Source organism: Lepus europaeus, chromosome 14 (assembly GCF_033115175.1).
Source record: "Lepus europaeus isolate LE1 chromosome 14, mLepTim1.pri, whole genome shotgun sequence".
NCBI lineage: Eukaryota > Metazoa > Chordata > Mammalia > Lagomorpha > Leporidae > Lepus > Lepus europaeus.
This window is the reverse complement of record NC_084840.1, coordinates 76,203,074-76,275,162: the sequence shown is the minus strand read 5'-3', so window position 1 is coordinate 76,275,162 and position 72,089 is coordinate 76,203,074. Positions and strand designations below refer to the sequence as shown.

The following is a 72,089-nucleotide window of genomic DNA, read 5'->3' as shown; positions in this document are numbered from 1 at the left end:
CACAGGACCCGGCACACACTCATGATATGCCAGGTGCACACTTGGTGGCTTTACAAATTGTGCCACAGTGCTGGTGCTCTGGTTGACCTTTGAGTCGTGGGAGCAAGACTGCACTTTCCTTTAGAGGACAGACCCCTTTCGTTGGTAACCAGCTGTCTAAACTATCAACTTAGAGAAACTTCATTCAACAGTCAGAATTCTTGAGCAGATGTTATTTTCCTTGCTGCCCACGTGAGGCCTAATGCAACCACTGAACTCTGCAGGCTTACACCTTAGGCCGGCGACATGGCTCACTAGGCTAGTCCTCTGCCTGTGGCGCCAGCACCCCGGGTTCTAGTCCCGGTCGGGGTGCTAGATTCTGTCCTGGTTGCACCTCTTCCAGTCCAGCTCTCTGCTGTGGCAGATGGATGGATTTCCAGGCTCCTGGCATCAGCCTGGCCCAGCCCAAACCATTGCAGCCATCTGGGGAGTGAACCAGTGGATGAAAGATTTTCTCTTTTTTCTCCTTCTCTGCCTCTTTCTCTTTGTAACTCTGCCTTTCAAATAAATTAATCCATTAATTAAAAAAAAAGAAACCATCTTAACTTATCCTAAGCTGAGCCTAGAAGTAAATTACAAAAATTAAGATGATTCAGGAGTATTTTATAAGTGCAGCTGAGCGTCTTCCATCTTCCATCTTTCCATCTTTGTTTGCTTTATTTTCATCTGAGCAGTCTCCATTGCTTCTCTGTTCCCACATGTCTAACTCACAACTCCCCAGCTCGTGTGTTTTAGGTCCAGCTCCTACAGATTTTTGTTACAAATTGCAGATGCCTCTAGAAGAGTATCTCTGATTGGGTTTACACTACATATAAAGTATTTAGTGAAAGCCAAATATTTATCAGCTTTTTGTTATTAAAATATTATTGAAATATTATATTCACTAACTTAAAACTTTTAAGATAATTCTGTAATGGTTTAATTTTTATTCCATTTAAGTCAGAAGTGGGAAATGCCTGGCCCATGGGCCATGAAAGCCTGTGAAATCATTTGCTCTGGCCCTGCCAAGGCAACCATGTGTGGGGCTAGAAATTCAATAAATCTATAGCAGGCTAATTTTAAAATTGATAATTTTGTATGACCTGTGAATGAAGTCATAAGTAACCAAAAAGCCCTTAGCAGAAAAGAGGTTTCCCACCCCTGGTTTAAGTGGAAGCAAATTTGCCATATATACGTTTATTGAAATGTGATACTGTTAACCTTGTCTTTTTTCTTACTCTCTGAAATTAATTTCTGCTTTTTTATGCTGTATCTAGTTCTAGTACAACTTGTATATCAAGCTTGTACAAATTCTATAGAGAGAAACAACACTTTCAATTAATTATGGACCCTTTTTAAGTAGCAATTGCAATAAATTTCCATCAATATTCAGTAGTTTAAAATAATAATATAAAAAAGGTAGGAATGTGACAGGAGAACTTACTGTGTTAGAGTTCAAGAATTTGTTTTTGAGAACTTCTTAATGTTCTTATCAATTTTTTGAGATCCGCTTCTTGCATTTCTTCTATCTCATCATCTTCATAATCTTGAGTTGGGGTGTCTTTTTCATTTGGGGGCGTCATAGTGTCTTCCTTGTTCTTGTTACCTCGGTTTTTGCTTTTGTTGTATGGCATGTTGGAGATATTTGGTTTCTTCACTGTGGTGTTTTTTCTTGTTACACTATGGCTCTATATTAAGTGGACTGTCTGCTTTGGAGCCTTAGAGACTTGAGATGAGTGTGGCCTGAGAGCTCTGTTTGGTTCCTCATTCCTCAGGTTTGAGGGTGTGTCAAAGGTGACACTCTCAGGTTAGGCGTGGTAAATCTCTCTTTCTTTCTTTCTTTTTTTTTTTTTTTTTGATTCAAAAGGGAAGTAATTCCACACAGCTGAACGTAATTGGAGGTAGTTAGCAGGCGAATGATATACCCACAGGAGCCAGAGATTGGAAGCTCTTTCCCAAGGACCACACAGGGAATCTCTGCTGCCCTCAGTGTGGCTCCAATTCTCCTGCAGTCTCCCACTGGGTTGCCAAGTTAGATCCTAATCTCCTGTTATTTCACCCCTCCCCCCAGAGTCAGGTTTTTCTGCTAGGCTCAGGGCCAGTGCAGACCTGAGTTCGCCCTGCTTATGACGTATGTCCAAAATGGCTCCTGATCTTTGTCTTGCTCGCCTTTGAGAGGTGAGCGGAGAGAGAGAAACTCGTGTCCGTATCGGTCACTTTTTTTTTTCCTCTCTCTCTTCTAGTTAGCCTGGTGAACTTTTCCCCACGGAGTTTCAAGCCTCGTTCCCTCTAGTCTCCTCTTTCCGCTTGCCCACTGGTGTCTCGGGCTATTGAGGTTTGGCTCACCTCGCATTCCAGTGCTGGTGTGTTGAGTCTGCCGCTGGTGTCCCGAACTTGGGCTCCCACGCTCTCCATGCAGGTCCACTGTGAATCACTAGTTCTGGAAGAGTTTCCTCTGCTGTTTCTTCCCCTACTCTTTCTTGACCCTGCAGTATCTCCACTTTTATTAACCTGTGTCTTGCCAAACTATCAATGTGCTCCCTACCTATTCCACCATCTTGCCGCTCTCCGAGGAGAACTTACTGTGTTAGAAAAATCTACGGGAGCCAGTGTTGTGGTGTAGCTGATAAGGCCGCTGCATGTGATGCCAGCATCCCGTGTGGACACTAGTTCTAGTCTCAGCTGTCCCACTTCCTTTTTTTAAAAAAAAGATTTATTTATTTGGAAGAGTTACACAGAGAGAGAAGGAGAGGCAGAGAGATAGAAAGAGGTCTTCCATCCTCTGATTCACTCCCCAATTGGCTGCAGCGGCTGGAGCTGCATTGATCTGAAGCCAGGAGCTGGTGCAGGGTCCCAAGGACTTGGGCCATCTTTTGCTTTCACAGGCCATACCAGAGAGCTGGATCAGAAGTAGAGCAGCCAGGACTCAAACTGGCATCCATACGGAATGCTGGCACTGTAGGCGACGGTTTTACCTGCTATGCCACAGCGCCGACCCCTGTGCTCCACTTCCAATCCAGCTGCCTGCTGATGTACCTGGAAGAGCAGCAGAAGATGGTCCAAGTGCTCGGTTTCTTGGACCCACATGGGAGACCTGAAAGAAGGTCCTAGCAACTGAATTTGGTCTGGCCCAGCCTTGGCCAGGCGGCAAAATGGTGAATGAACCAATGGCTGGAAGATCTGTCTTTGTCTCCCTCTCTGTCTGTAGCTCTGCCTTTCAAAAAAGACAAAGAAAGACAAAAAAGGTACATTGGACTACTCACATTTTTCCACCAAAATGGAAAAGTTCAATGTTTATTAGAAAATATTAACTACTTAGAAAATAGTGATGTATAGAAAAATAATAAATGACATAAAAGTAAAGCAAATCGGGGCCAGCACTGTAGCTTAGCGGATAAAGCCGCCATCTGCAGTGCCAGCATTCCATATGGGCGCCGGTTTGAGACCCAGCTGCTCCACTTCTGATCCAGCTCTCTGCTATGGCCTAGGAAGGCAGTAGAAGATGGCCCAAGTTCTTGGGCCCCTGCACCCACATGGGACACCTGGAAGAAGCACCTGGCTCCTGGTTTCTGATTGGCCCAGCTCCAGCCACTGTAGCCATTTGGGGAGTGAACCAGCAGATAGAAGATCTCTCTGTCTCTGCTCCTCCATAACTCTGCCTTTCAAAATAAATAATTCTTAAAAAAAAATAAAGCAAATCAAAGAAGTCAATCATACTACCCAAATACAACCACTATCAATTAGTACATTTCATTTTTATAAAAACATTTATTCATTTGAAAGGCAGAATGACAGAGAGAGTGGCAGAGACAAATCTTTCCTCTGTTGGTCCATTACCCAAACAGTGGTAACAGTCAGGGCTGGGCCAAGCCAAAGCTAGGAGCCCCACCCTGGTCTCCCACATGGGTGGCAGAGACTCAACTACTTGAGCCGTTATCTGCTGCTTCCCAGGCACCTTGGTGGGAATCTGGATCAGAAGAAGCAGCTGGGGCCTCAGACTGGCACTCTGATAAGGAAGCAGGCATCCCAAGCAGTGACTGAACCTGCTGTGCCACATCATCCTCTGGATTTCACATTTTACGTACTCTGTTTCATATTCCTTTTATCATGTTATGACCACTGTGAACCTGATTTTGATTAGCAAACTAAAAGAAATTTACAAACTTCAGAAAAGTAAAAATAATGTATGAAACAAATCAGCCAGTCACTATACACAAAGATAACTGCTGTTATTAGTAGATTTTATGTTTTAATTATAAGTTATTTTCTTTAATAGACATGGATATCCATTTTCCAGTGAATTTTTATAGTTTGTATCTTTCAAAAGAATTTGTCCATTTATTCTGAGTTTTGAAATTTATTAGCATAAACTTGTTTATAATATTCCTTCATTATCCTTTTAATGCCTGTGGGGTCTGTAGTGAGGTTCCTTTTCTCATTCCTAATGTTAGTAATTTGGTTATTATTTTTACTTTTAACAATATGGTTTTTTAAATAAAATTTATAGTTACCTATATAGCTACCTTTGATGTTGTTCATTCCTTTATATAAATGTACAAATTTCTGTTTTCCTTTGGCCTAAAGAACTTCAATATTTTTTGTAGTGTCAGTTAGTGATGGATGTATCAACTCTTTCTGGCTCTGTAAGTTATGGGAATTGTTCTGCCTGCTCACTTTTTGGTGGTTCTTGTTCCCAGTCTGGCATAGTCTTTTCACCTGCAGTGATCACTACTGAACGGAAGACTTAAGGAGATCTCTTGTGTAGGTCTCTGAAGCCATCTTCATACAACCTTCTCTTCACTGTTACTCTGCCCCGTGAAGCTTAGTTGTCCTAACCCCTTAAACGCTCAAAACCTCCCTTACTCAGACAGACTCTAGGCTCCATACATGTTTTTGTCCTTGCACTGGCACTTGGAAACTCTTTGGACAATAACACGGCACAATCATAGGGTATGTATTGTCTCTCCCCAGCCCCTATCACTGTCCCATGCTGCCTCTGTCCAAAGTTTGAAACCATTGTTTTGTATGTTTTTTATTTTTAATTGTTTAAAAAGGGAGGAAAAATCCAGTCCACATTACTTCATCCTGAGTGAATGTTGACATCCATAGATGTCATGTTTTTATGATCATAATTTTTCTTATAGATATGATCATATCATAAGTAACAAATTTTGTATACTTTATTCACTTACTGGTATGTTATAAAATTTTCGATGTTTTTATACACTATCAATAAAATTTAATTCTGGTTTTGAGTAAGGATGTAAAAACTACATTTAGTCATGGTAATTGATCAGTTTTTTGGTTTCAAAGCATCTGATATTCTAAAAGTTTCCAATATCTTAATTATAGTGCTCCTGATACAGAATAAATATTGACTGAATTAGACACTAAATTGGACGGTGTGAGACAAAAGATACTACAGGTAGCCCAAGAGTCAGCAGGAGAGGATATACATCAATGCCATCGATGGAATTACCTGTAGTAATGACTACAGGTAAGCCTAGGTTCACTTCAATGGTAGCATTTTTTTAAAAATAGTGTGCTAGATTTATGTGTGAATTGCATGAATTTTAATTTATACCTGGTGAGATTTTGGCCATAAAAAATTACAACTTTTAAGTAGCAATGTAAAGTGAATCTAAAACATTCAATTAACTATACTTTCCCAACAGTATGTAGAAGTGATCATTGATTGATTTCTTAATAAGATAATTGAGAACACAAATTTACTAAGATGAACTTTGTTATTATATAAGGAGTATTAGAACACATCTCATTTCATTTCCAATTACAGTACACCTCACTGGTAGCTCTTAAGTTTTCATTTAGATAGGATTGTGCAAGAGCTTGGGGAATGGGCGGGTACACACAGGAGAGTGGGATCATAACTGGGTTCTCGGAAGTGGCTGAGGAGGCTTTACCTGGGTGAGGCATAGAGGAAGGAGAAGGATGTGGAGTGATGCCTGGAGAGCCCTCACCGTTTCAGGGTAGCAGAGAAGTCAGCACGGGAGCCCACGATGGAGCCTGAGGGAAGCAGGAAGGACTGCCCCGGATGTGGTTGCTGCAGAAACCAAGGAGAGAACAGATCAGGAAGGAAGAAGCATCCACAGGCCTATGTGGAAGTGGAGACCTCTGTCCAGAAAAGACAGATGAGAGCAAGTGTGAGTTTTGTATGTTCACCGAGGCAGAGACTGCTCTTGGCTGGGAAGGCTGATAGAAGACTTGCTGGAGGAGGCTGACCTTGAGCGTGGGAGCTAGCCTGAGTGTTGGGGATGGTGGTCTACATAGACACAAGTGTGGAAACTAAGGCACAGAGGTTGTGGAGAGGCAGAATTTGTGCTGGGAGATGTAAGGTGCACGGAACTCTCATTTTAATTTTCTTTTCTGGTTCTGGCAATAGAAAGAAAACCTTAAACAGGGTTCTGGGAATTTTGACCAGGGCCTTTCTGGGTTGTATAGAGTTCTAGGGAAGCAGCTTTGTTTGGAATCAAATCTCCAGGAGTCTTTAGGTTGCCAGGGATGGTGAACTGATGGGCTTATTTCAAAGAGTCCTTGTATGTGCTGCTCCTTGCCAGCCACCCTGTGTGGAGTCCACAGAATGCCAAGAGCCTCTAGCGGTTCCTTGTGTCTGGGTCAGCCAGGGTTTCTCTGGACTCGGCTGGTGAGAGCTGGCTATTGAGTTTTTAGTAGTTTTGCAAATTGGTTGTCAAACATAGCTGTGGTTAAAATATAAATTTAGGATAAAAAGTATATTGAGAACAATGGTAATAAATGCTTGAAACTTATCATTCTCTAATCAGCTAATTCCTTTTCTACTTTGTACCATGACAAATGCACCTGACTATTAAGTGTACTCTTGAACATGCAGCCTGTGTGTGCGTGTGCACACCTGTGTACATGTCCATGGTGGAGATGCTGTGTGACGGTACCTTTCTTCCCTAGCCCAGTTCAATGATGGCTTGTTGACAGCTTGGAGTTGGCTATGCTAGGAGTATTACACCTTGGAAATGGAGAGCACTGTGGGCAGACCTGTAATTTTTCTTTTCCCAGAGATTCAGTTGCTGAACACTAGCCATCCACCAACTCTGTGTGTGGGTGGCGGGGGGGGGGGGGGGCGGAGAAAGATTGAGTGTCTGGGTTGGTGCCCCGCCCCAGGAGCCTGGAAACAGAGCCTGCCAGGGATGAGGACATCTTGATCTGCCTGTCACTCTGCTAGGGGTTGGGGTTGGGGCCTGCTGTGGTGGGGTGCAAAGCAGGAAGTCAGAAGAAATGAGAGAGAATCACCGGGTTCGTCATCACCTCAATTTATTAGACTTTGCCATGACAAGATCCTGATCACAAAAGTGACATGTATTCATTGTGGAACTGTTGTGGATAATAGAAAGCATATGATATCAGTACAAAAGTGTCTGTTGTTAACTTAATTTGATAGCATATTCAATGGTTGTAGACATATTCATACAACAATATATAATGCACATAAATACATTTGGAATAAATATATAGTGATTCCCTCAGTTCAATTTATGACCCTTTCCTCAGATCATTAACTAGTATTCTAAATCAAGAGTTCTAAGCCTCTCTCTGTGTGTGTACACACACATGTGTGTGTGTGCACACATGTGCTCACCAGGAGTATCTGGCATCCAGGAAGATCTATGGGCTACTTCCCAGAAATGACGTTTTTAAATAATAAAATAGATAGGCTTAAACAAATAAACCAATTAGATTAAAATACAGCTACCAGACATTAAAAATGTATGAGATAGAAATGAATGTGTTTCTTTATGCCTTAAACAGCAAGAGCCAGCACCGGTGTGATGAGCACTGTAATTTGGAAGTACTGATGAGTGTACATGACATTTTGAGATACCTACAACAACCATAATTTGATATGAAAGTAGCTGTGATCTCTTTGGGTGACAGAGTCATGGACTCTGCTCACTCGGCTGTCACTTGTTGCCTGCATTCATCGCAGAGGAAATGCTAAATTTCAGTTACCAAAAGGGAAAATATAATTCTCTTTTCCCATTCTAGTCCTTGGATCCTTGAATGCTCTCTATACAGGCTGTTGGGGAGCACAGCCTCTAGGTTAAGAACCTCTGTCCTCAGTGAGTTTTCTTGGTTTCTGCTGACAGTCCAGATAACTGCTGACCTCATACAGGTCCCTTGAAATATAGCCACACTAGCCTTGGCCCTTGGATTTAATGATTCTAATGGCGCAAACTTTGTTAACAAGCCAAGCAGTCGGCCCTAGGTGAAATGCACCCCACAAGTAGTAAGCTATTTGCAAAATGCATACAGAGTGAAATGCAGACACAAGGGGCCTTTGGTTCTGCCATCTCTGGCCAGTAGGTTGTGACCTGCTTAATCGAGCTGGAGGGCTTGACCTGTCTACTGAATCTCCTCTGGAGCATGGACCATGCCACCTGTGAGAGCTGCATCCACACCTCCCCCATCAAGGCACTGTTGAACAACTCCCAGGGGAAGACGCATGTGCTGGCCCAGCGAGAGGCCATCAGCATCATCGCATAGAGCATGCGTACAAAGAACAGCAAGACCAAGGTGGCCGTGCTGGAGATCCTGGGCGCCCTGTGCCTCGTGCCTGGCGGCCACAAGAAGACACTCCAGGCCATACTGCATTACCAAGTATATGCCGCAGAGCGACCACGCTTCCAGGTGAGGGGGCTCAGGGTGGTGCAGAGACATCCTGCACAGGGGACCCAGAATTCTCTGTAAGCAAAAGCTCGCTGTGGAAGGCATAGAATGCAGCCTACAGAGAGAGCAGGGACCCAGGGGGCTGACAAAATGACACGAGAGACTGAGTTGGGTGTTTGGCTGGGAAAATGGACTGGACCTGCTCACCAGACTGTGGGTCCCTTGAAACTGGAATATCCGTTTGCTTCGTTCTGGGGACCCTGCCTCTCTGAGCCCAGTGCCTGACTCACAATGGAGACTCAGTCAAGAATTGCTGACTTGAGTGCAGTTGCTGGAAACAAGATGTCAGGCCCCATGCCTGCACCTGTGCCTCATGTAGGGATGCTGGAGCCAGTGCTGGGAGCTCAGGCCAAGCTGTTCTCCTCTGTGCGGGTTGGCCTGCCTAGAAAGGACAGTGTGACCTGTCCTACCACATGACTGGCACAGAGTGAGTGTCAGTGAATGTGAACCAGTTAGGAGCTCTGTGGTTGATCCACCAGCATGGCTGTCATCAAGCAGTTTGGAGCCCTACTACTTGCAGAAAGTGGCCCCTGGTGCCTTGCAGATGATGCCAAAGGGATGCAAGGTTAGCATCCAGCCAGCCAGGACCGAGCCCTGAGGCTGCCCCTGTAGAACCCTCTTACCCAGGCGTGCCTTTCCACCCAACCATGCTGAACGAGCTGGACCGCAGCTTGGGGTGGTGCTGGGATGAAGTGAATCTGAAAACAGCCATCATGTCTTTCATCAACGCTGTCCTCAACGCTGGAGCTGGAGAGGTGAGGCACCTGAGCACCTGCTCCCAGTGCAGGGGAGAGCATGTGTGTTCAAGTGCTTCCCAGGGGAGGGGTTCAGGCTTCTGGTTGGCATGGCTATCACCACCACCATCATCTTCAGGTGATCACTTGTGGCTGCATGTCATGAACCCTGCTGGCACCAGGGCCAGCCCTGCACTGCATGTGACCCACAGCAGGGCTTGCTGGTGGCTCTCCAAAGTAGTTGTGAGGACTAATGCTGACGCTCCGTCCTCACAAAATTCTTCTGATTCCATGTAAACCTGGAAGGCCCCTGCCTAGGTAGCATCCTGCCTTAGGTGTGTTGTGGACAAGCCCCAAACCTGCCTGGCTGATGCTGGCTCAGATTGGTGGGGGCTTCATCATGGAAGGAGGCACATTTTGGGCTTTCTCTCTAGGCCTTTCTAGGGACCTGCTTCTGGAGTGGTTTCTGGGATGACTGGTGATGCTTTTCTGGCATCTTCTATTGGAGCCATGGCTTCTGTTTGCCTTCCCTTTGGGGCCAGCATGGGATTCTCAGACCACAAAAATAGCAACATTAGAAGAAACTGTTAAAGAGCAGAAGAGATGACCGTCCTAAACTCTAAGACAATCAGATGCCCCTGTCAAGGTCAACTTGAAGGGCAGAAGGGAAAAAGGATGCAATTAAATGACCCCTGCCTCCCCCTCCTTCGTGCTGGCATACCTTTACACATGCAGTCCTACTGACCTGAGTTGCGGGGGAGAGAAGGAGGGAGCCATCTACCCCTCGCATGATGCCACCTGATCAGTACTCACTGCCTGGGCCTGGGATGCCACCTGATCAGTACCCACTACCTGGGCCTGGTTTGTGTTCTGATTAATTGGTAACCATATCTCATCTGGTAAGTTTTATCGATCTCACCCCCTGTAGGTAAGTAGTGATACACTCATTTTAAAAATGGAGAAGCCAATGCTTTCCCAAGGCTATATTTTTTTAACTTTTCTAAAAAATTTATTTATTTATTTGAAAATCAGAGTTACACAGAGAAGGAGAGGCAAAGACAGAGGAATCTTCCATCTACTGGTTCACTCCGCAGTTGGCTGCAATGACCAGAGCTGTGATGATCCGTAGCCAGGAGCCAGGAGCTTCTTCTGGGTCTCCCACGCAGGTGCAGAGGCCCAAGGGCTTGAGCCATCTTCTGCTTTCCCAGACCATAGACACATGGGTCTCGAACTGGTGCCCATATGGGATGCTGGCACTTCAGGGGGAGGCCTTACCGGCTACGCCACAGTGCCAGCCCCTTCCAAGACTATAGAACTAGTAAGTGGGGCTGGTGTCATTACGTAGCAAGTAGAGTCGCCTCTTGCGATGCTGGCATTCCATATGAGCATTGGTTTGTGTCCTGGCTACTCAAAGTCTAATCCAACTCCCTCCTAGAGGCCTGGGAAAAGCAGTGGCAGATGACCTAAGCACTTGGGCCCCTGCCATCTACATGGGAGACCAGGATGAAGCTCCCGGCTCCTGGCTTCAGCCTGGCCCCGTGCTGCCCATTGCAGCCACCTGAGGAGTGAACCAGTGGATGGAAGATCTTTATCTCCCCCCCCACTGTAGATCTGACTTGTAGATAAATAGATAAAAACGGTTTTTTTTTTAATTAAGTAGTAAGTAGCAGAGCAGGGATTGAGCTAAGACCTGTCTAACCCCAAAGCTTGAGTTCTGGGTCCCCTACACCACTGCTCTTCGGTGCCAGAGGCAAAGAGAGAACTGGTCAGGGGCTTGGGGGCAGTGAGGCAGGAGACCTAAATGGCACTGAGCCATGGCCTGTGTTAGAGAAAGGGCAAGGTCGGAGGACGCCTCTTCCTGTGCTTCCCTGGGCTTCTGGCACTCGGTGCAGTTACAGGTGCGTTTGCTGCAGGAGATTCGACATAACTGTAGCGGAGGCCGTGGAGATGAGTCCACCAGGGACTGTTGTGGGTGTTGAGACCAAAGCTGCTTCTCCCTTGTGTGCCTCCTCCTCCCCTCCAGGATAACCAGTTCCTCCTACATCTACGGTATGAGCTCCTGATGCTGGGGATGCAGCCTGTGATCGATAACTTCTGATAACACGAGAACGCCATCCTGGACAACTAAGGCCCCGGCCACCCAATCCTGCTGCAAACCTAATGAGGCTACTCAGGACCTTGGGGAAGTCTGCGCTTGTTCCCAGAAATGACCTGCCATGCCAGCTTAGCTCAGGGTCAGTTCTGCGTGGAGCAGCTGTGCCCTTCTTTGTCTCTTGCTGACCTATCCATCTTACCTCTGTGGTTACAGAGTTGAACCCAGTCGTCCTCAGCCATGGCAATGCTGCCCCCTGGGGGAAATTTGGGAACATGGGGGGCATTCTCTGGTTTTCACAGAGTTTAGTAGAGGACATGGCTGGTGTTGGTTGTTGGGGCCAGAAATGCCAAACGTCCTGCCCAACCAAGAAACGCCCCACTCAGAGTGCATGCCATCAGCCCCTCGCTGATTGAGGGCATGGCTAAATTCCTGCGAGCCCTCTCTTGTTCTGTTCCTTCAGCTGGGTTTTAAGGAAGAAAGGATGGATTCTTTTGAGGTAGAGTGGGGTTGGTGTGTGGAAGAAGAATAGGAAATGAAGGAGAGTCTGGCTGTGAGGGGTGACTTGGGGACAGTGTGAATCGATTCAGGGCCTTCTCTCCCCCGTGTCCTTTTCCTCCACTGCTCCCTGTCCCCATTCACAGTGCCCTCCACCCCCTCTCCAGGTCCACATAGTCACTAAGAGCACCTCGCAGATATTCGAACTGATCCACAAGAAGCTGAAGCACACGGAGGCCTACCCCTGCCTGCTCCCTGTCCTGCACCACTGCCTTTAGATGCCCTGTGAGTACCCTGCACTCGCTGCCCCTCACCTGGGCCTGGGCCCAGGGACAGGCCAATTGAAACAGGGCTCCAGGGCCTCCCTTGCTTGTGGGTCTGACCCTGTCTCCCTTAGCACCCCAAGGCCCCAGGCTCTGATCATCCCTCCTCGCCTCAGGTCAGGATGTCCACTGTCACCCGACAGAGTAGCTAGGGAGCATGGCCCTGAGAACCTGCAACATCCTAGTCCAACAAGCAGTAGATCTCTCATTGCGAAATCAAAACCTCTCTGGCCAGCAGCTCATGACAGGGAGGGGCCAATCCTCTTGAGGAGGTTCCACTCTTGAGGGGTTCCAAAAAGAAGTTTCTGTGCCTGGGAAAGCAGCTGCGTAAATGTGGAAGGAGCTTGTACCTTTTAAAAAGGTGTTTTCAGCACCTCCCTAGCATCTTTGCCTCTGCCTCTCTCTGCAAATGCCTAAGGCTGGCATCTCCAAGTTTTTAAGATTCAGGTGTGCACAGTTATTGAATTATTTATAATTACTAGTAGCCACCCCAGAATGCAATTTGAAATAAGCTTTAACTATACCATTTGGTATTTAAACTCTTCACACAGAAAACTAGCATGGCCTATCAGAACATTAAGCTAGCCAGATTTTCCATTGTGGAGCTGATGATAGCACTGGTGATCCCACAGTGGCCGCTACAACGTGTCGTGCAGCAAAGCTGAGCCAGGCATAGAGTCAGGTGCTTTCGCACAGGGCTTCTCTACCTCGGGATGTGCGCTGTGATCTCCATTTGGTAGGGCCCAGACCTGGGCTGAGCGTGTTATTTTACGTATGTATGTATCTGAAAGATTTATTTACTTATTTGAAAGTCAGAGTTACAGACAGAGATGGAGAGACAGAATCTTCCAACTGTTGATTCACTCCCCTGATGACCGCAGTGGCCAGCACCAGACAGGGCTTAAGCCAGGAGCTTATTCCAGGTCTGCCATGTGGGTCAAACACTTGGGCCACCTTTTGCTGCTTTTCCCAGGCCATGAGCAGGGAGTTGGATTGGCAGTGGAGGAGCCAGGTCTTGAACTGGTGCTCCTGTGGAATGCCAGCATTGTAGGTGTTGTCTTAACCTCCTGTGCCTCAGCTCTGGGCCCTGAGTACGTTCTTTCTGTATGGAAAGAATTGTCATTTCTTGGGTCCCAACTCCAGATCAAACATGTTCTGCCTCTCTGAGCTGGCGATCTGTTTTGAAAGGTGGATGGAAACCTAGACTACTTTGCAGTGCACTTGCTTGTGGAGTGGTGGAAAGGAAGACAGACTCGCTGACCCGCACTAGGAAGCCATTAGTTCTCCAAAGCCCCGCCCAGAAGTTCCACATGGAAGGTGAGGGATACCTGATTCTTTGCTTCTAGGGTCCCTATGTTCAGTGTTCTATGTTGTCAACAAATCCTATTTTTCTCCCCGATGGTTCTCTGTAGACTGGGTTGTCTGCCTTGCCAGCATTATGGTGTGACTTTGATGGCAGGATTGTGCTGGTTGGTTTCCTTTCATAGTCACTGGAGACAAAATGCTTGGGGTCAAGAACCTAGGAAGGAGGGGCCTGACGTCATGGTGTGGCAAGTAAAGCAGCCACCTGCAATGCCAGCATCCAATGTGAGAGCTGACTCAAGCCCCGGCTGCTCCGCTTTCAATCCATTTCCCTGTTAATGGCTTGGGAAAAGCAGTGGAAGATGGCCCAGGTGCTTGGGCCCCTGCAACCCATGCTGAGACCTGCAAGCAACTCCTAGGTCCTGGTTTCAGCCATTACAGTCATCTGAGGAATGAACCAGCAGGTAGAGGGTTCTCCCTCTCCCTTTCCCTCTCCCTCTCTCCTTCTTGCCCTCTCTCAGTCTCTAACTCTTTCAAATAAATATTTAAAACCTGTGTTAAATTGGAAACTGCATAGAAAATTAATTAATTTTTTAAAAATATCATGTAGGATCTCTGTCTTTAATGTGCTGTACACTGTTATTTAATGCTATAACTAGTACTCCAACAGTATTTTTTCACTTTGTGTTGCTATGTGGGGGCAAACTGTTGAAATCTTTACTTAATATATACTAAACTGATCTTCTGTATATAAAGAGAATTGAAAATGAATCTTGATGTGAATGGAAGGGCAGAGGGAGTGGGAAAGGGGAGGGTTGCAGGTGGGAGGGAAGTTATGGGGGGGGGAGCCATTGTAACCTATAAGCTGTACTTTGGAAATTTATATTCATTAAATAAAAGTTAAAAAATAAATAAATAAATAAAAGAACTGAGGAAGGAGAACATATGGCCATTATGTGAAAGAAAGTCCAGGAACATCCAGACAAATTAGACTGGACTGAAGTCAGACCCTGGAAAAAAAGGCAGAGCACATGATCGCTTTGTCAAGGTCACCTCTAACAAGAAGTATTCCTGAATTCCACTAGCTGCTTCTGTAACTCCTTACCCTCTCTCCAGCTCACCTGTAATCACTTTCCAATCATCCTCTGTAGAGTAACAGCATAGATAATCCTAAAATCTTCTGTAAAAAAATTCCCTGGAGACTTCATTATTTAGCATGTAATATTTTAGAATAGATGCTTCTTATAGATAGTATAAAAAGCAATTTGCTTTCCCAGGGTCTAAACAGGGAAGCAAGGAAAGCCAGGGAGCATTTCAGGGTGTAGTGGAATCTGTTGGGAGAGCTGACACGTTCATAGTCAGTTGTAGGTCATCATAAGGCTGGGTTTGTGAGTCTCCATCATCAGCAACGACAATCCCTCTCCCGCCAGACTAGAAGCTTACCATGGATGGGGAAGGGCACGCATCACCAGCCTGAGCCCAGGTGTAATGCCTGTCCTCCCGCAGACACGTAGAACAGTGGCTACTTCCAGCAGCGGCAGCTCCTGGACCGCATCCTGCAGCAGATTGTCTCCAGGATGAGCGAGGCATGGATTCGGACCTGGCTCCACTGCAGGGCTGCTGTAGGGGACAGGTGGGCTCAGGAGGCCCTGGGCACCCCAATAGTGAAGGAACTGGCTCAACTGAGCCTGAATCTCACCAGGCATCTTAGGAGCGAGTCCCCGGCACCATGTGGAATGACATCGACAACATGAGCTTTTTCGGATCCTGGATCTGGAGGATTTTGATAAAATGTATTCAGCTTCTTGGAGGCACCAGGTAAGACCTCTGGCCCCTCTGGCCTCTTGTGTCTTGGTGTCCAGTCTGAGTTCACACACCACATGCCTTGCCCCTGTCGGGTTCTCTCCCTCCGTCCTTCCCTTCTCCTCCTCCCTCACACATAGACACAATGGTGTGTTCTGTACAGGTTCCCATGTTCCTGCTGAGGATGTAGGTGCAGCCACACCTATTTCCCACCACATCACAGTTTGTATTTATGCAGCAAATGAGGAACTCCAATTTTGTGCATCTCTCTCTTCTTGGCGCTCTGGGGGTGGTCATTGTTAACCCATGCTCTCTTTGTCCCAGGATTTAGGAGCTATAGCTGCAGGGCATTATAACTTTTTTTAAGGCTTTATTTATGTATTTGAAAGAGAGAGTGGTAGGAGAGACTGGTGACTAAAGGTGCCTAGCTGAGCACAGCTCCCCACTGCAGGACCAGCCTGCATCCCCCGAGCCACCCAGTCCCATGCAGAGCCCGTCCTCCATTCTCTGTGCAGCCTGGAGTTTGCAGAGCTCAGGGCAGGCATTTCTTGTAATGCAGACTCTCTCCCTTGCCTCACACCACATGTATGTGCATGCACAAGCACACCCTACAGTGAGGAACCTGCAGCTGGATCGAAGATAGCCGTTGTGAGGGAGAAGGAAGGAGACGGCAGGGAGTCACCATCTGTAAGGTCTGGCCCTGTCTCCTTGCCCTGGTGCTGAGTAAATCCTTATCTTCATCATGACTTTCTTGCATCTTGCTGCCTCTTGCTGGCCTGAGGCACAGATAAGCCATGCGCTCAACTGTGTGTGTGTGTGTCTTGAGTCAGTGGAACCACTGTGGGCAACTGCCGTTTGCAGCTACAGAGCCACAGTAGCTTAGTTGCTGGGGAGGTCTCATCCTGGACCGCTTCCTGCATGCAGCTCACTGCTAAGCTTGCCCTAAGAGTCAGTGCACACTCAGGAACAAGTCTCCCTTTAATACCAAGCTAAGACAGCAACACGTGTGGGGAGCAGCAAACCTGCTGGGGATGGCTGCCCCCTATAGCCCTGGTCCGTGACAACTGCCCTGCTGTCATTGAATGGTCATTGAATGGTGCTGTTCATTTCAGGAACTAGGTAGGGAAGAGGCACCTGAGGTTGTGTATTATAGAATCAGATCAGTGCGCTTATCTGGGGCGGAGACAAGAAGATTGTGCAGGAGCTGGAATTCATGTTACTTCTTCCAGTCCTCCCGGTAAGTGATCCTGAAAGACCTAAGGTGTAGCTTATCCCAGCTGGCAGGTGAGCCACTGACACCTACCCTCCCTTCCCCCAGCAAGCAGGGGCTCTGGGTCAAGTCACCAAAGTCAGTTCACCAAATTTGACAGATTTAACCAATTCTTCTATGAATATATTCATGAGCATATTCTTCTTGAAAATACATATAGATGTATATATATGTTCATTGCTGAATACACCAAATTGACCAATTCTTATTATGCATACACTGAATATAGTCAAAAAGACTACGGCTGCAAATGTAATATTCATATGAATATATTCATGATTATATTATCCCTGTGAATAGGTCTAAAATGTCAGGATTACATATGGAAGTTTTCCCATTTATACCGATTTCCTTTGAATGCTTGTCATTTTCTGTTTTGCCAACATTTTAGCATTTTCAGGATTCCTTTGTAAATTTTTCAAATAGCAAATTAACCTTACAAAAGCCATTCCAACCAATACAAATTGTTTGGGATTTTATAAGTAATTTTTTGTTACAATACACACACACACTCACACGTATACACACACAACTTAATTGAAATATGACATGCATAGAGAAAAGTACAGAAATTCTTACTTGATGAATCATTATAAAGTGATGCCACTTGTGTAACAACACTTCAAACCCAATCGACAGCTGACACTCGATCACTGCAAGTAGTCTGTGTGCCTTACAAATGATCTGTGATGGTTTGGAGCCCTCTCGCCCTCTTCTCCCCCATCTCAGTCTCTGAGCTTTTGATCTTCAGGTGCATGTACATCACCACCCCTAGAAAATCCTCTCTTCCTCTAAACTCCTCCATGCCAGCTGATGGCATCTTTGTCTCTCTAGCTTCTCATGCCAGAAAAGTCATCCTTGCCATTGCCTTTCCTTATTCTTTATAACCAATCTATTACTCAAATCTCTCAGCTCTACAACCAAAATATTTAAAACATCCATATCCATCCATCCATCTCTGCTTTCACCCCTAAGACCAAGTCTGTTGGTCATAGCGGTCTAGTGGTCTTATCATCACCACACCATGCTCCATAGCAACCATGGTTTTTTCTCTACAGTAAACTTGGGTAAGGTCATTCCTGCGTAAAACCTTTAAATGTTCTCCACTGCATAAAGAACAAAATCTCTAATTTCAACATGACTTCTATGGTACCTATCCACCTCTCCAGGTTCCCTCACCCCAGGCCCACCATGCTCCTCCCTACTTCCTGGTCGTCCCACTGCTGGGCCCTCCACTGCTCCACTCTTCTCTGGGATGATTCCAATTTATCCTTCAGGAGTTTCAAAGTCAGTGTGACCTCAACAAGGGCCTTGCCTTATCTGTCCTCTCGCCTTCCTCAATCTACACAAGGATCTTTGCTCTCTCACAGTATTCTGTACTTTTCCTTTCACACCTGATGAATTACATGACATTTATTTGTGGAATTATTTGTTTATGCTTGTCTCCCAATGCAAGCCCATAGGCTCTTAAAAAAAAAAAAAAGAAAAAGAAAAAACTGTGTTTTATCACTGGAACATAACACACAGGAGGTACCTGAAAAAAATGTTTCTTGAATCAGTGAAGAACATTTTTTAAGTTTGCAGACAATCAAGTATTTTCCCATTTTGTACGAGGAAAGCTTCCACATGGCAGTGCTTGTAGGGCACAGTGTTAAGTGCTCTTCTATTATCTTGTGACAGGTGGGCTTCTCAGGTCACTTCCTCCATTCTTCTGGCTCCAGCCGTTGGTTCACCCTCCAATGGCCACCGCGGTAGGTGCGCTGCCGAAGGCGCACCGTGCTGATCCGATGGCAGGAACCAGGTGCTTCTCCTGGTCTCCCATGGGGTGCAGGGCCCAAGCACTTGTGCCATCCTCCACTGCACTCCCGGGCCACAGCAGACAGCTGGCCTGGAAGAGGGGCAACCGGGACAGGATTGGTGCCCCGACCAGGACTAGAACCCGGTGTGCCAGCGCCGTAAGGCGGGGGATTAGCCTAGTGAGCCGCAGCGCCGGCCATTTCCTTTGATTTTTAAGCAAAATTGAGATACATGGGCTGACAGTCAGATGGAATATTGAAAATGTAGGACAGTTGGCTACTTAATTGGTGTCCCAGATCCAATTCAACTCCTCCCGTGTTCTTTATAAACTTCTTTTGGCCTGTGTCCCCTCTTTGGATAACAGGAAGATTCCATATGTGACTTCACACAGTCCCTGTGGTTTTCCTGGAGCACAAGCTTGGTCTAGGGAGAGGATCTGCACAGTAAGCGAAGAGACAGGTGGAGCTTTTCCCGGTTGGACTACCCTTTTCTTTGGGACTTTGTGGTTTGACCTTATTGTCCATTTCACATGGCGTTGTCGTTGGTGTTGTGATTTGTTACCTGGATGTCTTTCCTTTTTTTCATGTTGCATTTCCTGAGCGTTCAGCTGTGGCCACTGGAATACTGACTGGTGGACATGCTTTGTGATTTGTGAGTGTGCATAGACACCAAACGCTCTCATGAGACTTAGAATTCTAATTTCAGATTCGTTGCCAACATATTTGCTCTGCTTTCTACATTTCTGTATCCCTTATAGGCTGATTTGTATTTGGAAGCTGAACCTGGATTCAGTTTTACTGTTCTGGTTGTGAAATTACAAGTTAGCATCCCCCTCACTCCAGAAAAGAGCAATTAAAACAACACCATTTCTCTTTTATTCTTATGTTATAATAGAAATATGGTATCTCTTCTGCTCTTTCTTTTTCTCCTAACAGTCTTGTCAGAAAGGCTTCTTGAGACTCTGCCCAATTTCTGTTGCTCTCTGGCCTTTACCGACTCTTGCCTAGGTTGGTACAGTGATTTATGACTTGTCTTCCTGACAACTTGCATGTCTGTTCGTCCTCTGTGAATTTGACTAGGTAAGGACTCTTGTTGAAAACTGGGTGAAACCTTGAATGGCCTACATGATAAAGTCCAGTCTCTTTAGCAGTATGGTTAAGGACCTGTGTAGTGGTAGCTCCAGATTCTTCTTCCAAATGTGTCTCCCATCATTCTTCATCTTGGAACCTCGTGTTCTGACAAAACCCACCTTTTTGGCCACACCAAAGCTTTGTTATTTCTCCATATTTTTGCACATATTGGTTTTTCTGCCTAACTGAATCCCATTCATTTTTCAAGGCTTAGCTTTTTATAAAGCCTTTTGCAAGTTCTTCAACTCAATGTACTGTTCAAGTTCTTTAACTCTTATTTGCTATTTATTTATCTGCTTTGGTTTCTTACCATGCCACTTCATGGATGCATTTGTCTAATATTTACAGTGCCTATGTTTCATAATTTGTGTTTGTTTTGATAGCCACCTTGTGTTCAGACTTATTCATTTGTGTGTCCTCAGTGTCTAAAATGATTTTTAACACCAAGGATACTGCCAAGAGAAAGCCATCATGGAGTTTATAATTAATCTGGGACAAAGTAGACACTGAAAAGTGGTTATGGAATCAATTGTCAATAGAGAAAGCCTTTAAGTATATAAAAATATGTCCTGGACAGTAAATAGTAATTTCGTTTTTGCTACTTCTTCCTATCCTACAAGAAACATAGTGTGTGAAACCCTTGCTCACTATAATGAATGAGTGCTTTCAGGGTGTGAAATGATCTGCAGAACGTGGAGCCTGTTGACTTGGACATTTCGGGTTTAGAGATAAACAGGATACGGTGGCTGGCAAGTGGTGGAGTCAGCAGTGAATACCCAGGGAAAGAGCTACAGAGGCAGTTTGTTTTCTTTCTACCTTTTTTTAGAGCTAATGTGAACAAAACATTTGGAAGTTTTTTCCATTTTGAGTCTACAGTACTTAGTGGTATTCTCCTTATAGTTACATCTTCGTGCTGCGTGCATGCCCTACCTCACGGATGTTTATGGTGGTGCCACTTTCTCTGGGCTCAATTTTCATATCTACAAAATGGGTGGGAGAGTGAGGTCAGGCCTAGGATTTCAGAAATAAAAGGCGTCCACAGCAAAGAAGAACACAAGAAGGAAATTGAAATGTACATCCCACACATAGCTGAGCCAAAACTTACCATCATCCAGATTACATCAAGTTACTTCTCACAGGGAAATTTTGTTAGAAATTCCCGAAACTGTGATGTGATCCAACTTTGGGCAAGCTTTTTTTTTTTTTTAATCTTTTTAGAAAGAAAATCTGTGCTACAATCATTGCAGATTCTGCATCCTTGCTGTTTTCTTTGTGGAACATTTCTCATGGATTCTTTTTTGTTTTGAAAATATACTTTTATTTTGCTTACATAGACATAATTTCAAAATACAAATCATATAATATGCAGATATAATAGAAGAATAAATATAAATGCCTGTGTATGTAAAATGTCACTGAGTTCAGTTTTCTTCTTTCTGAATCCTTAAATCAAGAGGATTCAGTGGGCTCAATATGTCTTCTGCCTTGCTTGGCCTGCTTCCAATCATGCAGAGCACCTTGTCAGAATTTCCTGGAGCTCAAATGCAGATGCCTTCCCTGTGGACATCTCTCAAGTCAGAAGGAGCATTGTGGAATGGACAGCCTTGGTTGTATTCCTGTCCTCTCTAAACTACAAGTCAGGATGACGCATGGACTAAACAGGCCAATAAAGTAGCCTGAATAAATGTCATAATGAAATACAAACGCTGGCCTGAAGCCATCAGCCTTTCCTGAGAGAGCTTTACCTGCTTGGGCTTTGGGAAGCTGGCCCCTGTACCTGAGTTGCAGCAGGTGGCTGGCTGGATGGCATCCACCTGAATGCTCAGTGATCTCCTGGCTCCTACGAGGGTGTGCCCAGGCCAGGCACAGCTAGATCACATCAGGACGTGTGGTTATCCTGGTCAGCTTTTTCTGGGCACCCAACTCCTTGAGTCTCTTCCTCCTTAGGTAAACAGAGGTGGTTCCTTTGCTCCAGATTTAGTTGGGCTGGAACACCCCACCACGAGTTTCAGAGGTCAGGTGGGTAGTTTTCTGTGTCTTCCTCTCGGCTACCGGTGCGCCCAGTCATTGGCATTGCTTCTGTGGTTTCCATTTCAACACCAGGTGGCTGGGAAGTTTGCCTACAAAGCAGATTCACACATTTTGAAAAGAGGAGAGGGTTGCCCTCAAATCAGCAGATAACTTCCTGTTGAACATGGATGTCCAGCACAGTGTGGAATGCATTAGCAAACACATGCCCTGCCTGCAAGAATCACAAAATACTCGGTCTTTGATGGTTGTGTTGCTCAAAGATCTAGAAAACCTAAAAGGCTTCAACTTCCAGATGGGATTTAAATACCATATTTTCATCCTCCCCATCCACCAGATTTACCAGTGCTATCAGGGCAGCTCACATCCCTCCCACAAGCTCCTCATCCCCACCCCTTGTTGAAAAGCACTTCAAATGGCAGGGACAGGAAAAGGGAAGTGTAGCCAGGAGGCTGCTCACACCACACTTGGTCATCTACATCATCCAAGTTCATGAAGGTTTTAAAACGGTTCTTGGTGCTTAGTAAGTGTTAGAGAGAAACAGACTAATCATCTCTTGAATAATGAGAGTGAGGAAGGCACAATATTGTGATTACGCATTTGCGTGCCTGTCATGGAGCTGCCTCTCTGAGTAGCTGGGTCAGCAGCACCTTCTTCCCTGGCTTATGGAGTCTGTCTTCTACAGAGAAGCAACTTCTTAGGCCATTTTAAGGGAAGTGATTTGAGCCCCTTCGAGTGAAAGCTAGGCTATAAATCAGAATCTTAGGCCAATTTGCTAAAAGCCAGTTTGTTGACTAGGATATCTGATAACCAATTTGCAAAATGCAGTTTATGGGAAGATTTAATTGACCAAATGACCAAATAATCATATTTACCAGATTTACCAAACCTTTTAAAAATACATTTACAAAATCATTTAATATAGTCAGTAAATACTGGTATTTCCTCTTGTGAGCATATTATTAGCTGTTTATACCAAACTTACAAATTCTTTTTAAGAATATATTTTAATGTATTTATTACAAAGATGACATATAGATTCCTTTTTAATATAGCTAGCTATAATCTAAGAATATAACTCTACATTCAGCTTTTTATATGGAAATTATTCAGCAATGATATTTTGAAAATCCTTTTGAAAGTAATTTCATCTGTATTGTCAACATTTGGCATTTGAGAGGACTTTTAGATAAATTTTTGAGTAATTTATTAACCTTAGTTCATTAACTTCTGAGCTACTACATAAGATATTGATGGCATTTTTTTTTTGACAGGCAGAGTAGATAGTGAGAGAGAGAGAGAGAGAGAGAGAGAAATGTCTTCCTTTTTGCCGTTGGTTCACCCTCCAATGGCCGCTGCGGCCAGCGCATCATGCTGATCCAAAGCCAGGAGCCAGGTGCTTCTCCTGGTCTCCCATGCGGGTGCAGGGCCCAAGAACTTGGGCCATCCTCCACTGCCTTCCTGGGCCATAGCAGAGAGCTGGCCTGGAAGAGGGGCAACTGGGATAGAATCCGGCGCCCCAAACGGGACTAGAACCCGTGTGCCAACACCGCAAGGCGGAGGATTAGCCTGTTAAGCCACGGCGCCAGCCTTGATGGCATTTTTTATTGGTTGATCTGGTATTAACAGTTTTTGAAGATTTATGGGAACTTTTAAAGACTGGTTTTCATTTTTGGCTTTATGATAGAACTTCATGGAATGTTCATTTTGTAAAAATTAGGCTCAAAGGGTCCTATAATTTTATAGTGACATCATATTTAATATTTTATAACTAGTCAGTAAAATTTTAGTTTCAACAGACCCAGAGCAACCACATCGATCTGGAAAGGTGAGATCCTGGTCACCACCTGAAAGAAGTACACAATAAGGCTAGCACTGCTGCTTGTCTTTAGTGAACAAAGGATCAAAATGCCTAAAGATTGGAAAAATCAAGGAAAAAAATCATTGAAAAATTATTTATTATTTATATAGTCAGTAAATTGATATTATTCTCTTGCAAGCATATTTATTGGCAGCATACAACCAATTTGTACACTTTTTAACAATCTAATGTATTCATCATTAAAAATGATCCTTATACATACCACCAAGTGGCAGAAAATTGTCATAAATGTTGAAATGCAGAATTTCAGTTATTTGAAATACAAAATTAAGGTTAACATGATGAGGGTAAGAAAATATACACAAAATTAAGAGTGCATTCAAGGAGAGTATACTATATTCATGAATATATCACCTGAAGAATTGGCACACAGTGCATGTTCATCAGACTGGCCACTAGGGGCACTCTTTCTAAATTGCCTATTGGTAGATTGGCCTCCTGCAGCATTATCTGCCGCCCCCACCCCAACCCCGCCCAGTTCCAGCCAGTGGCCTGAGAACTGTGTGGCAGATTAAGGGCCCTCTAGGGCTGGCTCAGTGCTCAGCTCTAATACTCTCTTTGGCTAAAACAGAGGTGGATGAGTGTGAGAATCTGTAGTCACAAAGGGATTCTTCCTTTGAGAAATCATCCCAGAATCATGATGATACGGCTGTTTTCTCTTGGGAAGGAGAGATTTAGTCCTGTGGTTTCTGCTGTGCTACTCACCTTGGTCTGAGGCAACACACCAGGAGGAACCCCACACACACTACACCCAGCAGCGAGACAGACGTGGAGATGGCCACTGTAAAAGAACAGAACAAAGCTGGAGCCATGCTGAGAATCCTAAGAACTCATTCATTGCTACGAACTGGAAAATCCTGTATGTCCTACATTCTTGCAGAGAAATCCAAATGCTTTCCCAATCGGCTCACCATTATTAACATTTCTTGAGGGCCACATAACTTGCTCTACTCTATTTCTGGGCAAAAATATGCCCTCTTCCCTGTCGACACTGCCAATCCAACCCATCCCCAGCCGTGTTACCCCACACCCCTGCTCTGATGCTTGTGCTTGCTAAGTAAAGTGACTGTGATCAAGGATGGAAAGGAGGAAAAGGAGGCGCCTCCAAGCCAAAGCTGGGTGATAGGAGGTAGAGAGGAGGAGGAGAAGGAGGAGATGGTGGCTAGCCCTTCCAGAAGAGGAAGAGTTCCTTCCTGCCACTAAATCCAAAGTGAAAAAAAGATGTCTCTGTTCTTCAACTTCACAGATTTAAGAACTGCATGCAGTGCCACTTTCCTTCCAATTCCATCATCTTTTTAGATTTTTAAAAAAATTTTTAAACCTAATTTGAAAGGCAGAGAGACAGAGACAGAAAGATCTCTCCTCCACTAGTTCACTCCCCAAATGCACCCATGCAGGACACCTGGAAGAAGCTCCTGGCTCCTGGCTTCATAACCGCTCAGCACCAGCTGTTATGGCCATTTGGGAAGTGAACCAGTGGATGGAAGACACCTCTCTCTCTCCCCCCCCCCCCAGTATTTCAATAGGTAAAATACATCTTTAAAAAATGATTGGGCTCCTACCACCCATTTGGGAGACCTGGATTCAGTTCCTGGTTCCCTCCACCTGCAATAGCAAGCATCTGGGGACTTGGCCAGTGGATGGACTGGATCTCTTTCTCTTTCTCACTAGTGGGTAAATAAAACTTTAAAAAATCCAGTTGAGATAGAAATGAACCCCAATCTCCAACAAGCCTTGTGAATATCAATATGCACAGAACGGGTTAGAGAAATACATAGTACACCAGAGTACTACATATCATCTTTATTTTTAAACTTCTCATATTTTTAATGACTAATCAGAAGAGCAAAACTATATAAACAAAGCAACATTTAAGTAACTAAAATCAGCATAGAAAAGTTGCTACTGTAACAGAAAACATGCAAAAGTAAGTAAAGATGTTTTGAGCGCTCAGACTTAACATTAATCGTCATTATGACTTTAAAAAAAGAATTTTTTCAAAGAGATCCTCACCACGACACGTTGTAATCAAACTCACCACAGTGAAACACAAAGAAAAGATCCTAAAATGTGCAAGAGAGAAACGCCAGATTACTCTCAGAGGATCTCCAATTAGACTTACAGCTGACTTCTCATCAGAAACCCTACAAGCCAGGAGAGAATGGCGAGATATAGCCCAGGTACTAAGAGAAAAACTGCCAGCCCAGAATATTATATCCTGCAAAGCTCTCATTTGTGAATGAAGGTGAAATAAAGACCTTTCACAGCAAACAGACATTGAAAGAATTTGTCGCCACTTGTCCAGCCCTGCAAAAGATGCTTAAAGATGTGTTACATACAGAAACACAGAAACACGGTCACCAATATGAAAGAAGGTAAAGGAAGGAAACCTCACAGCAAAAGATCACAGGAATCTCAAACCAGATATTAGAAAATATCTTTGGCAAATGGCAGGGCAAAGTTACTCCTTCTCAATAGTCACATTGAATGTTAATGGCTTGAACTGTCCAGTTAAAAGACACCGATTGGCTGATTGGGTTAAGGAACAAAACCCATCTTTTTGCTGCTTACAAGAAACTCATCTTTCCAACAATGATCCATACAGACTGAAAGTGAAAGGCTGGAAAAAGATATACCATGCCAACAGAAATGAAAAAAGAGCGGGCGTAGCCATCTTAATATCGGACAACATAAACTTTACCACAAAAACTGTCAGGAGAGACAAAGAGGGGCACTATTTAATGATTAAGGGATCCATTCAACAGGAAGATATAACGATTATCAATGTATATGCACCTAATCACAGGGCACCAGCTTATTTAAAAGACTTGTTAAGGGACTTAAAGGGAGACTTAGACCCCAATACAATAGTACTGGGGGACTTCAATACTCCACTCTCAGAGATAGACAGATCAACAGGACAGAAGATCAACAAGGAGACAGCAGATTTAAATGACACTATAGCCCAAATGGATCTAACAGATATCTACAGAACATTTCATCCTACATCTAAGGACTTTACATTCTTCTCAGCAGTACATGGAACCTTCTCTAGGATTGACCACATACTAGGCCATAAAGCAAGTCTTAGCAAATTCAAGAGAATTAGAATCATACCATGCAGCTTCTCAGACCACAAAGGAATGAAATTGGAAATTAGCAACTCGGGAATCCCCAGAGCACGTGCAAACACATGGAGATTGAACAACATGCTCCTGAATGAACAATGGGTCATAGAAGAAATTAAAATAGAAATCAAAAATTTTCTGGAGTAAATGAGGATAACAGCACAACATACCAAAACCTATGGGATACAACAAAAGCAGTGTTAAGAGGAAAATTTATATCAATAGGTGCCTACATCAAGAAATTGGAGAGGCACCAAATAGATGAGCTTTCAAGTCATCTCAAGGATCTAGAAAATCTGCAGCAAACCAAACCCAAACCCAGTAGGAGAAGAGAAATAATTAAAATCAAAGAAGAAATCAACAGGATTGAATCCAAAAAAACATTACAAAAAATCAGCCAAACAAGGAGCTGGTTTTTTGAAAAAATAAACAAAATTGACACCCTATTGGCCCAACTAACTAAAAAAAGAAGAGAAAAGACCCAAATCAATAGGATCAGAGATGAAAAAGGAAATGTAACAACAGACACCACAGAAATAAAAAGAATCATCAGAAGTTACTACAAGGACTTGTATGCCAGCAAACAGGGAAATCTATCAGAAATGGACAGATTCTTGGACACATACAACCTGCCTAAATTGAGCCAGGAAGACATAGAAAACCTAAACAGACCCATAACTGACACAGAAATTGAAACAGTAATAAAGGCCCTCCCAACAAAGAAAAGCCCAGGACCAGATGGATTCCCTGCTGAGTTCTACCAGACATTTAGAGAAGAACTAACTCCAATTCTTCTCAAACTATTCAGAACAATCGAAAAAGAGGGAATCCTCCCAAATTCTTTCTATGAAGCCATCATCACCTTAATTCCTAAGCCGGAAAAAGATGCAGCATTGAAAGAGAATTACAGACTAATATCCCTGATGAACATAAATGCAAAAATCCTCAATAAAATTCTGGCCGATAGAATCCAACAACACATCAGAAAGATCATCCACCCAGACCAAGTGGGATTTATCCCTGGTATGCAAGGATGGTTCAACGTCCGCAAAACAATCAACGTAATACACTACATTAACAGACTGCAGAAGAAAAACCATATGATTCTCTCAATAGACGCAGAGAAAGCATTTGATAAAATACAACACCCTTTCATGATGAAAACTCTAAGCAAACTGGGTATGGAAGGAACATTCCTCAATACAATCAAAGCAATATATGAAAAACCACGGCCAACATCCTATTGAATGGGGAAAAGTTGAAAGCATTTCCGCTGAGATCTGGTACCAGACAGGGATGCCCACTCTCACCACTGCTATTCAATATAGTTCTGGAAGTTTTGGCCAGAGCTATTAGGCAAGAAAAAGAAATTAAAGGGATACAAATCGGGAAGGAAGAACTCAAACTATCCCTCTTTGCAGATGATATGATTCTTTATTTAGGGGACCCAAAGAACTCTACTAAGAGACTACTGGAACTCATCGAAGAGTTTGGCAAAGTAGCAGGATATAAAATCAATCCACAAAAATCAACAGCCTTTGTATACACAGGCAATGCCACGGCTGAGGAAGAACTTCTAAGATCAATCCCATTCTCAATAGCTACAAAAACAATCAAATACCTTGGAATAAACTTAACCAAGGATGTTAAAGATCTCTACGATGAAAACTACAAAACCTTAAAGAAAGGAATAGAAGAGGATACCAAAAAATGGAGAAATCTTCCATGCTCATGGACTGGAAGAATCAATATCATCAAAATGTCTATTCTCCCAAAAGCAATTTATACATTCAACGCAATACCAATCAAGATACCGAAGACATTCTTCTCAGATCTGGAAAAAATAATGCTGAAATTCATGTGGAGACACAGAAGACCTCGAATAGCCAAAGCAATCTTGTACGACACAAACAAAGCCGGAGGCATCACAATACCAGATTTCAGGGCATACTACAGGGCAGTTGTTATCAAAACAGCATGGTACTGGTACAGAAACAGATGGATAGACCAATGGAACAGAATAGAAACACCGGAAATCAATCCAAACATCTACAGCCAACTTATATTTGATCAAAGATCCAAAACTAATCCCTGGAATAAGGACAGCCTATTCAATAAATGGTGCTGGGAAAATTGGATTTCCATGTGCAGAATCATGAAGCAAGATCCCTACCTTTCACCTTACACAAAAATTCACTCAACGTGGATTAAAGACTTAAATCTACGACCTGAAACCATCAAATAATTAGAGAGCATTGGAGAAACCCTGCAAGATATAGGCACAGGCAAAGACTTCCTGGAAAATACTCCAACAGCACAGGCAGTCAAAGCCAAAATTAACATTTGGGATTGCATCTAATTGAGAAGTTTCTGTACTTCAAAAGAAACAGTCAGGAAAGTGAAGAGGCAACCGACAGAATGGGAAAAAATATTTGCAAACTATGCAACAGATAAAGGGTTGATAACCAGAATCTACAAAGAAATCAAGAAAATCCACAACAACAGAACAAACAACCCACTGAAGAGATGGGCCAAGGACCTCAATAGACATTTTTCGAAAGAGGAAATCCAAATGGCCAGCAGACACATGAAAAAATGTTCAAGATCACTAGCAATCAGAGAAATGCAAATCAAAACCACAATGAGGTTTCACCTCACCCCGGTGAGAATGGCTCACATCCAGAAATCTACCAACAATAGATGCTGGAGAGGATGTGGGGGAAAAGGGACACTAACCCACTGTTGGTGGGAATGCAAACTGGTTAAGCCACTATGGAAGTCAGTGTGGAGATTCCTCAGAAACCTGAACATAACCCTACCATACAACCCAGCCACTCCACTCCTTGGAATTTACCCAAAGGAAATTAATTTGGCTAATAAAAAAGCCATCTGCACATTAATGTTTATTGCAGCTCAATTCACAATAGCTAAGACCTGGAATCAACCCAAATGCCTATCAACAGTAGACTGGATAAAGAAATTATGGGACATGTACCCCATAGAATACTATACAGCAGTAAGAAACAACGAAACCCAGTCATTTGCAACAAGATGGAGGGATCTGGAAAACATCATGCTGAGTGAATTAAGCCAGTCCCAAAGAGACAAATATCATTTGTTTTCCCTGATCGGTGACAACTGAGCACCAAAGGGGAAACCTGTTGAAGTGAAATGGACATTATAAGAAACAATGACCTGATCAGCTTTTGTCCTGACTCTAGGTGTACAATGTAATACTTTATCCTTTTTAGTATTTGTTGTTGTTGTTGTTGTTCTAGTACTAGTGGTTGAACTCTGTAATTAACACACAATTATTCTTAGGTGTTTAAATTTTAACTGAAAAGTGATCCCTGTTAAATTTCAGAGTGGAAAAAGAGAGGGAGGAGATGCAGAATTTGGGACATGCACAATCAGTCTTGCCCCAAATGATGGAGTTAGAAATGTGCCAGGGTATTCCAATACAATCCCATCAAGGTGGCATGTACCAATGCCATCTCACTAGTCCAAGTGATCAATTTCAGTTCACATTCGATGGCTGGGATAGGTCTAAGAAACAAAGGGATCACACAAACAAGACAAGTGTCTGCTAATACTAACTGATAGAATCAAAAAGGGAGAGAAGGATCCAGCATGGGAAGTGGGATACACAGCAGACTCATAGAATGGCAGATGTCCTAAACAACACTCTGGCCTCAGAATCATCCCTTAGGGCATTCGGATCTGGCTGAAGAGCCCATGAGAGTATTGTAGGCATGGAAAGCCAAGATACCATGGAAAAGAAAAAAAGAAGAAGACCTAAATGAAAGATCTCTGTTAGTGAGATCCCAGTGGAAAGAACGGAGCCATCAAAGAAGGAGGTACCTTTCTCTGAAGGGAGGAGAGAACTTCCATTTGACTGTGACCCTATCGGAATAAGATCAAAGTCAGCGAACCCTAAAGGCTTCCATAGCCCTGGCAACTCATGACTAGAGCCTAGGGAGATTACTGACGCCATGAACAGGAGTGTCAAATTGTTAAGTCAGCAATAGGAGTTACTGTGTACTTACATCCCATGTGGGATCTGTCCTTAATGTGTTGTCTAATGTGCAGTGATGCTATAACTAGTACTGAAACAGTATTTTTACACTTTGTGTTTCTGCGTGGGTAAAAACTGATGAAATCTTTACTAATTATATACTGAATCGATCTTCTGTATATAAAGATAATTGGAAATGAAAAAAAAAACCTGGTGTTAAATTGGAAATGGCATAGAAAATTAATTAATTTTTAAAAAAATATTATGTAGGATCTCTGCCTTTAATGTGCTGTTCACTCTTATTTAATGCTATAACTAGTACACCAACAGTATTTTTTTTTCACTTTGTGTTGCTATATGGGGGCAAACTGTTGAAATCGTTACCTAATATATACTAAACTGATCTTTTGTATATAAAGAGAATTGAAAATGAATCATGATGTGATTGGAAGGGGAGGGGGAGCGGGAAAGGGGAGGGTTGTGGGTGGGAGAGAAGTTTTGGGAGGGGGAAGCCATTGTAACCCATAAGCTGTACTTTGGAAATTTATATTCATTAAATAAAAGTTTAATAAAAAAAAGAATTTTTTCAGAACTTTTTTTCAGAACTCTATGGGAAGCTATGTCTTCATGTTCACTAACAGGTGTGGCATGCATTTACTGCTAGGAGTGTTTACTGGAAAAGGCAAGTTGATGTAAGCTGTAGTTCTGCTTTCATAGTGCTTCTTCCTCGTTCCTGTTAAATGAGAATAAAAGTTACAGGGCTCCAGGGCCAATGACAAAACAAAGCAATTCGAATTAGAGAAAAGATTCTAAAATGTGCAAGAGAGAAACGTCAGATTACTCTCAAAGGATCTCCAATTAGACTCACAGCAGACGTTATAAAAGAGATGGCTAACATTTTTCTGTAATAGCATAGCCAAAATAAGAGCTTAAATTATAATCTCATAGCTATATTTACTTCGCCATCAGCGAAGTAAACAGTAAGTAGAAAAAACCTCCCTTTCAGACCAAAGGGAAAGAAAGTTTTAAAGTGAGAATATAATTTTCCTCATGGGCATTGTCTACCTTAGAAAAACTACTACAGAACATGCCTGTGACTATAGATTTGTAGTTCAGGCCACCAAAGATTAGAGATGGGACTTGGGTACTCCCTTGACTTGCATCCTCTGGTCTGCTTTGACAAAAACACAGAAATATGGTCATCAATATGAAAGAAGGTAAAGAAAGGAAACCTCACAGGAAGCTCATTTCTCTTTGACATAGAATTAAAATCTGATTCTCTGTTAAAGCAATGTGTTAAAGTAATCTATTATGTTCTCTTGATGTTTGTTAAATTCTAATTGTTCAAAAACAGCTGAATTTTTATTAAGAGCTATGGGTTATTTAAATATGTGCTTATTTTCAAAGATTTGAATAATCACCTTGTAACAATGATCAAATTTAGTCTATATTATGTCATGATTTTAAGGAATCTTATTTCAACCAGATATTTTGGATTTTGAGCCTTCTTGGCATTCTTGACAGGCATGCAAAAAATCAAAGTTTCAAACATTCTGGACTCTAAAATTTCCAGTAAATCTTGGACTTTGGTTTTTCCAGTTTGGGCCCAACTGAAAAAATCAAAGGACCTATGTCTCTCATCTTATAGAGAAACCAACTAATCAGACTATATGGATTATATTACAAGTACTGTCAAGAGGTGACATGGTACTAAAATTTAAGTTTCTATAATGGAAAATGCTATTAATACAAATGTTTGAGAATTAACAAGTCTAATGATCTTGTGTTACTAGACATGATAGTTATCTTAATGAGAAAGCCCCAGAGGCCTAAAGGGTTAAATACTTGTAAAATCCTACAGGTGCTTTCAAAAATACTGTGAAGTAAGCAAGTGCCTCTTGTTGGTTGATGAGTTTATAATTTTAAACATGGCAACTGAAAGTCTTTTGTCATCCACAGTTATATATGATTTCCTGCTCATAAAACTAAAGTGTTGTTGGTTCTGTGTTTAGCTGTCCTCCTATAGGTTCCTATGGACTTTTTCCAGCCACTTCTATTGTATTCAGTACTTTGGGATGGCTCTGTAAACAGATGAAGCCAATAATGTATTAACAGTACCAACTGAGAGGAATTATGGTTAACTGAGGTTACTAAAAACAAAAAGCAATTCAAATCAATTGGCAATCTACAAAAAGAGTTAAAGATTTTAAAAGCTATTATTAAAATTGCTATATTGGTCTATTATGTTATGTTATATGTGTGCACATACTGTATGTCCACATGGGAAAATCTATTAAGAATTTTAATTGGCTTATAGATAATTGTCCATAAATTTAAGCTGCTAAAATTAATCAAAGATACGTTTTAATTCGTGTGACCTGAATCTCTGTATCATATGTTTTAAACTTGTTGGTAGAAAGAAACTAAAAACATTTTATATGGTTGTGCTTAAGTTTACTGGTTAAACAAACTACACCATGTTAGATATTTAAGAGGTGTTTACATGATTCTTGAAATTTATAGAAGGCATTGGACCTTCTGGTAAATGTTTTCTTAAGTTGTTATCTAATGGTTGAAACTGTTTGCTAAGTATTCATGTGATATTGCTATTGTCAGCAAGCGATCTAGGACTTGCTCCCTCATTTCTCTATTCTAAGCCCAACGTGTTCTTTCATTTCTCTATTCTCCTCAAGGTAGGAAACTAATTCTATTATGAAGGAATCTGTAGCACACACAATTTAATCTTTAGACCTTATAAAAGAGATGGCTAACATTTTTCTGTAATAGCATAGCCAAAATAAGAGCTTAAATTATAATCTCATAGCTAGATTTACTTCGCCATCAGCGAAGTAAACAGTAAGTAGAAAAAAAACCTCCCTTTCAGACCAAAGGGAAAGAAAGTTTTAAAGTGAGAATATAATTTTCCTCATGGGCATTGTCTACCTTAGAAAAACTACTACAGAACATGCTTGTGACTATAGACTTGTAGTTCAGGCCACTGAAGATTAGAGATGGGACTTGGGCACTCCCTTGACTTGCATCCTCTGGTCTGCTTTAACACAAACCAGGAGGAAAAAAAAGCTAGGCATCAGAAGCAATGGGTGGCAGGCCTATTAATGGTTGATCTATACAGTGATCTGCCCTTAAGGAGACACAACAAGCCAGTCCACTGCAGTGGCTTTCAATGTGGTAAGCCTGGGCTTCAGCAGATGTCAGCTTGTGAAGAGCCCTGGCAGCTCTGCCAAGAGTTGGATCACTGGAAATGGACCTGCCCTGGAGTCGAAGGATGCCCAGGTCAGAGCCACAGATATTACTGGCTCTAAGCTGAAAAGCCCTTCACTCAGCCCAACTTCCAAAGTGACCACTGCAGCTGAGGGGACGGCCAAGAAGGGTCAGCAACATTGAAGGCAGAACTGTAAATTTCTTGTTAGAGATGCCCCCTGCCTTTACCTGGCCAGCTCTCCTCCCAGGCCAGCAAAGTAATGAATCAACACAGTGCCTTCCCCTAGGAGGTTCACACCTCCCTTAGAATGTACCCCATGTGAAGAGATAGATGGGTCTGGGCCTCTTAACTTACAAGGCCTAAAGCCCACCAGATTATTACCAAGCCCCTTCTGTCAGGTTCTATTTGCCTCTCAATCAGAAAACTTAATTGTAGCTTAGACAGCACCTTTCTTAGCTCCTCTAATAATGACTCTGTCCTTTGTTCTAGACCCTGTCTAGCGCACTTGGGCCTCATTCCTTCGTAATCATAACCTCTACTCTACCACCAATGGCTCTACTCCCAACCTGTGTGTACTGATGGTCCTCTTCCCCACTTAATGCTGTATAATTGTTCAGCCCTGGTTAATGCCACTCTTAGGATCATTGGTTACTATCCTCACCCTGTCTTTTATGACCTTGTCTAAATATGATCAGAGTCGGCGAACTTGGAAGGCTTCCATAGCCTTGGCAACTCATGACGAGAGCCTAGGGTGGTCACTGATGCCATCAACTAGAGTGTCAATTTGTTGGGTCAACAACAGGAGTCACTGTGCACTTGCTCCTCATGTGGGATCTCTGTCCTTAATATGCTGTACATTGTGATTTAATGCTATAACTAGTACTCAAACAGTATGTTTCAGTTTGTGTTTCTATGTGGGTGCAAACTGTTGAAATCTTTACTTAATATATACTAAATTGATCTTCTGTATATGAAGAGAATTGAAAATGAATCTTGATGTGAATGGAAGGGGAGAGAGAGCAGGAGAGGGTAGGGTTGCAGGTGGGAGGGAAGTTATGGGAGGGGGAAACCATTATAATCCATAAGCTGTACATTGGAAATTTATATTCATTAAATAAAAGTTAAAAAAATAACATAAAAAATAAAAGAAAGAAGGGATTTTATGCACTGATGTGGAAGGATCTCCAGGATACTTCATTAAGTGGAAGCGAAGTACAGAACAGTAAAAATAAAACCAGTGTCCAGCTCATTTAGCCCCCGAGTGCTTGTTTCCAGACTGCCTCTCTGGAAGCGTGCCCTGAAACCTGGGAACAGGCGTTGCTTCCTTTCTACAAGATAATTTTTAGTCACAACTGAGAATTTTTTTAACTATCTTTCTAACTTTTTAAATATGTATATTTTATCTGTAATTGCTTTTGAAGTCTTCGTCGTTAAAGATTTATTTATTTATTTGAAAGGCAGAGTTACAGAGAAAGAGAGGGAGAGACATACATAGAAAGAGAAAAATTTTCCCAAATGACTGCAACAGCTGGTTCTGAGCCAGGCCAAAGACAGGAGCCTGCAATTCATCTGGGTCTCTGTCTACCCACGTGGGTGGCAGGGGCCCACGTACTTGAGCCATCTTCTGCCGCTTTCCCAGGCGCATTAACAGAGAGCTGGACTAGAAGTGAAATAGCGGGGGTGGGGGCCAGCACCGGCCCCTCCATTCCCCTTCTTCCTCCTGTTGTCTTCTCTGAACTTTCTTCTCCTCCCTTCTTCTTTTCCTATTCTTCTTACAAACACTTCCCATTTTCCTCCTTATCGTCACTTGTCTGTTCCCTCTCTTTTTCTCCTAGCCTTAACGCTGCATGTGTCTTCTGTAGGAGGAAGCACTTTATTGTGAGAAAAGTGGGGGTCCCTCTGTAAAGCTTAGGGTGCCCCTGTCCTGTGGGAGATGAATGCGGCTGCTGGCAGAAACATGGAGTAAGTGTGGCAACAGTGGGCCCGGGCAGTTTCCTGGACAAGAGTCCTGCATTGCCGAGCAGAAGTGAAGCAGGAGGCCCTTTCTGTGGTACAGCAACTGTCTGGTGTCAACGTCACTAGCATGACAGGGAGAAGCAAGCAGTATGGACATAAGATGTCATGACAAACGAAGCTGTCCATTACCAAGATACCACAGAACGTAGCTGTTTGGATGGAGGCACTTCTGAGGGTGGAGGTGATGCTGGGCGGCAGGCCTAGAGCAGGACTGTTCAGCCTGCTGGCTCTGGGGTCATCCCAAGCATAAGCACGCCAGACAAAGGAGAGTGAGTACGTACCAGTGACATCTCTGGAACTGTAGGGATAAGCACCTGCAGAGGAGAGAGAACAGCCGAGTCAGGGCTGCAGTCCTTAAGGCACTAGTTTCTCATGGAGCCCAAGAAATTCGGGAAATCTTGGCTCCCATCTTCGAACCTTGGGAGACCCACCAGTAGCATCACCAAAATCATTTCAGTAAAGAACACGCAGGAAACTCACTGAGGTGCTGGGACATCCTTCCGAATTGGGCAGGACCTAAAGCAGGCCCAGAATCCCAAGAGCTTCTCTACCCACAGACAATGGCTCCAGATGGCAGAATGTGTCCATCGCCCTCCCATGGGGTCCAGTTCAGATGGGTGTTCAGAGCTTTGCCATGGGCTCTGCTGGGCAGCTCAATAAGGTTGGCCACATCGCACTGTGGAGGTGGATTTTTCTTTTCCAGTTTTCCCAGCTGGACTAAGCCAGGCAGAAAGTGTGCGCCACAGAGAACAGAAACCAGGCAAAGGAGGCTGTGGCAGGTGCAGAAGGCAGCAAGGCCACTAGGTCAGTGGTGACTCCGGACTGAACGGTGCAAGATCCCTACCCAAATCTCAGAAGCAGTACGTGGGGAACCGGCCTCTGCTCAGGCAAAGCTAGTGCTAACCTGTTGTCTCGTGGAAGATGGAGGGCGTGGGTTCCAAGGTCTTTGTTGTTGTCTGAGATGGGGCTTGGGAGGACTCATGACTGCCTATCCCTGTGGTTCCTGTGGAAGGTGACGTGGATGGCATCAGCTGGGAGCCTGGTACAATAGCTGTCCCTGTGGCCACTGTGGTGTCTGACTCGGGAGAGAATGTGGCCGGGCCTGCAGGAGATTTCAAGATGGTGAGAACACAAGTATTTAGACTGGTGTCTTCTGAGTTCCAGCAGAGGGTGGGTCTCAGGACACACTCCAGGGAGCCCACCCCCGCCAGCCCTGCCCCAGCATAATGCCCCCCTTCGGTGGTGACACATCCAAGTTGATGGGGCTTATCATTACTTATCATGGTGCATATACAGGAAAAACCCTAAAGAGCTGCATATTCAAGCTTGCTGCCTGGAGAAGACATTCACATGCTCAAAGATGTAGCTCAACAACACAAGGCAGGCTGGCGTTGTGAGGTAGCATGCAAAGCCGCCGTCTGCATCCCACATAGGCACCTGTTGCAGTCCCAGATGCTCCACTTCTGATCCAGCTCCCTGCTAACAGGCCTGGGAAAACAGAAGAAGGAGGCCCAAGTCCTTGGGCTGCTGCACCCATGTGGGAGACCCATATGCAGCCCCTGGCTCCTGGCTTTGGCCTGGCCCAGCCCTGTCCCTTGTGGCCATTTGGGGAGTGAGCCAGCGGATGGAAGATCTCTTAGCACTCTCCCTCTCTCTCTCTGTCTCGCTCTGTCTCTGCCTTGTCCTCTCTGTTAAATAAATAAATCTTAAACACACACACACACACACACACAAGGGGGCTGTGTTTCCCAAAAAGCTAAGATTCTAAAGATTCTGGTTTTCTTTTTTACATGTTGGCAAACAATTTTGAAATATGGGGAAGCCTGGCCGACACCGTGGCTCAACAGGCTAATCCTCCGCCTTGCGGCGCCGGTACACCGGGTTCTAGTCCCGGTCGGGGTGCTGGATTCTGTCCCGGTTGCCCCTCTTCCAGGCCAGCTCTCTGCTGTGGCCCGGGAGTGCAGTGGAGGATGGCACAAGTGCGTGGGCCCTGCACCCCATGGGAGACCAGGAGAAGCACCTGGCTCCTGCCTTCGGATCAGCGCGGTGTGCAGGCCGCAGCGCGCCAGCCGTGGCGGCCATTGGAGGGTGAATCAATGGCAAAGGCAGACCTTTCTCTCTGTCTCTCTCACTGTGCACTCTGCCTGTCCAAAAAAAAAAAAAGAAAGAAAGAAATATGGGGAAGCCTGAGATTTGGCTTGTCTGATCTCAGTGGTGTGTATTTGAGGGGTATATCCTGATTTAGCTTCAGTCTCAGGGAGGGAGACTGCCTTGCCCCTTCTTGGCAGATGGCTGTCCCTACACTGTTAAGTAAGGTGTGGCATAGCTGTTTCCTATCTTGTCTCCATGGCAACTGGGTCTTCTAACAGATACAGAACTTAGAAAACGCAGCCTTAGAGCAAAGCACCTGGTGAGGCCAAGCGTCACAATGCTCTTGACACGTGACTGCAGCCTGTGTCCCCGTCCTCTCCCAGCCACCTACGTGGTGAGAGGTCCCCTACAATTAACCCTTCGTTACGGCCTCACATGCCCCTCACCTTACTCAAGCTGTCAGCACGCCAGGGTCCCCCGCATCTAGAGTCCCCCCCAGACCGAGCATTCACATCCAAGCATACGCTCACATCAGTCTGTATCAAATGTTACTCTCTCACAGCCAAGCTTTCAGCTGCACAGTTCGGCCTCAGCAAAGGACATCTGACCAAGTGACTGGGACACAGATGCAAGGCTCGGAGAGGTGACTTGGTGATTATCTGATGTATTGGGCAAATCAAAAGTGACTCTGTTTGCTCCCAATTATAAAACTATCGGGTTCCCTGAGCCCAGGTTTCTCCTCCCAGAATGTAACCCACTGGACATCTGGGCATCTATTCAGGCCTATCCACGTTGCTTCTGTGAGAAACAAAGAAATTGATGCAAACATGCTATTGATCCTGCTGCTTGCTATGCCACGTATAAATGAGCCACATTGTCTCTTCTCCAGGAGTACTATGTTTTCTGCCAGCACCCATAAAATGGTGGCAGGCTAATGTGGTACAAACGAGACCACATCTCAGGCTGTTTCTGGTTTGTGATAAGGATAAGTGTCTACAACTAAGCATAAGTTGATATATTAACAGAGAGCTTTAAACCACTATTCATTGTGCACATACGGAATCTAGACATCAAGCAACTCTGATTTTAAAAAGAAAATTACAGCCACTATAAATCCTGACTCCTGCCCTTAACAAAGTCTGTTCTGTTACCTAAGTTGGCAGCAGAACAGCAGCAGTGGTCCAGGAATGTTCAGGATTCGGGTGGGGAGCTGGGTGGTAGTAGGGAATGGAATCTTTAAAAAGTTTCCTGAGTTCCTACCTTTTCCAGAAGGGGAGGGGCTCTCTGGCTGTGGGGTCACCCTTGCCATCACTACGGTGGAGGGTGGCACTGGCCTTTGGTGAGTCAGGGAAGGGTCTCCTAGAGAGAGGATAACCACATGGCATTTACGATCCTGAGGGTGGAACTTGGGGGTGGCTTCAGAACTGGATATACATTGTGAAAACACGTAAATATACCATGGAGATATCGAACTTCCTAAGTCGGATTCAAAGTTCAGGAAATAAACAGCAATGTTTTCCAATCCAAATACAAAGACAGATAGCAAACTGTATTTATTTTTTTAAGATTTATTTTATTTATTTGAAAGGCAGAGTTAGACAGAGAGGGAGAGGAAAACAGAGAGAGGTCTTCCATCTGCTGGTTCACTCCCCAAATGGCCACAATGGCCAGAGCTGGGCCAGATCAAAGCCTGAAGCCAGGAGCTGTCTCTGAGTCTCCCATGGTGGTGGAGGGACCCAAAGACTTTGGCCATCTTCCAATGCTTCCACAGGCACATTAGCAGGGAGCTGGCTCAGAAGTGGAACAGCCGGGACTTGAACTGACACCCATATGGCATGCCAGCATTACAGGTAGCAGCTTTAACCCAGTATGCCACAGTGCCAACCCCAGCAAACTTTATTTGTAGCATTTCCAAAAAATACTGCACAAGTAAGGCATCAAAGTTATTTTTGGCTGGAACAGTATTAATGATGTTAACTCAGTTTTACAATATTGGATTTTCATGGGACAGTAAACAATTACTCAATAGATTCTGTTTGTTTAGAATGGAAAATCAGGGGCCAGTGTTGTGGCATAGCAGGTAAAGCCACTACCTGCGATGGCGATATCCCATATGGCCGCCAGTTCGAGTCCCTGCTGCTCCACTTCTGATGTAGCTCCCTGTTGATGCACCTAAGAAAGCAGTGGAAGATGGCCCAAGTGCTTGGACCCCTGCACCCATATAGGAGACCCAGAAAAAGCTCCTGGTTGCTAGCTTTGGTCTCACTCAGCCTCAGCCATTGCACCCATTTGGGGAGTGAACCAGCAGAGGGAAAATCTATCTCTCTCTTTGTGTGTGTGTGTATCTTCTGCTCTCTGTGTAACTGACTTTCAAATAAATAAATACATTTTTTAAAAAAAGCAGAAAAGAAGAAAATTGGAGCCTGCACTGTGGCTCACTTGGTTAATCCTCTGCCTGTGGCACTGGCATCCCATATGGGTGCTGGGTTCTAGTCCCGGTTGCTCCTCTTCGCTCCTCTTCCATTCCAGTTCTCTGCTGTGGCCCGGGATGGCAGTGGAGGATGGCCCAGGTGCTTGGGCCCCTGCACCCGCTTGAGAGACCATGAAGAAGCACCTGGCTCCTGGCTTCGATTCAGCGCAGTGCTGGCCGAGCAGCCATTTTGGGGAGTGAACCAATGGAAGGAAGACCTTTCTCTCTGTCTCTCTCTCTCTCACTGTCTTTAATTCTACCTATCAAATTTAAAAAAAAAAGGAAATCTTTCAAAGCACAAGAGGCTGGGAAAAACAATGATTGAAGGGAGTTGGTGGTAAAATGATGGAGGCAGCTCTGAACTAGGTGAAACCTAACTGGACTACAAGGTGTCTTCTTCCCTTCCCATCTGCCTGGTTCAGAGCCTACAGCTCCACTCCTTAGTACATTCATTCACCCAGATGACACGGAGCTTTACAGGAATGTAACTTTCCTTACAGTGGAAAGGCCCTTATTTTTGTCCTTGAATTACAGGTTCCAGTGGGTCCCAGGACAGGAGAGTCAGAGATCCACTCGGGGTTCCCACAGTTGCTGGCCACTCCCAGCCTCGCCTGGCTCCTCTGTTCAGTTCTACCCAGTGCCACAGGGAGCTTTACTCCTCAGCTGTATGATTCCTCCTTCCCCTCCCTGTGACTTCTGTTCTGAAGAGAAGGATGGGGAGAAGGGCTATCTACCACTACGAATCCCATGAGATTTTTTTTTTTGAGGAATCCTCCAGCAGAGTGAGTTCCCTATGGGACAGTCCCCTCCCAGCCCCTGCCCCATACAGGAGTTCAGAATCCTGGCCAATGTTATACAAATTTGAGAAAGCATCTAGCTCACTGCTGGACAGAGCCAAGACTTATTAAGTCAGGACATGGGTCAATCTTTACTTTTCTAGAGGCGGGAAGGGGGAGTAGAAGTGGGCTTAGTATTCCTGGAAATAGCACCTAGTGGCTTCCACCTCAACAGCTTTTGGCTTCTTTTAGGATGTCTGTGCAGTTGTAGACCATTGTAGGGGAAAACCTGAGAACTGTAAGATACCACACACAGTGACTAAGCTAAGGGAGACATTGCTGCGCAGGTCTGTTCCAGGCCTTGGGACTGAGCAGTAATGGGGAAAACATTTCCCTGCAGTCTGTTTCCGTGGGGAAAATAAAAAAATAAAATAAAATAAAACTCCCTTGTAAGCACGTATCCTTTCTGTAACCCAAATCCTTGCTACCATAAATCTCAAAGCAAGCATTCCCAGTAGTGTCAGTTCATATTTACCACCGAATTCCACTGAATCCTCACACAACCTGCAGTGTGAACACGGGGTTCACTTCCTAGAAGACCATCCAGAGCTCCATAGATTAAGGGCCCTCCCTGAGACCTCACAGATAGTAAATGGCAGAGCCAAGAAGTGAACCCAGAATTGAGTGAACCAAACACCCATGTTTCTACAACTAAAGAAGGTGTTTTTCAGTGTCCCATTGGTGTTTAGCCTCCGACTTCAACACAGAGCAGTGTGTTGGCCCTCAGATGGACTCATCTGGCCCCCATGCTGCATCTCTGCTCTTTGTGTGGCCTTGGCAGGGTGAAGAAGGACAAGTTCAGGAACCGGATACTTACTGATGCACTTGAGATTGGGAGTTGTCCAGTAGGCAATGTTTGTGGTTTTGTTAAACACACACTCCGTCAGGCTGGATGTCCCCGCTTTACGCTTGAAACCTGGGTTACAAGTATACCGCTCCCTGGAGCTCAGGTTGTAACTCTTGACCCGGATGGCTGCATGTTCAACAGATGTGGGCGTGGGGCATGTGACACCTGTAGAAGTGCAGATGAGAAGGAACAGATAAAAGATTTCAGTTTGCCAAGGGCAGATCTCCAGGTACAGCCAACAGTCAATAATTTGAAAGCCAAGGTCAAGGCTTATCCAAGGGGCGCCTTAGGATAAACCCCAGGATCCAAGCACGTAGAAGATGTTCTGGAAGGGTATCTCACTGTCTAGAAACCTTCCAGGAGCCACCCTGCATAGCTACAGACAAGAGAGTCACCAATGAAATCCCCTCCCGATCAGCCTCCAATTCCCATCTATCTCCAAATTCTCAGGATTGCCAGGGGCATCCAGCTCTCTGCACTCTGAACTAAGCCTCCAAGCCCTCTTGCTGAGCAAGAAGAGCTTTCAGATCAGTCTCCCGCGAGACTTCAATCCACGTACACAAGGCAGCCAGCAGGATCTGTCATGCACATTTGATACCATCACTCTTCCCTGGCTTTCCCCTGCTCTTATTTGGAGGATGAAGACTGACATCCTTTTTTTTTTTTTACTGACAGAGTGGACAGTGAGAGAGAGAGACAGAGAGAAAGGTCTTCCTTTTCAGTTGATTCACCCCCCACTGGCCGCTGCGGCCAGCGCACTGCTGCTGGCACACCGTGCTGATCCAAAGCCAGGAGCCAGGTGCTTCTCCTGGTCTCCCATGGGGGTGCAGGGCCCAAGGACTTGGACCATCCTCCACTGCACTCCCAGGCCACAGCAGAAAGCTGGCCTGGAAGAGGAGCAACCAGGACAGAATCTGGCGCCCTGACCAGGAATAGAATCCGGTGTGCCGGCGGCACAGGTGGAGGATTAGCCTATTGAGCCATGGTGCCGGCCAAGACTGACATCCTTAAGAAGTCTTGGAGAGTCTGCCTGATTTGGCCCTATCTACCTCTCTACCTCTCTTCCTCCTGGCCACTCTAGTCTAGGTTTCCCCTGTGCTACTCACTATCCGTTCCCCCTGCACAACCCACACCCACCCTCCTGGCTGGTTACCTATTGCCACCCATCCTTCCCAGCTTATGGCACAAGCATTTCCCTTATTTCTTAAAAGGAGAGGTGGCAACCAACATATCAAACCAAGGTTGTTGGCCCATGCTTGTTTAAGATGAGGTTCTATCTGATGCCAGAAGACTCCATTGTAGCTGATGTTAAAAAGCAGTTTTTCTTTAGCCACTACAAATAACTGTTATGATTTTTACTATTTTTCTCATTGATGCAACACATGTTAGGTTTTCTCACATGCAGGTGAGATGAGCAGGAACTGGTATTTGAGGCCAAGCACCACCCTGGGTATGGAAGGGGCTACCAGTGGGTTGCTGGAGGGAGATTCCTGTGCAGTGAGGTTTTGGTGCCTGGAAGATACGTATAAATGCTGAGTCGTTCACCAGCTGGATGCTGGCCAGAAGCCACCACTGCGCTTACCACATCAGCTGAAAAACATAAAAATCCATGGGCTGCCTATAGCTGCCTGAGAACCTGGATATTTGGTTCCAGATTGGAAAACCGCCAAAAAAATCTCTGCTGAGCAAGCCGCTGGTGCCACAGCAGGCGGGAAGGGTGGGACTCAAACAAAAGAACTGAGCTGAAAGCATTTTTCTGTTCATGTGGGGAGACCACAGAAGAGGCCAAAACAGTGGCTGCACCTGGGCGGGAAAGGACCCCTAGTGGCCTCTATGCAAACAATGGCCCATGGGCCAACCCTGCCTGTTAACCTATTTTTGTAAATCAAGTTTTATTGGCACACGGCCTCATTCATTCATTTAAGTCGTGTTGATGCCAGCTTTCACACTGCAGTGGCAGAGTAGCTGTGGTGAACTTGGGCCGGCGTCGTGGCTCAATAGGCTAATCCTCCGCCTTGCGGCGCTGGCACACCGGGTTCTAGTCCTGGTCACTCCTCTTCCAGGCCAGCTCTCTGCTGTAGCCCGGGAGTGCAGTGGAGGATGGCCCAAGTTCTTAGGCACTGCACCCCATGGGAGACAGGGAGAAGCACCTGGCTCATGGCTTTGGATCAGTGCGGTGCACCGGCTGCAGTGGCCATTGGAGGGTGAACCAACGGTAAAGGAAGACCTTTCTCTCTGTCTCTCTCTCTCACTGTCCACTCTGCCTGTCAAAAAAAAAAAAAAAGATGTGGTGAACTGATTTTAAAGTCTAAAATGAAATATTTATCCATTGCCCGGTCCTTTCTAGAAAAAGCGCTCATTTATGTTCTAGATAGCCTTTAAACAAATCATTGCCTTTGTAGGTAAAACCAATTGCATAGTCAATCAGCACAGATCTGGAACAGTGTACAGGAGACTGAGAGTGATGCAGCCCACATAAAAATGAAAACCTCTCTGCATATCAAAATCCAACCTAAGTTAAAGACAAATGACAAAATGACAAAAAAAATTACATCTCATAGTGTACTTCCATAAGGCTCATTCTTCTCATATGTTATGAGCTCTTAAAAATCAGTAGAAAGTCCACTGACCCCATAGGAAAGCATAAAAAGATATAATAAGCAGGACATTCACAGCAGACAACAGCCCTTATAAATATGTAAAAATTTGTTCAACCTCATTCATAATCAAAGAAATGTGGGGCCAGTGCTGTGGTGTAGTGGGTAAAGCTGTGGTGCTGACATCCCATATGGATGCTGGGTCAAGTCCCAGGTGCTCCACTTCTAATCCAGCTCCCTGCCAATCTGCCTGGGAAAGCACCAGAAGATGGTCCAAGTGCTTAGGCACCCGTACCCATGTGGAGGACCTGGAAGAAGCTCCTGGCTTCTGGCTTCAGCCTGGCCCAGCTCTGGCCATTGTGGCCATTTGGGGAGTGAATTAGCAGATGGAAGATTTTTCTCCCTCAGTCTCTCTGGAACTCTGCCTTTCAAAAAAAATAATAAATCTTTTTTTAAAAAATGAAAGAAATGTAAAATAAAAACTATCTGAAATATCACTTATCAGCTGTCACATTAGAAGAGCTAAAAGTTCAGTCATATACTATGCCGGTCATATGTTATGTTCATATGGCTTGCACAGCCCTACTGAGGCCATATCTTCAATCTCTTTATGGAGATTACAGATGCACCTGCTCTCTGACCTGACAGTTCTACTTCTATGACTCTGTCATACAGATTTATCTGCATGCTTGTGAACATTGTTGTGACACACCCTGTAAACTAGCAAGTCTATTTATAAGAATCTAATTTACAGATACGCTGGCATATTTGTGAAGTGAGTATGTTCAGAGTTATCCGTTATCCTATCCAGTATCTGTAATAACCTTGTATGTAGTCAGGAGGTGACTCATCAAGCAAATTACAGTACAAACACACAATGATGTACCACCTAGCTTTGCAAAACACACTAAGAAAACCCTTTGAGCACTGAAGTGGAGAGACCGCCAGTACACAGTTAAGTTTAAAAGAAAAGCAGAATGCTGTGTACTGTATGCTACTAGCAGAGAATAAAGGAGATATAAAATCTGTACATAAGTGTTTTTTTGGTCTGTACATAAAGTCTCTGAAAGGATACACAAGAAACTCAGCAACAGGGCCAAGGCAGCTGAGAAAGATAAATGGGAGGCCTTTATTACTTTTGAATTTTTCAATGGTACAAATGCTTCGCCTAGTGAAAACGCATTTGGATGTGTTTGTAATGCCCTGTTCCTTTTCATTTTTGTCAATTTACATATTTTATTTACTCAAAAAGAAGAGAGACAGAGAGAATTTCCATTGCTTGTTCACTCTTCAAATATCCACAACCGTGGGCGCTGGGCGAGGCCAACACCAGAATCCTGGAACTGAATCTGAGCACCCACATGGGTGGCACGGACCCAACTACTTGAGTCAACACTGCTGCCTCCCAGTGTGCACCTTAGCAGGCAGCTGGATCAGGACCCGAACCCAGGCACTCTAAGATGGGGTACGGGCACCCTAAGCAGTGCCTTAACCACCACACCAAATGCCCTCCCTGTAAACTCTGCTTCTTCATCTGAGTTGTGCCTGTGTATTTATTATCCTTTTTTATATATGACATTCTTTATGGAGTAAAAATCAAAATGTTTACCAGTGTCCCTTTCAGACTGACCAGACAGAATAGATGTTGGTACTGATTTGGACCAGGCTGGGTGACCACCAGCTACAAATGAGAGGAAGGACCATACTGAAGAGGAAGGGCTGTGGTTCAGCCATCTGTGTGTTAAGACTGGTTAAGTATTCTAACTACTTCATAATACTAATAAAAAAAAGCTAGAGTGGATTTTAGGGTATCTTCCCACAGGAGGTCAGAAACCTGGGTTAGGCCTAGGGCAACACAGGAATAAATTATGCTAACAGTGGGTGTTTACTGTCAAATAAATGTGAGAAATGCAGACGATCCTTGAATTAGGAGTTTTTGCCTTTTTCTCAGCCAGTTACAGCTGTTCAGATTAGAAAAAAAAAAAAGCCAAAAAAGTGTGCAAGGCCATTGGGTAGGATCTGGCCATGCTCCAGGTACATAACCCACAAGTCACTCGCAGACAACTGGAGACATGATGGAATGCACACAGCGTGAAAAGTAAGATCAGTATTGTTAGGAAGAATGGTGCCAAAGTAGCCAGAGCCGGAACAACTGAAGTTTTCTTTAACCCATAAAACTGGGTCAAAAACTACCTCCTCCTCCTAATTAGAAATTGAAAGATTTCAGCAAGCTTTTTCACCCCAAGATTTTCTCCGATATGACACTGAATGGTTAAACTAGTGTCCTGGTGTCCCAATGAGCATTTTCATTGGTTTCATTCCTGGGGCACCTCCGTCTAAACAGATACTCAGTGTAGCTGCAAGTAGACCATTGGTTTAGCAGCTGGATTATCTGCAGGTAAACTGCTGGTGTAGCAGCCAGTGAACATGACGCTGGTGTCAGCTGGGCAGCAGACCCTGGCTCTCAGCTTTCCTGGCTGGTCTGGAATGTGCTAGAAACCAGGCCGTCCTCATCTGGAAATCGGAGCCTGTAATGACCTGAGAGTCCCGTGAACACACGACTCCCAAATGGAGGAGGTGAGCTGGCTACGTTTCCAGATTAAACGGTGTGCAAGACCTGGAAGGGGATGCATCATGGGAAATCCAGTGATCTCACTGCTCGGCCTGCCATGGTGAAGATTCCAGAGCCCAGGAGTGGGGCTCTCCATCTGTCCTGGAGAGTGTCCTCTACCTCTCCGCTGTGTGTGTTGGGGTTGCTGATTTCTTCTGCATACTTCCGACAGACCAGATTGTTGGATTTACCCAAACAACCCCGTGCCCGATTTCCAGCCATCTGAACCCTCCCTTGGCTGTGCAACATCTGGAGTCCGCGTTGCTGGCCACGGAGCCTCCCCAGCAGCTTCCTTTCTCGCTTCTCATCTGCGTCCTCTGTTTGCTCCTCTCGGTCAGAAAGCCCGAACCTCTGCCTAAATGTGGCCCAACTTTTCCTCCCTGGAGAATCTCTGGATTCGAACACTCCCCAGCTGCTGGCTTAGGTCTGGATGCCCAAGGACAAATTCCACAATCACTGGGGCAGTTATTCACCTGACTGCTGGGTTTTCACGCGTGCCTTATACCATGACCCCCATCGGGTCGCCGGTCAGAATCGGCATGAGCCACACGTGACTTCAGGACTTGGCTGGAACAATCTGAAAGGTGCCTGGCAGCTTCCAACAGGCCAGCCACCAAGGGTCAGCTGTCAGATTTCCCCCTCTGATTTCAGATGTCCTCACTTGGCGGGGAGGGGGGTTTGAGGGGGGGGATTTGGCAGGCCTCACACCTGAACCCACCTAAACTACAACAGCTCAGTGGGTTGCTCACTGTAGGTTTTACCTTGATTTACCTGGTCTCGGGAGAGAAAATGCATTGTTTCACTTTTGTTTTTGTTTGTAAAGATTTATTTATTTATCTGAAAGTCAGAGTAGAGTTACAGACAGAGGGAGCGACAGAGGTAGAGAGATCTTCCATCCCTTGGTTCACTCTGCAGATGGCTGCAATGGCTAGGCCTAGACCAAGTTGAAGCCAGGATCCAGGAGCTTCATCCGGGTTTCCCACGCAGGTGCAGGGACCCAAAGATTTGAGCCATCTTCTACTGCTTTTCCAGGCCATAGTAGAGGGCTGGATCAGAAAAGGAGCAGCCAGGACTCGAACCGGGCCCGTATGGGATGCTGGATCTGCAGGCAGCAGATTTACCCGCTACACCACAGCAACAGCCCCTTAGGTATTATCAAATACGCAAATACACTGTTATTAACTGTAGGAACCACACTAAACAATAGACTACTAATTTGCTTTTAAATGACATCATAATTTTTTTTTTTTTTGGACAGGCAGAGTGGACAGTGAGAAAGAGACAGAGAGAAAGGTCTTCCTTTTCCATTGGTTCTCCCCGCAATGGCCGCTGCGGCCGGCGCACTGCGCTTATCTGAAGGCAGGAGCCAGGTGCTTCCTCCTGGTCTCCCATGTGGGTGCAGGGCCCAAGGACCTGGGCCATCCTCCACTGTACTCCTGGGCCACAGCAGAGAGCTGGACTGGAAGAGGAGCAACCAGGACAGCATCTGGCACCCTGACCGGGACTAGAACCCGGTGTGCCGGCGCCACAGGCAGAGGATTAGCCTATTGAGCCACGGCGCCGGCCCCATAAAATAATTTTTTTAACTTACTAGTTTTCTTAAAAAAACTACTAATTCCTATGAGAACGGTAACTTGAATTTTCCCTTAGAAAAGAAACCTAGCGTTTAGTCTTATCTCTTTCTCCTTTCTTTCTCTTTTCCACCCAATCTTTGAATTGTACTTTGCCTGAATCTCTTTCAAAACAGTTTTATTCATGATCTAACCCTAAGTTCAATTTTGCCAGTAGATCTTAATTTCAATTTATGCTCTGCATCTGCTCATCTCTCCTGTGTCACCTTTTTTCAGTCTTCACAGTTGTGTGCTGCTTTCAGATTCGAGACTTTTGTCAGCAACTTGGCCTGGGAAAGCAGTGGCGGATGGCCCCTGCACCCACGTGGGAGACCCAGAAGAAGCTCCTGGCTTTGGGTTGGCACAGCTCTGGCTGTTGTGGTCATCTGGGGAGGGAACCAGCTGATGGATGACCGACCAATCTCTCTCTCTCTCTCTCTCTCTCTCTCTCTCTCTCTCTCTCTCTCTCTCCTTCTCTGTAACTTTGCTGTCGGGGCTAGTGGCCCTGGCCCGACATGAGATGCAGCAGGCTGAGGCCATCCCTTATCTAATCCTGTTTCCTGTGCTTGGTGTTCTGAAGGCACAAGACTTTTCGTCCCACATTCCTGCAGGCAGGATGTGACTTCTGATGAAGGTGTATGATGTTCTTTGCTCTATCAGCACAGCTTGTACCCTGATCTTTGCTACCTTGTAAACTTGTTTCGTTCCTGTGCTATGCATGATTGCACACAATGAATGTTATCTGTATGGGGCCTGGGGTATATATCCTTGTGTTTCTTGGTGCTTACGGCTGGAGGCTGAAGAGTTTCCCCAGGGACACGGCCTCCAGTCCCTCATCACCGGGCCTCCTACTTTGGCCTGGAACGCGACGAGGCAATAAACGTGGTGATGAATTGACTGAGTGCTGCGTCTCTGTGTGGTTTGCCGGGTGGCCTCCGACACTCTGCCTTTCAAATGAATCGATCAGTGCTTAGGCATTTCAATAAATGTCAATCTTAGATGCAGAGCAAGTACTACCAAGCTCAGCTCGTCAGCCCTTCTGTCAGGTATCATTGTGAGTGCATGCATGTTTAGTTAAAGAAACAACACGCTTTCCATGTTGAATAGGAAAACTTCACAGCAACTGTGCTTGCTGTGCGCATGTTGAGATACATGGTTTTCAAGTGAAAGTGAGCCTTGGCCAGACACTAAGTAAGCAATGACTGCTCTTAGTCTGTAGACTTTCTTCCCAAGTCCATCCAGGTTGTTTGAGGGGAAAGGTCTAAAGTCGTTGTTATCTCTCCTTTTCTTCTTGATAATCTACAGATACCATCAAGTTCAAGTTTCCTACAGTTGAAGGAAGAATTTTCAACCATAGAAAGGGAGGGGAAGATTAGAAGTTACACCTAATGATGTTGGAGTTGATTTGGCGTTGGGGGTATCCATATGTAATCACTTTGAGTGTGTGTGTGTATGTGTGTGTATATGTGGTATGTGGGCACTTGAATGTGCACATGGGTTCATGTGTGCCCATTCTGTCCTCTCTCAGCCCCTAGAAGCAAATCAGCAGAGAACTGGATCAGACATGGAACAACTAGAACTCAAACTGGAGGTCATGTGAGCTGCCAGTGTCACAGGCAGCAGTTTAATTTGTTGTGCCACAACACCTCCAGCCCCTTTATTCTCTTTAAATAGTTTAAATTTTTATTTATTTATTCTAATTGTATTTGAAAGGCAGACATACCAACAGAGAGATATCTTCCAGCTACTAGTTCACTCTCCAAATGTCCACAACACATAGGGCTGGGCCAGGTTGAAGCCAGGAGCCCAGAACTCAATCCAGGTCTTCCCCATAGGTGACAGGCTTCCAAGTACTTGAACCGTCATCTGCTATCTCCCATGGTATGCATTAACAGGAAACTGGATCAGAAGCAGAGGAGCTAGTACTTGAACCAGGCACCTTGATAGGGGATGCGTGTGTACCAAGTGGCAACTTAACGACTGTGCCAAACACCTGCCCTGAAGAAATTGTTTGACACATGTTTATACATGTGTTTGAAGTACAGTACCACAGCTCAGTGTACAATGATCAAATCACAACAATCAGGATCTCTACCTCCCCCTTTGTCATTTTTAGTGTTGGAAGCTTTTGGACTCTTCTAGTTAGTTTGAAATATGGCACACATTATTGTAGGCTTTGGTTACCCTACGGTGCTAATGAACACCAGAACCGGTTCCTCCTTTCTAACTGTTGCTGATTACCTACTATTCTTAACTGCCTACATGGAAACAAATACAAATGTTCTTCAATGGTTTGTGATACATTCATACAACATCACATTGCTCAGACAGGACTAGAACCCAGCACCCACATGGGATGCCGGCGCCACAGGTGGAGGATTAACCAAGTGAGCCAAGGTGCCGGCCCCTATTTATTTATTTTAAAAGTCAGAGTTACAGAGAGGGAGAGAGATCGATCTTCCATCTGCTGGTACTCTCTCTAGATGGCACAATGGCCGGAGTTGAGCCAGGCCAAAGTCAGGAGCCAGGAGCTTCATGCAAGACTCCCACGTGGATGCAGGGGCCCAAGCACTGGAGCCACCATCCACTGCTTTTCCCAGGCCATTAGCAGGGAGCTGGATGGGAAGTGGAGTATCTGGGACACAAACTGGCAGCCACATGGGATGCCGGCATTGCCAGGGGCAGCTTTATCAGCTACACCACAATGCCGGCCCCTGTGGCCCTAACTGTCAGGTTACCTTCACACAGTTAGAGTGTCTCATAGCTACACTGCAGACAATACATTTAGTCATTAGAAATCCCCTCTGTTTTTTGAAGCCTTAATCCCATCTTTTGATACTTCACTTACAGTTTGTATATAATACTCTCAAACATTGTTCCCCAGTTAGTCAAGGTAAGCAGTCTAACTTTGTTTATAATATTCCAAGCCTCTTGAAGGGGCTGCATATATTTTCCAGTTCTATGATGCTCTCACAGCTATAAGATCCACATACAACAGGTATGACATTAGTGACATTTCTGACATTAGTGGCTTATGCATACGTAGGTTGGAATGGATGCAGTAACAAAAACTGGAGTCAAAGTTTTTGGCTTTTTGAAATTAGGCAGCAACAACAAAAATTAAACAAATAAAACCCCATACAGCAAGCCCTAACAATCACTCTCCTTTCCAGAACCTGTGTATCTTTTTGTCTATCAGGTCAGTCTATGAGAATTTAATACAAGCAAAGGGCCCTGGCCTAGTCTCACATCCAAAATTTCAAAGTCTTCTTGTTAGCATGCCTCTCCAACTCTTTTAAGCAGTCAGTCCTTTCCAACACCTTCTTCCATGTATTCTACCATTCCAATGCCTGCAACGTGCTAAGTCCAGTGGGATCCAAAGGAGTGTAAGATGTGGTTCCTACCCTGAGAAACTCAGTGTGGAGCAGACATCCACAGGGCTAAGGCGTCTGGGCTCCCATTAATCCTTTCTCCCTCCTTATTTTCCAGCTGAAATGCCAGCCAAGAAAGCACTCTTACTTTTGACATTCGCTGTAAGTACAAACTGCACCGAGCTCATCGCCCAAACTCATCAACTCGGTTCTTCCTCCCTCAGGCACATTAACTCTGCTTTCCAACCTGCCTCCTGTGTGGAAGGCGAATTTCATCAAAGCTCATCCCATAACAATGATTGGAAAAGGACTGGAAGAGTTCAGTGAGTACAGATTGCTGAGCAAATAAAAGAAAGAGTGATGCTCCCTCTCCCCCAGAAGCAGCAAGTCAGTCTTTCCAAGAATTTCCAAGCATTCAAATCACATCAACCACGTGTAGTGAGTACCTGAGAGCATTTTATGTTTACTCATTTCGTTTGATAAAATCGACTTAGCAAAAAGTTATTTGGTCCAAAGAAAGTTAGCTGAAATGATGATTTGATTGGAAATGAACATCCCCAGAAACATTTTTCGACATAAGGGGGTTTCTCCTCAACTTTTTTTGTTCTGTGTAGCTCATTTTCATCCACTTATTCCTACTTTGTGCTGCTCAGAACTTCAAACCTATGGAGACACTCTAAATATCCAACACTTGTGAGATCACTGAAATCTAGCCACAGTTCCAATAATAAAGAATCACAATGATTACAGAATGTATATAGGATGTGCACAAATGTTACAGGTAGTGGCTTACAGAACACTGTCTTGTTCAATTTGCAAAATGTATAAACTTATGAAAATGTTACCAGAGAGGTAATTAGAAAAGTCTCTAAAATTTTAGAGCTTTATGGTTATTTCTTTGTAGTCTTACTTACTTTTTTTTATAAAAAAAATTGAAATTTTGACAGAAAACCAAGAAAAGCCAAAAACTTCATATATACACACACAGAACCAATACATAATATCTTGCTATTCTGTGACAAATACTTCTAGATCTTCTAATAAAAAGCAGGTCAGGGGTGAGTGCTGGTGTCGAGGTTATGACACCACTTGGGATGTCCACACCAGATACTGCAGTGCCTGGGCTTGAGGCCTGGCTCTACTCCCGATTGTACCTTCCTACAAGTGTGTACCCTAGAGGCAGCAGGTGACAGCTCAAGGACCTGGGTTGCTGCAACTATGTGGGACAACTGGATTGAGTTCTTGGCATCCAGCTTCAGCCTGGCCCAGTCCTGGATGTTGTAGGCATTTGGGGAATGAATCAGCAGATGGTAGATTTCTCTCTCTCTCTCTCTCTCTCTCTCTCTCAAATAAACACAAAATTTAAAGACACTGAATCATACAATGCATACTATTTGAAAGCAACTCCCTTTTTTTAATGCAGTCTTCAATGTTGAACATTTAGGTTTATTTCTACAAATCTCCTATTTTGTACATTTAGAGTTCTACCACTTTGTTGCTATCAGAGCAACACAATAGTAGTAATAACTACATACGATGGATTTGAAACAAAAACCAAAGCCTCTCAGAGTTCTGAAAAACAGTTTCAAAAAAAAAATGATTGTGAAAACATTCCCAAGTACGCTAGTACCCTATGCAACAAAACCAAACCCAAACAAAGGATCATGATATTCATTTTCAGACAAATTATGGTCTTCTCTAGGAGTTTTGACCAAATCACCTGCAGATTTATCCTTAAGAACTGAATGCTTTTCAATGTTACTACTGTTTCAGTTTCCAACCTTTTATTGCAAATGTACAGAAACACAATTGATTTTTGTGTATTGATGCCTTGCATCCTGCAACTAACTCATACACATATAGACAAGTGATGTTCAAATGGTGTAAAAACAAGTCATATGGACAATCTCTTAAAAACAAATATGGGGCATAGTGGGAAAGCCGCTGCCTGCCATATAAGCATCCCACATGGGCGCTGGTTGAGTCCCTGCTGCTCTAATTCCAATCCAACTCCCTGCTAAAGCACCTGGAAAAGCAATGGAAAACAGCCCAAGTACTTAGGCCCTTGCACCCACATGTGAGACCTGGATGAAGCTCCCGGCTCCTCGGTAGAGCCTGAACGAGTTCTGGTTGTTGGCAGTCATTTGGGGAGTGAACCACCATGTCCCTTTTGGAAGGAGGAAAATTAAAAAGACTCACCAAGTGTTGCTGAGGCTATAGAGGACCTGGAACTCTCCACCGCCGCTGGCAGAAACGTAAAATACCACAACCACTTTGGAAAAGGGCTTAGCAGTGAAGGACCCCAAATCTGGGAATCCAACGCGCTCGGGTGGTCGCCCAAAGACCCAAAACTCCAGCCCAGTAGATGCAAAAGCAAGAGGATATTTATTAATACGTTTGCGCAAACGGGCTCCCCAGCACCTCAGGCAGTCCAGAGAGCGAGAGAGCCCCGAGCAGGGGTTACAGCAGTTTTTAAAGACAATAGCCACCTGATTAACATATGTATGCGGGGCGTTTGGTGATTGGGCAAACTCTTGTTGCGATTTTAGTGAGGGAAGGGGTAAATTTATACAATGGTCACAGAACCTTATTGCAACTCTTTTCCGGACTCCTGCAAGTGTTATCGCGTGAGACAGTTACACAGAGCAGTTTCACAAGGCAGTTTCCCAAGGTTATTCTGTAGGCAGGTGGAGACACAGTTATCTTAAGGAATGGCTACTGTCAGCAGCCAAACTTTTTAACCCTTGCTAAAATTATTTTAATATTTACTTTTAGCAGGGGTCTTACATTCCCTCCTCTTCTTTTTGTACTGATTTTAATCTTAAAATTTTACGGGGCTTTTTTTAGTTTAGCCATAGAGTCCCTGATGACCCCTGAATGATCAGTGTAGAAGTAGCACTTTTTTTAGGGCAGCACATAAACCCTTTTTTTAAAAAAAAAAACAATAAGTCCATTTTCCTTCTGTTCTGCAACACTACTTTTGAAAGTGAGGTTAAAGACTGTTCTAGCTTACCGATGGTCTGCTCTAGGTCCAGTATATCATCTTCTACTGCCCTATGGAGGGCCTGATATTTCTGGCGTTGATTTTTTTTTTTTTTTGCAAGAGCGGCGGTGCTGTTTCCACACCTGCCGCAACCCCCTTTTTATTTAATTGAGAATGGCCTCTGTCTTAGGTTGCCCTCAGTCATTCCTGTCCTTACCCGTCATCGGTAACTCTGGCAGCTTGGCTTAGAGCCCTGTCTTAGGTTGGTACAGGATGCTGAGTGTCTTACCCGTCTTTGAGTACCATTCCAGCCTGACATTAGGTGAGAGATGAAACATACAGCCAAATATCAATTATTTTTGATTACAAAGGAGGTTTGGTAGCAAACTTGAACCAATTCTTCGGCTACATTGGACAGTCCAGTAGCAGTAAGATTGTTTTGGTCACTAAACATGCAAGCCTTCGCAGTCCACAGTTATTTCCAAAGGCCAGTCCAGGAACACTTACTACTGATACAGCCATGGCAAGGGCAGTGTCCTCTCCTATCAGGATGATGTTGCCATTACAGTCTTCAGGTGAAGCATGCCGCCGACGCGCTCTATCCACCGCTGTAAATACAGATGTCAGCATCAGTGCCACATGGCCCAGGGAGCAATTGCGGAAGTTATCAGAGGCTAATGATGTAAAGGCATATTGGCTGCATAGAAAAACCCATCCCTTAGGAGCCCGCGTCCCATTTCAGTACCGGATCAGGTCCATTTCATTGATTGGTGATAGGATCCCTCCATTTCACCATTGCTCTTTTTACAGCTATTTTTAAACAGTTAGAATTTAACAGAGACATCAAGACTTGAACATAATAGATTACTTTAACTCATTGCTTTAACAGAGGATCAGATTTTGATTTTATGTCAAAGAAAATAGACTAATAGTTTTATAACTGAAAATGTCTTCTTTCCATAATATTTTGTAACTTTTTTACACCTTCTGTAACTTACTCGAACCTTTTGTAACTTACTCAAACCTTCTGTAATTTACAGTCATTTTTCAGGTTTTACCTGATTTCTTAACATGCCAAATTAGATAATTTTTTAGTGATTATGGGAATTATTACTTTAGCATTAACATAATTTTTTTATTACCACCTAGGGGTTTGACTCCAAAGGGCAGCATTTTTAATTTATATTTATTTTGTACTGCTTTTTTTAAATTGCTTACACAGGCATCAGTATGCAGATAACAAAATCCATCCTCACCTCCCCAAAGCCTATAGTTTATTTCCCTTTTTTACTGGCACCGATTGCAAACCTCAATAACTTGTGGAGGCTGTGCACTCCATAACTTGTCATTTTAATTTTTACTCAATCCTGAGCAGAGAGCCCATTTTTTTTGCCAAAGAGGCCAACTGAGGGTCTTTCCAGCCAGGAACATCACAGGCTACATATGCAACTTCAGTTTTCTTTTTAAAGAAAGGCATTGCTTTGTATACTTGCAGATCCTGCCAACTTTGCCAATTTGTGACAGCAAATTATTTTTCTGCTGTCTGCTGTGCACAGACTTAGTTACTTTTAGTTTAATCTGTAAGAAATACGCTGCAAGCCTCGTAGTGAACACTAAAATTATTTAGAGGAAAGACAGTAAAGGAGCATAGATTAACAGAATGTTGCAATAAACATGGCTCCATTGCTATAATGATATTATAGCAAGAGAGTCCACTGATTCCTGTAGGGAGGGCCTGAGGCTGGCCCCACTTCCAGTTTTCCCGAACTCTGTTTTTTAGTGAATTACCTTTTTTTTTTTTTATCAGTTTTGGGGTGACATTAATTGGCCTAATGCCTTTCCCTTTAGCACCGGGGGAAAATCCCAGGAGGAGCCTTATTTTGATTTTTGACTTTTGGACAATTTTTGTACATGTCCCTGTAGAGCGGCAGGTCCTGAATGTCCTGTTTTTAAGTGAATCCATTTTGTTAATCCCTTATCAAAGGGACTGTTACAGAACACCTCAGCCACAGTAGCCAATCGATCCATGTTTACATTGTACTTATGTTTAGCAAAATTTATAGTACTGTGGGCATCACTAGGCAATCTTCACAAAGCACCGGAAAAGGATTCATACTGAGAATCAGACATTATCAGTAATCATTACAGGCATGTTTAACATTCAGCTTGACTGTGTGTTCCCCTGGGATGAAACAGCAGCAGCAGAGGCTTGCTCCGGTTCCCTCTTAAAGCCCCCAAGGACACGGGTGGCTCATTGCTGAGATTTTAGGCAAGCAGTGCGTCCGGTCCCGGATCTTGGCCAGAGAGCCGAGACACGAAGCATGCCCACCTGTTTATCAGAAACATTCCTTTATCCTCCTCCCGGGGAACTGGCCAGGCTCCCAAGGAGCAGGAGAAGGTCATTCGGCAACAAAATTACTTGTCTACCAGAGCTGAACCTAGATACAAGCCTCTCCATCCCCAAAATCTGTCCTTACATTTGGCCCTAGGGTTGCATTGAGAGGTAGACATAATTAACACATTATAAGAATACAATACAAATTTTTTATACAAGTATACATTTAGCAAACACAATAATATTTAAGGCATTTTAAGGATAAATTGAAACATATCTGAGGGGGAATTAGCTTCTTGGGCACCCATGTCAGGGACATAAAAAAACAGTACCATTTCAATACAACAACTCAAGCTGCTGCAGACAGCCTAAGAACTGGCTAGACAATCCCATGGCATGGAGATCTGAGGCATTGTTACTTGTTAAACAGACATGTTGAGGCACACACAGTCCAATTAACAAATGCGCTAACATTTTGCATTACTCTGAAATTAGTGATTCGTGTTTCATTAAATATTTGTAACATCTCTTTTTGATAAGACAACAAACTTTTTAGCGGATGGAACACGGTGGGTAACCATTTAGCCATAATGATAGTAGCCTCTTACTATCTGTAATTTGTTACATTCTTGTAGGTTTGTGCAATCTTAACTGTTTGCAGCATATTTTGATTTACAATTTTTTGTAAAGCAAACCAAGCATAATCTGTTCAAGCATTCCTGTTAATAATAGGGTAGAGTTAACACATAATACAAAAATAGAATGGGTAGTCCGGACACTTTGTTACCATAATTTCTCATTTTACATAGTAATATTAATTTTACAACAGGTAACATTTACTTTAAGTAAAATATTTAAATACAGGGTGAGGGCTGTCCAGTGTACACTGATTTATATTTTTTACTCCCAGTGTTTTTTATTTACAACACCCTCTTCAGCAAACCAAGGACAAATTTTTTTAACAACGCTGGTAAATTGCTCTACGGTTTGTGTCTTTAACCCTATCCTCTACATCTGCAATAAAGTTTTTTCAGCCTTTATCATGGCTTGTTTTGTTTTTTTAAATGCACATTTAAATCTTTTTTGAGTACATTTTAATGTTGCTCATCCACGACTCCTTCTGCGAACCAAGGACTGACTATTCCTATGGCATCAATGAACTGTTCTATTGGTCACATTTTTTAACCCTATTTCCTGCATCTGTAATAGAGTCTTTATAGCCTTTATTAGGGGAGGGTCTTGGGTCAGGTCTTCCCACACGGTAATATAGGGAACCTGGTCAGGGTGTCCGTGGGGTCCTGGTTGAAAGACTCATGCCTTGACCTGTGGGATAATATCAGCATTAAAGTTCCTGTCCCTCGGCCAGGCCAGCCGACCTCAAAGGTTGAACATTCCGAGGAACAGAAAGTCACCCACTTTTTACTTTTGACGTCGATCGACTGATTGTGCATGCAGTTTTGAACTTCTTTTTAGTGGCCTAAAGTAAGGCTTAAAGGGTGGTTAGTTGTTACCCCATGGGTACGGAGAGAGTAAAACGAACGAGGAGGGGAACAAGAAAACAGACAGACGCATACAACACACAAGACGAGCCGCGGCACCAAATCGGTAGCAAACCGAAAGTACAAGTTCAAATGGGAGCGGCCGGATGGCCAGGCTCTCCCTGGGAAGGAGAGAGGCACTTTCTCTCTCGTTTCCCCCAAACCACCGCTGGAGCGTCCCCCAGGGTGGGACCAGGGGTCTCAGGGCACGTCTGCCTCCCCCACTGGTCCGATACAAATTCAAGTCCCGTACGGGCACCAAGTGCAGACTTAAACACTGACCAGACGACGAGAAGGACGCAACCAATAAAACAAGTAGCTTACCTCCAACTGGTCACAGAATTGGGTCTGGGGGCGTCCAAATCCCGGATGAGCCCCCAATGAAGGACCCCAAATCTGGGAATCCAACGCGCTCGGGTGGTCGCCCAAAGACCCAAAACTCCAGCCCAGTAGATGCAAAAGCAAGAGGATATTTATTAATACGTTTGCGCAAACGGGCTCCCCAGCACCTCAGGCAGTCCAGAGAGCGAGAGAGCCCCGAGCAGGGGTTACAGCAGTTTTTAAAGACAATAGCCACCTGATTAACATATGTATGCGGGGCGTTTGGTGATTGGGCAAACTCTTGTTGCGATTTTAGTGAGGGAAGGGGTAAATTTATACAATGGTCACAGAACTTTATTGCAACTCTTTTCCGGACTCCTGCAAGTGTTATCGCGTGAGACAGTTACACAGAGCAGTTTCACAAGGCAGTTTCCCAAGGTTATTCTGTAGGCAGGTGGAGACACAGTTATCTTAAGGAATGGCTACTGTCAGCAGCCAAACTTTTTAACCCTTGCTAAAATTATTTTAATATTTACTTTTAGCAGGGGTCTTACAGCAGTTTCTTAAAAGGTTAAACACATACCTAACCATATGATCCAACAACTTCTCTCCTAGCTGTTTTCTACCCAAGAGAAAGGAAAACAGATGCACACATAAAAACCTATATGCATGTGACTGCCCATAATAGCCCCAAAGTGGAAACAACCCAAGTGTCTATTAACCAGTATAGGGGTAAATGGTGGGCTAGCCATGCAATAGAATATTACTCAGGGCCAGCACTGTGGCGCAACGGGTTGAAGCCCCAGCCTGCAGCGCCGGCATCCCATATCCCCTATGGGCACCAGTTCAGGTCCTGGCATCTCCACTTTCGATCCAGCTCCATGCTGATGTGCTTGGGAAGGCAGCAGAGGATGGCCAAAGTGCTTGGGCTCCTGCACCCAGGTGAGAGACCCAGAAGAAGCTCCTGGCTCCTGACTTCGGATCGGCACAGCTCCAGCCATTGCGGCCATTTGGGGAGTGAACCAGCAGATGGAAGACACCTCTCTCTGTCTCTCCCTCTCCCTGTCTGTAACTCTGCATCTCAAACAAATAAATACAATCTTTATTTTTGAAAAATAGAGTACTACTCAGCCTTAGAAATGAACTATTGATGCATTCTCAGAATGGTTACCACAAGGGAGAGAAGCCAAACAAGAAAGAGTCCACACTGTATGAAAATTCTAGGAAGCACAACAAATCAATATTGATAGACAACAGGTAAGTCCTTGCCTGGGGACAGGGTGGGGTGGGAGGTGGGGATTATGCAAAGCAGGAGGAAACTTTTGGTCATAAAGAACACATTTGCTCTCTTGATTGCAGTGACAACAGATCTCAACACAGCTGCAAGGCTTTTGCAAGGTCAAAGAGCAAGGCTGTATGTGGTTGATTATCTACAGAGGTCTTTCTGCAGTGTCTCTGGATTACTTTAAGTTTTGCTGGGTTCTGACCACAGTTGCATTTCACTTTCACATTCTGTTAAAAGTTGCCCTGCCCTAGGCTGTTCCTTGCAAGGGAGACACTGGCTGGCCAGCTGGGAGGAAATGACCAGATCACCAAGGAAACTCAGCTTTGGCTGGGCGGGGGGGGGGTGGGGTGGGGTGGGGGGGGTGGGGGGGGTGGGGGGGTGGGGGGGGCACCAAGAGCATCACAGTCCTATACACATGAAACTTCATGTGCACTCCAGTGCTAAGGCATCACACCAAGCCAGGCAGCAGCAAGTGGGGGGGTGGGACAGCTCTGGCCAGACTGGCTAACCGTATTTGCAACTTGCTTAAAACAAATACACACAAATCATGGAGTTACCAACTGTCATGGTTGGTCTTCAATGGGTCCGTGATCCCAAAATCACATGCACATTTTTTAAGTTAGCATGCATTCCTGTATTTTTCTGGGGAAAGAGTTCATAGCTTTCATCAGACCCCGAGGGAGCTCCGGCAAGGATCCAGGAATCCAGTTGCATGAATCTTTCGTCCTGCCCCAACTAGCTGCACTCGCCCCCCGTAAAAAAATTTTTTTCCAAGGCACTCACTCATTGTTCCTGCTGAGATTAGGTCTACCTGCCAAGGCTTTGGTTACTCCAAGCAATCACCAGCTTCCTTTCGTCCCCACTTCTCTGCGAGTGCAGCCTCCAGGCTGTGGCCACCGTCCCTGCGCTGCCTCCCGCCTTCCTGCTTTGCTCACTCAAGAACTGGGAGTTACTCCTGGGTCTCCGGGTGTGCCACTTGTTCGACACGTTTCTTCCTCCCAAAGGATGCAGTCCTACCTGTCCTTCCAGCTGCCCACCCATATCACTTATCTGTGCCTGACAGACTACAGAAGTTATTTTCCCTGGGCCCTTTCGGGGAACCGCGTGCCGTGCAACTCCCACCCAGCTGTCCAGGTGGGATGGGCGCCGCGCACTCAAGCGCCTCTCCATGGGCCGCCCCCTTGGCCATACAAAACCGGTTTCTTCCTTTGACCTTGGAACCCAAGCCGGACCTCTCAGCTCGGTTCGCTGGGCGACCTAGGAGCCGCGAGAGCCGGGAGCAGTCGGGGGGGGGGGGGGGCGCGCTTAGCGGCCCCTTGGCGCGGCTGGCCTCACCTGTGCCTCCTGCTGGACGCCGCGTCCCTTCCCCGTGTGTGCCGGCGCTCGCCGAGTTCCTCCCGGGTCTCCCTCCGGGTCTGACCCAGGGCCGTGGGACCCCGGGTGCGGTCCGGGTCTGTGCCGGGGCCCCCTCCCGCGGCTCCGCCCTGGCGCACTGTTCCTTACCCAGTGTCACCGCTGGCGGCAGCAGCAGCGCCAGGAAGGCGTGGGCCGGGAAGGCGCGCAGCCGTCTCCGGGCCATGGCAGCAGGCTCGGCAGTGCCCCTCCGGGACTACAAGGGCCGGCGGCGCGTGCGATGCCAAGGCCCGAGCGAGGTGGAGAGCGCAACTCCGGGACCGGCCGCCCGGCCAGATGCATTCGCTTTCGCTTTTGCTTTGGCCCCCGGAGGGCCGAGGAGAGGTGCGAAAGAGTGACGGATCCGTGACTCAGCATCCCCACCCCTGCCCTGGAAGAAGCCCTGGCAGCCTGCCGTGACCCTCGCCGCCGCCACCCCTGTGCCCGGAGCGCCGCCGGCCCTGCGCAGCGGGAGCCCGCAGACCTCACCTGCACGAGCCTGGGCTCCTGCTCTCCGGGAGGCTGCCGGTCCCTGGAATCCCGTAGGTCAATTCGCTCTTTTGTGCCCACTGCAACAGGCACGGGCAACTTCGTGGGCGAGCAAACTCTCCAGGACACGCCCTGCGGGGCGTCCACGCCTTTGTCCGGCCCCACTGGCTGGTCACCTCCACTTGGCCAACTCTGCTCCAGGAGCTTCTGTGGCTCTGAGCTCCGCAGCCCTCGCTCGCTGTTAGTGGGTGACAGCGGAGGTGGGAGCCCCATCGCGCTCAGCGTCGCCACCTGCCCCTTGAGCCCTACCGCGGCGACTGGAGTGCAGCCTCGGCCACTTGCTCAACTCCTAAGGTGGCGGCAGCTGGCGCCTGCTGCAGCCCTGGCCCGCCCCTTCGCCTTATTCCAGCTGCTTCCTTCCTGGACGGGAGAAAAAATGGCAATTATTTAAAGGGGTGGGGAGGGAGCAGAGAGAAGAGGAACTGACAGTCATTCAGCGCTGTGCCTCCTTTCTTTTCCCTGGACGAATTCTTCCAGCCCACCCTCCTCTTTGCAGGTGGGGCTTTCCTATGGTTAGAGAGCAAGGTCCATAACGAGAAAGCTCTGGGTGCAATTGGAAATTTCCAGGGAGAGCGAGACAAGTGGAATTAGGCAAGACACACAGCCCTGGGCTTCAGTCTCACACTTCTTATCTACAATCTCACAGCGTCCTTGGGAGACATAATGCTGCTCAGTGGGAATTCTCCTTGAAGAGATTTTAGTGGGCTGTGAAAGTAAGTGACTGGGGCCATGTTATGGCACAGCTGGTGAAGCAGCCCTCTGGGACATGAGCCCAAGTTCCAGTCCCAGCTGCTCCACTTCCATTCCAGCTCCTTGCTAATGCGCCTGGGAAAGCATGTGAAGAATTCTGCCTTCCCACGAAATAAAATAAATCTTTAATTTTAAAAACATCCTGCCAGCGCCGCAGCTCACTAGGCTAATCCTCCACTTGCGGCGCTGGCACACCAGGTTCTAGTCCCGGTCTGGGCACCAGATTCTGCCGGGTTGCTCCTCTTCCAGTCCAGCTCTCTGCTGTGGCCCAGGAGTGCAGTGGAAGATGGCCCAAGTGCTTGGGCCCTGCACCTGCATGGAAGACCAGGAGGAAGCACCTGGCTCCTGGCTTCGGATCAGTGCAGTGTGCCGGCTGTAGCGGTCATTTGGGGGGTGAACCAACAGAAAAGGAAGACCTTTCTCTCTGTCTCTCTCTCTCTCTCTCACTGTCTAACTCTGCCTGTCCAAAAAAAAAAAAAAATCCTTAGAATTACAAAAAACTAATTGGGTAAAAAAAAACCCTAACTTATTACATGTCATCACTCACCACCACCACCACATACATACCAGGAAAAGAAAAGGTGAAGGCTTTTCCTACGTCTACTCCTCTTTCCCTAAAAAGTCTAAAATAGACACGATAAATACAGAAGATCCTCAATAAAGGAGCTCAGAGGGTTGGAAATAACACACATTCCCCTCCTATAAATATAAAAGTTTCTTTTATTATGAACATTTTCCATAGATAGTGAAGCCACTGCCACAGGGCTGGACTGTGGCATAGCAGATAAAGCCACCACCTATGCTGCTGGCATTCCATGTGGGTGCCGGTTCATGTCCCGGCTGTTCAACTTCCAATGCAGCTCCTTGCTAATGGCCTGGGAAGAGCAGCAGAAGATGGTCCAAGTGCTTGCACCCCTGCTACCCACATGGAAAACCTGGGAGAAACTCCTGGCTCCTGGCTCCTGTCTTTGGCCTGGCACAGCACTGGAAGTTGTGGGCATTTAAGGAGTGAACCAGCAAATGGAAGATTCTCTCTCTCTCTCTCTCTCTCTCTCTCTCACACACACACACACACACACACACACACACACACTTTCTCTAACTCTGACTTTCAAATAAATAAACAACTTTAATTGCGTAGAATCATACTATAATATCATTCCAAGGGAGAGCGAGGGGGAGGAGGAAGGAAGAACATTCACTGATTCACTCCCCAAAATGTCTATAATGACCACTTGGACCAAAGCCAGGTCTCGCATGTGGGGCCAGGAACCCAATTGCATGGCCCATCACTTATGCTTCCCGGAATCTGCATTAAACAAGAACGCTGGAGTCAGGAGGTGAGCGTTGAGTCCAGAGGCTTCCATGTGGGACACATGCATCTTAACCACTTGGTCACGCACTGCTCTCCTCCCCCACCCCCCATGAGGTTTTAGAGGTTGATCTTTTGTGATACACATAGGGGTAGATCTTCAATTTTAACTCTCAGGTGACAGCACTCTGCTACACTGAGCTATTGTCTATGCTATTTTCTACCATAACCCCTAAAAGTTTCAGGCAATGTCCAATGTTGTTCTACAGTTTCACCTCATTGTATTATTTTCACGGTTTTAGCAGGAAACTGAAATGGAATGAATCAAAATGTTGATTTAGAATGTTCCTTATTGACCTTTTTTTAAAAAAATGCCTTTCTCATGACTAGAGCCTAGGGAGATTACTGACGCCATGAACAGGAGTGTCAAATTGTTAAATCAGCAACAGGAGTCACTGTGCACTTACACCCCATGTGGGATCTGTCCCTAATGTGTCGTCTAAAGCGAAGTGATGCTATAACTAGTACTGAAACAGTATTTTTATACTTTGTGTTTCTGTGTGGGCACAAACTGATGAGGTCTTTACTAATTATATACTGAATTGATCTTCTGTATATATAGAGAATTGGAAATGAAAAAAAAACAACCTGGTGTTAAAAAGGAAATGGCATAGAAAATTAATTAATTTGAAAAAAAATTATGTAGGATCTCTGTCTTTAATGTGCTGTACATTGCTATTTAATGCTATAATTAGTAATCCAGGAGAGCGGCAAGATGGCGGAATAGGAAGGAAGCACATTGATAGTTCGTCAAGACACACGTTAATATAAGTGGAGATACTGCAGGGTCAAGGAAGAGTAGGGGAAGAAACAGCAGAGGAAACTCTTCCGGAACTAGTGATTCACAGTGGACCTGCGTGGAGAGCGTGGGAGCCCGAGTTCGGGACACCAGCGGCAGACTCAACGCACCAGCGCTGGAACGCGAGGTGAGCCGAACCTCCATAGCCCGAGACACCAGCGGGCAAGCGGAAAGAGGAGGCTAGAGGGAACGAGGCTTGAAACTCCGTGGGGAAAAGTTCACCAGGCTAACTAGAAGAGAGAGAGGAAAAAAAAAAAGTGACCGATACGGACACGAGTCTCTCTCTCTCCGCTCACCTCTCAAAGGCGAGCAAGACAAAGAGCAGGCGCCATTTTGGACAAACGTCATAAGCAGGGCGACCTCAGGTCTGCACCGGCCCTGAGCCTAGCAGAAAAACCTGACTCTGGGGGGAGGGGTGAAATAACTGGAGATTAGCATCTAACTTGGCAACCCAGAGGGAGACTGCAGGAGAATTGGAGCCCACACTGAGGGCAGCAGAGATTCCCTGTGTGGTCCTTGGGAAAGAGCTTCTGATCTCTGGCTCCTGTGGGTATATCATTTGCCTGCTAATTACTACCTCCAATTACGTTCAGCTGTGCGGAATTACTTCCCTTTTGAATCAAAAAAAGAAAGAGAGATTTACCACGCCTAACCTGGGAGTGTCATCTTTGACACACCCTCAGCCCTGAGGAACCAAACACAGCTCTCAGTCCACACTCATCTCAAGCCTCTAAGGCTCCACCGAAAGCAGACAGTCCACTTAATAAGGAGCCATAGTGTAACAAGAAAAAACACCACAGTGAAGAAACCAAATATCTCCAACATGCCAAACAACAAACGCAAAAACCAAGCTAACAAGAACAAGGAAGACACTATGACGCCCCCAAATGAAAAAGACACCCCAATTCAAGATTATGAAGATGATGAGATCGAAGAAATGCAAGAAGCAGATCTCAAAAAATTGCTAAGAACATTAAGAACTTCTCAAAAACAAATTCTTGAACTACAGAAATCCTTCATGGACAAGATAGAAAATCTCTCTCGTGAAAATGAAATATTAAGGAGGAATCAAAATGAAATGAAACAACTAGTGGAACAAGAAACTCTGATAGTGACGAGAAATCATAATGAAATGAAGAATTCAATAGATCAAATGACAAACACATTAGAGAGCCTTAAAAACAGAATGGGCGAAGCAGAAGAGAGAATATCGGACTTAGAAGACAGAGAACAGGAAAGGAAACAGGCAAACCAAAGAAAAGAAGAAGAAATCAGAAATCTAAAAAATATTGTCGGGAATCTACAGGATACTATTAAAAAACCCAACATTCGAGTTCTAGGAGTTCCTGAAGGCATGGAGAGGGAGAAAGGATTAGAAGGCATTTTCAGTGAGATACTAGCAGAAAATTTCCCAGGTTTGGAGAAGGACAGAGGCATCTTAGTACAGGAAGCTTATAGAACCCCTAATAAACATGACCAAAAGAGATCCTCACCACGACATGTTGTAATCAAACTCACCACAGTGAAACACAAAGAAAAGATCCTAAAAGGTGCAAGAGAGAAACGTCAGATTACTCTTAGAGGATCTCCAATTAGACTCACAGCAGACTTCTCATCAGAAACCCTACAAGCTAGAAGGGAATGGCGAGACATAGCCCAGGTACTAAGAGAGAACAACTGCCAGCCCAGAATACTATATCCTGCAAAGCTCTCATTTGTGAATGAAGGTGAAATTAAGACTTTTCATAGCAAACAGAAACTGAAAGAATTTGTTGCCACTCATCCTGCCCTGCAAAAGATGCTTAAAGATGTGTTACACACAGAAACACAGAAACATGGTCACCAATATGAAAGAAGGTAAAGGAAGGAAACCTCACAGCAAAAGATCACAGGAAGCTCAATTTATCTTTGACATAGAATTAAACTCTAATGCTCTGTTAAAGCAATGTGTTAAAGTAATCTATTGTGTTCTCTTGATGTCTGTTAAATTCTAATTGTTCAAAAACAGCTGAATTTTTATTAAGATCTATGGGTTATGTAAATATGTGCTTATTTTCAAAGATTTGAATAATCACCTTGTAACAAGATCAAATTTGGTCTATGAGTTTATAATTTTAAACATGGCGACTTAAAGTCTTTTGTCATCCACAGTTATATATGATTTGCTGCTCATAAAACTAAAGCGTTGTTGGTTCTGTGTGTAGCTGTCCTCCTATGGGTTCCTATGGACTTTTTCCAGCCACTTCCATTGTATTCAGTACTTTGGGATGGCTCTGTAAACAGATGAAGCCAATAATGTATTAACAGTACCAACTGAGAGAAAGTATGGTTAACTGAGGTTACTAAAAAAGCAATTCAAATCAATTGGCAATCTACAAAAAGAGTTAAAGATTTTAAAAGCTATTATTAAAAACGCTATATTGGTCTATTATGCTATGTTAAATGTGTGTACATATTGTATGTCCACATGGGGAAATTTTATTAAGAGTCTTATTTTAAATGGCTTATAGATAAGATTGTCCATAAATTTAAGCTGCTAAAATCAATCAAAGATACATTTTAATTTGAGTGACCTGAATCTATGTATCATATGTTTTAAACTTGTAGGTAGAAAGAAACTAAAAACATTTTATATGGTTGTGCTTAAGTTTGCTGGTTAAACAAACTACACCATGTTAGATATTTAAGAGGTATTTTCAAACACATGATTCTTAAAATTTATAGAAGGCATTGGACCTTCTGGTAAATGTTTTCTTAAGTTGTTATCTAATGGTTGAAACTGTTTGCTAAGTATTCATGTGATAATGCTATTGTCAGCAAGCGATCTAGGACTTGCTCCCTCATTTCTCTATTCTAAGCCCAACTTGTTCTTTCATTTCTCTATTCTCTTCAAGATAGGAAACTAAATCTATTATGAAGGAATCTGTAGGACGCACAATTTAATCTTTAGACCTTATAAAAGAGATGGCTAACATTTTTCTGTAATAGCATAGCCAAAATAAGAACTTAAATAATAATCTCATAGCTAGATTCACTTCGCCATCAGCAAAGTATACAGTAAGTAGAAAAAACCTCCCTTTCAGACCAAAGGGAAAGAAAGTTTTAAAGTGAGAATATAATTTTCCTCATGGGCATTGTCTACCTTAGAAAAACTACTACAGAACATGCCTGTGACTATAGACTTGTAGTTCAGGCCACCGAAGATTAGAGATGGGACACGGGCACTCCCTTGACTTGCATCCTCTGGTCTGCTTTAACACAAACCAGGAGGAAAAGAAAGCTAGGCATCAGAAGCAATGGGTGGCAGGCCTATTAATGGCTGATCTATACAGTGATCTGCCCTCAAGGAGACCCAACAGGCCAGTCCACTGCAGTGGCTTTCAATGAGGTAAGCCTGGGCTTCAGCAGAAGTCAGCTTGTGAAGAGCCCTGGCAGCTCTGCCAAGAGTTGGATCACTGGAAATGGACCTGCCCTGGAGTCGAAGGATGCCCAGGTCAGAGCCACAGATCTTATTGGCTCCAAGCTGAAAAGCCCTTCACTCAGCCCAACTTCCAAAGTGACCACTGCAGCTGAGGGGATGGTCAAGTAGGGTCAGCAACATTGCAGGCAGAACTGTAAATTTCTTGTTAGAGATGCCCCCTGCCTTTACCTGGCCAGCTCTCCTCCCAGGCCAGCCAAGTAATGAAAGTCAACAGAGTGCCTTCCCCTAGGAGGTTCACACCTCCCTTAGGATATACCCCATGTGAAGAGATAGATAGGTCTGGGCCTCTTAACTTACAAGGCCTAAAGCCCACCAGATTATTATCAAGCCCCTTCTATCAGGTTCTATTTGCCTCTCAATCAGAAAACTTAATTGTAGCTTAGACAGCACCTTTCTTAGCTCCTCTAAGAATGACTCTGTCCTTTGTTCTAGACCCTGTCTAGCATACTTGGGCCTCATTCCTTTGTAATCATAACCTCTACTCTACCACCAATGGCTCTACTCCCAACATGTGTGTACTGATGGTCCTCTTCCCCACTTAATGCTGTATAATTGTTCAAACCTGGTTAATGCCACTCTTAGGATCATTGGTTACTATTCTCACTCTGTCTTTTATGACCTTGTCTAAATATGATCAGAGTCGGCAAACTTGGAAGGCTTCCATAGCCTTGGCAACTCATGACGACAGCCTAGGGTGGTTACTGGTGCCATAAACTAGAGTGTCAATTTGTTGGGTCAACAACAGGAGCCACTGTGCACTTGCTCCTCATGTGGGATCTCTGTCCTTAATGTGCTGTACATTTTGATTTGATGCTATAACTAGTACTCAAACAGTATGTTTCACTTTGTGTGTCTATGTGGGTGCAAACTGTTGAAACCTTTATACTAAATTGATCTTCTGTATATAAAGAGAATTGAAAATGAATCTTGATGCAAATGGAAGGGGAGAGGGAGCGGGAGAGGGGAGGGTTGCGGGTGGGAGGGAAGTTATGGGAGGGGAAAGCCACTGTAATCCATAAGCTGTACACTGGAAATTTATATTCATTAAATAAAAGTTAAAAAAAAATTAGTAATCCAATGGTAGTTTTTTCACTTTATGTTGCTATATGGGCAAAATGTTGAAATCTTTACCTAATATATACTAAACTGATCTTCTGTATATAAAGAGAATTGAAAATGAATCTTTACATGAATGGAAGGGGAAAGGGAGCGGGAAAGGGGAGGGTTGCGGGCGGGAGGGAAGTTATGGGAGGGGGGAAGCCATTGTAACCCATAAGCTATACTTTGGAAATTTATATGCATTAAATAAAAGTTTAATAAAAAAATGCCTTTCTCGGAAAGCATTTTCTTGGAGACAATTCAGACTCTTAACTGGGTTACTTCTTCTGTTCCTTGCTACCTGGTCTCTTCTTTTGCCAGGACCATACTGTTTCAGTTAGTGCAGCTTTACAATATTTTCCTGTCTTGCAGGGTTAGTCCCCATAAATTTTCTCTAATCAAAACTTCTTTGCCATTCTTGCTTGTTGTTTGTGTCCCAATGAATTTTTAAATTCTTATGTCAGATTTGTCTCTATCCCTTAAAAAAAAGAGAGAGATGCAACACCTTGAGTTGTAATCAGATGGAAATTATATTCAATCTCATTTACATTCAGTGGAGACAATTTTCTTGGGGTTATACAGATATAGCTCAAACATATCTTTTAACTTTTCAAAGATTTATTCTTTCTGTATTTATTTTAAAGGCAGAGTAACAGAAACACAGAGACAGAACCATTTGCTGGTTCATACCCCCACATGCCTGAAATAGCCAGGGGTGGGTGATGTGGAAATCAGGAGCCGGGAACTCCATCTTGATCTCTCATGTGGATGATAGGAACCCAAGTACTTGAACCATCATCTACTGCCTCCCAGGTGCATTAGCAGGAAGCTGGATCAGACGCACAGAGTTGCCAGGACTCAAATCAGCACTCTGATATGGTATGTGTGAATGTGTGTGTCCCAAGCAGTGGCTTAACACAGTGTGTCACAACACTTGTCCCCAGTGGTGTCTTTTTTAATGAAACTTTTTATTTTGGGATAATTCGCATGTTGTTCTAAGAAAGAATATAGAGAGAACTTTATGCTCAATTCTCTACCACCACCTATGGTAACATCTTGAATAACTGTAATGTAAGATCACAACCAGGAAACTGACATCAATACAAGCCATAGACATCCATAGTCAAGACGCAGAATGGGCTCCCATGCAATGAGCCTACTTATTACCCTCTCTGCTTTTCCCAAAGCCCTGGAACCCATTCATGTGTCTCTATCTCTATATCATTTTGTCATTTCAAGGATTTTAAACAAGTGGAATCATTCAGTATTTATTCTTTAGAGGTCAGCTTTTGACTTCACATAATTCCTTTAGGACTCAGTCAAGTTGTCACGTTATTAATGGTTTGTTCTTAAGAGTAGTATCAGTGGGACTTCTCTAAAATATATAAATTTATCCACAGCCCAACCCCCCTTTTATGTATACTTGCATTCATTTCTAGGGATGCCATAGCAAAGTACCTGATGCTGCATGGCTTTAAACACGAGAAAGTTCTCATTTTACAGTCTGGAAATCTGAAATCAAGGAGTTGGCAGGACTGTGTTCTCTCTCAGAATTCTTCAATGTCTCTTCTAGTTTCTGTGAGTTCCCAGCAATGCTTGGCCGTCTTTACATGGCAGTCTTTTCTCTGTGTCTCTTCACATGGTCTTCCCACCACACCAACTTCCTCTCCTAAGAAGGACAACAGTTACATCCTAATGACCTCATTTTAACTTCACTGTTTCTGCAAAAACGCTATCTCCAAATAAGGTTACACTGTGAAGGGTTAGGGCTTC

General features: G+C 44.6%; 1 protein-coding gene across 4 annotated transcripts; it reads right to left on the bottom strand.

Annotated features, from left to right (window-relative positions):
* Positions 1-21,039: 21,039 nt before the first annotated feature.
* On the bottom strand, positions 21,040-62,555 carry LOC133773575 (interleukin-15 receptor subunit alpha-like). 4 transcript variants are annotated; one of them, XM_062210986.1, is made up of 8 exons: positions 62,379-62,552; positions 42,195-42,389; positions 39,332-39,430; positions 37,418-37,468; positions 36,885-37,082; positions 36,262-36,294; positions 24,304-24,379; positions 21,040-21,808 (listed from the first exon to the last, which is right to left on the bottom strand). In XM_062210986.1, the coding sequence occupies exons 1-8, from the start codon at positions 62,452-62,454 to the stop codon at positions 21,697-21,699; spliced, it is 840 nt and encodes a 279-aa protein (XP_062066970.1). In that variant the 5' UTR covers positions 62,455-62,552; the 3' UTR covers positions 21,040-21,696. The 4 variants fall into 4 exon arrangements, with proteins under 4 accessions (XP_062066970.1, XP_062066972.1, XP_062066971.1 ...); XM_062210988.1 differs by lacking the exon at positions 39,332-39,430 and having other exon boundaries at positions 62,379-62,555; XM_062210987.1 differs by lacking the exon at positions 37,418-37,468 and having other exon boundaries at positions 62,379-62,551.
* Positions 62,556-72,089: the final 9,534 nt, after the last annotated feature.

What these genes read in the sequence shown, in the direction of transcription:
- LOC133773575 (XM_062210986.1), bottom strand. Translation starts at nt 62,454, where the DNA reads ATGGCCCGGAGACGGCTGCGCGCCTTCCCGGCCCACGCCTTCCTGGCG. An exon ending in TCCCAATCTCAAGTGCATCA is followed by an intron (nt 39,431 to 42,194) that starts GTAAGTATCCGG and finishes TCCTCTCTCTAG; the next exon opens with GAGACCCTTCCCTGACTCAC. An exon ending in CAGTTCCAGAGATGTCACTG is followed by an intron (nt 24,380 to 36,261) that starts GTACGTACTCAC and finishes GTTCTTTTACAG; the next exon opens with TGGCCATCTCCACGTCTGTC.